Consider the following 72,089-nt stretch of genomic DNA (forward strand, 5'->3'; position numbering starts at 1 on the left):
TGTGCCGAAAAATCAGGAAAGAAGTAGAACACATACATGCAGAGAGATTGGAAACAGACGAGTTCGAGCAAGATGAAGAGTCCGAATCAGGAGATTCAGGAAGACAGCCAGACACCATAGCCTATGTGGGCAGAGGAAGGTCCTGTAATAATACCGGAGGTTTTTCTGATCCGATACACTCTATACGTCCAACTATAATAAATATGAAATCTCCTGAACGTTTGTTTCAAGCCGCAGATAAAATACTCCGGGAACGAAGGGGTTACCACCTCCTCGATTCTATGGACGAACAAGAATTAGCAAGGGCAGCTGTTCACTGGATGGACAGTCCCGGTAAATATGGTGATGTAACAGTCGCACACGCGTTTTTGAACCTCAGTCCAGACGAACAATGTTTGGCTGGGATTTATATGATCCAGCAACTTCTTATACAATATAAGAGCCGACATGCTGATCCTGGTCCCTTACCCGATATGTTAACCGAACTACTCACGAATAGATGGAGAGGTTCCAGTAACAAGTTAATTAAAGAAATACTAATGTCGCGTAAACAGTATGATCTTTTTGTAAACGCAGATCCTTTCGCGATCCCCAACAAAGAAGGAACATCGTACTACATGGATAGACAAAATCCCCTACGAGAAGTTCACCCAATAAAGGGTGATGACGATCAGTTTCGTCGTGTATTTGTTTACACACCCATATCAAAAATGGAATTATTAGGAATGAAGAAAGTAGTACCAAGTCATGATAAAGACCCAGCGGGTTTCCACCGAGAAATTAAAGACATGTTACTGATGGGAGAGTATACCTTTCCTGATATTATGACAATATTAAAGGTGCTTTTGCCTCCTGGCATTTATGAAAAACTGAAAGAAAAAGAGTGGGAAGTGGGAGACCAAAAGATAGATTGGACAGCATTAGAAGCAGAAGAAAGGGCCCGAACTGCAGGTTCAGGGCTCGGGGATAAAGTTAAACTGTTACCAGGTTTACTAGTACAGGTACTGCCACGTTTATTAGCGACGAAAAAGGAAGATTGGGGTGCAATCTCAGCCTGTAAACAAAAACAAGATGAAGACACAAGTGATTATTATGCCCGATTTGAAAAATGTTTTGGTATAAATAGTGGTATAAAGGCAAGCAGTGACTCATATCCACATTTATTTGTGACAAAATTGGTGGAAAATGCATTACCTCCAGTGAAAAATAGAATATTGAAATTCGAGAGTACCTGGCAAAGTAACACTCCGTCACAAATGCTACAAATGTTACAGTATCATCACAATAGAATTAGGGATGAACAAGAACACGAGCACAGACGCATGAAGGACACTAAAATGAAAATGCTAGTTTCTCAGACAGTACCAGCGGATGGTCACAAAAAGGGTGCGACACATTCAGGAGAATCTGCAGTTCCTGTAAAAGGAACCTGCAATTACTGTAAACAACCAGGCCATTATGTACACGATTGTCAAGTTCTGAAACGTAATATAGCCTCAGGTATTGCAAAAGAAAGACCACGATTAGTTAGACAAGATCAGAGCGAACCAGGAGCTATGCAGCATGGACAGTCCATGCCAGTTCAGCAACAGTCTATACCAGCCGCACAACAACCCATACAGTTTGTGCCAGCTGCACCACCGTTGCCTGCTGCTGCCACACAAGTAACTTCACGACAAATGTATCAGACCGCACAGTACGAATATCCTGAGTATCAACGTTATGCATGAACCAGCCTAGAGAGGGAAGTTGACTTACCCCTTATCGAGATCCCAGTGGATCAAGAAGGACCTTATGTCCATAGTGAACTATTAGGTCAAGACAGGAAATTTTTACTCGATACAGGGGCAAGTCGAACAACTATCAAACGTAGTGAAGTTCCAGGGGCACCCCTCTCAGGCTCTCAAAATGTTTCCCTTGGTTTTTCAGGAAAGCCTATTGTTAATGAAGTAACACAGCCACTTCCGCTTACGATTGGTCCCTTGACACGAACTACTGATTTATTGCTTACCAAATCATGTCCAGAAAACTTGTTAGGTATAAAGACATTGAAAGCCCTAGGGGCTATTATCTGTTGTTCTCCAGAAGGAGTAAGATTGTTTTTACGTGATTTTAAAGGTCATTATGTATCCAGAGACATGGATCCCCGACTACAGACTTTACCAGCGCATCTATGGGCACAAGGCCCTACCGATGTTGGTTGCATGAACATTACACCATATCGAGTCACATTAAAGGCAGGAGTGGTACTACCACGAATGCGACAATACAAGTTACCACAAGATGCTGTAGCGGCTTTACTGAAAATCATTGACGAGCTAGTTGCGCAAGGAGTGGTTGTAGAAACCAACTCCAATGTGTGTAACTCACCGATAATTCCGATTCTTAAACGAACTGATCCTATGGCCCCGCCGGTATATCGATTAGTCATTGATCTGCGCGAATTAAACAAGTGCATTGTGCCACAATTCCCTGTGGTCCCCGATATCTCATCATTACTGACAGCTATTGATTCTCAAGCTACATTCTTTACCGTAATTGATCTCAAGAATGCCTTTTTCAGCGTCCCAATAGATCCGGAAAGCCAATATTTATTCGGATTTAGTTTGAATGGACGAAGCTTTAAATTCACACGCGCTCCCCAAGGATTTACAGAAAGCCCCAGCATCTATAGCCAAGCACTGAAACGAGAACTTGATAGTATACACATGCCCGTTAACACCGCATTGCTTCAATACGTTGATGATCTGCTGATCACCGCACGAAGCGAACCCGAATGTGAAAAAGCATCACTGACAGTTTTACATTTTCTAGCCGACAAAGGACACAAGGTGTCCCCTTCTAAGCTGCAATTCTGTGTCCAGCGAGTTATTTATCTTGGTCACTCGCTGTCCAAGAAGGGAAGGCAGCTTACACCTGACCGCATCCAGTTAATTGCCAACATGCCAATACCACAGACGCAAAAGGAAGTACGGGCTTTCATAGGCCTCACTTCATACTGTAGGCAGTGGATTCCCCAATATGCATTTCTAGCGAAGCCACTCATTCAGTTGACAACACAGGAGGCAGCCACATCGACTGTCCTCCCTTGGACTCAGGAACACACACTAGCTTTTGAAAGCTTGAAGAAAGCTCTATGTCAAGCACCTGTTCTAGCGACACCATGTTACAGCAAACATTTTACACTTTTTGTTACAGAGCGTGCAGGTACTGCCTTGTCAGTACTCACTCAGGAACAAGCAGGAGCATGTAAGCCATGTGCTTATTTCTCCAGTACATTAGACCCCGTAGCTCAGGCTTTGCCTGCGTGTCTGAAATCAGTAGCAGCAACAGCTTTAGCAATCAGACAAAGCGATGCCATAGTGTTAGGACACCCATTGACAGTACAAGTACCGCATGCAGTAGAGGTTCTTGTGAATCGAACGCAAACACAACACTTGACCATAGCAAGACTTACTGGTTACGAACTGACATTGTTTCAGCCACACATAGAAATCAGACTTTGTAATACATTGAATCCTGCTACACTTTTACCCGTAAGTGGAACAGACCCACTAGCTCATGATTGTGTTGAAGTTATTGAGATAAAGACGAAACCCAGACAAGACTTAACAGACGTTCCATTGTTAGAGCCAGACCTGACTTTGTATGTAGATGGTTCGTGCATGAGAACAAATACAGGAAATTTAGTTGCCGCATACGCAGTCACTACAGACACTGAAGTTATTGAAACAAACTGCATAGATACTTTGTCAGCCCAAGCAGCAGAACTTGTTGCTTTAACACAAGCCTGTATTCAAGCCACAGACAAGAAAGTCAACATATATACTGATTCACGTTATGCATTCGGAGTCGTACATGACTTCGGGGTGCTTTGGCGAGAGAGGGGTTATTTAACTTCTCATGGAACCCATATTCAGCACGGGTCCCTCATTCATGCTTTGTTAGATGCAATTCATTTACCGACTGCAATATCAATTATGAAATGTAAAGCACACACGAAGGTCACTGATATCATTTCACAAGGCAATGATTTAGCTGACAGAACAGCTAAACAGACTGCTCAGACTCGTACATCCGACATGACAAAGCCAATAGTTCAGACACCAACACAGTGTATGACGATTAAGGATCCCACACTTGACGTAATTGACATACAGACACATGCCACAGCAGAAGAAATAAAGAAGTGGACTGAACTAGGAGGGATCCAGACAGATCAAGGATGGATGACGAAAGAGAAATCCGTGTGGTTTCTCCCTGATTCCATGGTTCAAGCCATTATAGCTACAGTTCACAGTCCAGCACATTTAGGAGAAAAGGCTATGTTAGACAGCATACAGCACATTTGGTTTAACAAACATTTACGAGCAGCAGCTAAACAGAAAGTCCGTACCTGTATGATATGTTGTCAGTTTAATCCAGGAAAGAGTGTCCCCGTAGAGCAGGGTGGATTTCAGCCTCCTGATCATCCTTTTGAAGTCCTCCAGATGGATTATATTCAGATGGAACGTTGTCGAGGATTCAAATATGTTCTCGTAGTTGTCTGCGCTCTCTCCCGTTGGACAGAGGCGTACCCCGTATCAGATTACACTGCCCCGACTACTGCCAAGCAGCTAGTTCGAGAATTCTTCCCACGGTACGGTTTACCACGTGTTGTATATTCAGATAACGGCCAACCTTACTCATCCGAATTAATGAAACATGTTTCGCTTCTGCTAGGATATCAGTGGAAGTTCCACTGTGTCCGACACCCCGAGGCTGCAGGTCTCGTGGAACGACATAATCAACTTTTGAAAATCAGATTGTCAAAAATATGTCAGGAAAAAGGTGTTGACTGGATAGTAGCCTTACCAGTTGCACTGTTTTACATGAGAATGGTAGCACACTCTCGAACAGGGCTATCCCCGTATGAGGTGGTCTTTGGCAGACCACCGAATATGTGGGGGACGCCTATACCACGTAAAATAACTGATGTTGACTGTAATATGCTGACAGATTACCTGGCTTCCTTGATGTCTGCACTACAATCTTGTCGTTCACAGGTGGTCGCAGCTTTTCCTGACAACACTGAGGTGAAACCCCATGACGTGGTTCCCGGTGATTTTGTACTCGTCAGGAATTTCGATAGGAAAAGCCAATTGGACCCCAGGTGGAAACTTCCTAAACAAGTCCTGTTGACAACAAGAACAGCCGTGAAGATCGAAGGGAGGAAGGGCTGGGTGCATTCCAGCCATATAAAGAAATTTCATGGACTTCCTCCTGATATGAACAATACTCCCCGTGCATCTTCTCCCATTGACTCAAAGCTACCTTTGGCTGAGGCCGGTAGCACCGAACTCTATAAGCAAAAACTTAGGTCCAGGCCTAAACTGTCGGACGATTTGATTGTTTAAGTCCTCTCCAAGGTGAAGCGGTTGAATCTGTCCCGACATGTATCCCTTAGGTCTGAATCATGTAGAGTCCAGAATCATAATGAAAAGACATGCATACTGTAAATTACTGCGTAGCCATTGTATTGTGACTTTATTAATTTTGTTTTTCTTAAGTTTTATAATAGTTACTGCAAGTATATTATTGCATATGTATTATCCTGTTTCTAGACGTGCTATTAATATAACTGATGAACATTCTTTTAGTGACCTACCCCCACATGAGTTGTCCTACAGACTTGCGCTGCGTAATAACACTTTCATTAGTATGTTACATCATTCTCACCAGACTAGTAATGCCACTAATTGTTGGGTGTGTGGTCGACTCCCTCCCTATCAGAATAACAAAGGAGTTCTGCCTTTCTTTCCACATCCGTTCACATATAATGGTACTTGTGGAGCATGGTTTAGTTTATTGAATTCCATAGATTCAAACACAGCAGTTTATCAACACCATTGGATATGGGGAAATCTGAATATAGTGTTATACAAAGTCTGTCACCCTGACAAGGAGGGTCACCCCAGTAGAACAGGAACTGACATAGAAAACGAAGTGTATAGATTAGGTAATTTTACACCTAATCTCATGATTCTGAATGTCAAATCCGAAGTTGAGCTAATCTTGCCCACCATGTCAGTATTCCCAGTTAAAGGTGAATTATGTGTAAGAAAAGTTGGTTCCATACCTATGGGCCATAGCAAATGTGTTACTACAGTAGAATATAGTGATGAAGGAAAATCTACATTTCGAGCTTCCCGCCATTCCTACTTTATATGTGGTCAGACGGCATACATGCGTCTACCTCTAGATTGGGATGGTACCTGTTACATTGCATTCCTTCTGCCACCTGTTTTCTTAGCTCCTCCTGATTATTATCGAAATACTCGTTTAGCACACAATAGAGAGCGAAGAGATCTCCCAGTTGTCGATTATACTGAGACGGCATGGGACAAGTATGTAGATTTCAATAAAGGTATTTTTCCATATATAGGTACAATTTCAAATAGTAAGTTGATACGTAGACTAACCAAGACTCTTGAAGCCGTAGTGAATGAGACTATAGCTGCCCTAGGCAATCTGACAGAGGAACAATCAGTGATGAGGATCGTTGTCCTTCAAAATCGGCTTGTCCTTGACGTCATCCTGGCCGATAGGGGCGGAGCTTGTAGGGTCATCGGATCCAGCTGCTGCGTATTCATACCAGAAAATTCGCCATCTGTATACAAAGCTATAACACGCCTTCATAAGATTGTGAGCCAGATACACGAGGATCCAGGCACTTGGACTTGGTCCGGGTGGTTTTGGAGTCTGATATCAGCCTGGGGATGGAGAGTTCTATCCTTCCTAGGTATTGGCCTTCTTATACTATTCAGTTGCTGCTTATGTCTGCAATGTGGACCAGCGATTTGTGGTCTGTGTGCCACATCGTGTATTCCACATCAAGATTTTCGTTCAAAATCCCGGAAGAAGAAAGAAGAAGAAATGATGCTCCATGAGCAAATCGATGGATTAATGAAGATTGATGTTTCTTGATGGGCAAGTAAGGGGACAAGGAGGGAATGTGGAAAAGTGGATTTCCCTGATCAGTTATGTCCCCTATCTTGGACCCCAACGGTTCTATATGCATGTTACAAACACATGTATGTTCTCTCCAGTTCCAGTTTCGAAGACGCAAACACATGTGCGTCCACCGTCAACATGTTCTCTGTCAGATCCGCCATGAATGGGCTGGATATTCGCTTCCTAAGTATGAAAGGCCACTGACTTTATATGGCTCAGTTACTCCATTTTTACAGTTCAGGCGAAGTAGACCCGATTCTGTCCTCAAAGCCTTTCCCTGCTCTCTGTCTCTGACAAACGTCAGCTTGAGCTTGCATCTGTATCCATGAACTTTGTCCTATTTCCTGTGCAGCTAACGGTGCCTGCCTCGGCCAGTTTAGCCTGTCTGCCAAGAAGCTGTATTTCACCTTCGAATTATCTCCTTTGCTCTTCAGCCGATGCATTCCTGACTAGTGATTTAGGTAAACATTTCCTTTAGCTTCTGAGCCAGAGGCTTGGCCTCTTTGTCCTCCTGCAAGTAATTCATAGCCCAGTTGCCATGGAAAGTTTTCTGCCTCTCGCATCTCACATAGACACTTAGACGTTTGTGCACGCACACAGTCAGTATAGACTAGATTCTGTCCGAGAGTCCTTCCTTGTGGATAACATAGTTCTTTAAACATAGGATGTTAGATATGATTTGGGATTAGGTTGACTTGACCCCCTAGACTTTTCGTCTCCACATGTAGAGTTAATGTCAAGCCCCCTTCACCCCCTAGTTACACGTCAATTGCACGTCATGCTGCAGCGCGCGCATCTATGCCAAGTATTATCTTATAGATCCACCTATATGCGATAACTCTAACCAATTATGTTTCTTTTTACTCCTTATTACGCCTAGTTTCGTTTACGTAATTACTATGTCACTTTTCATATCAATTGTTACGCCTCCTACATTCATTTCATTGTAAAATACTTACTATAAAAATGTATGTCTGTCAATAAAGAATCGTACTTCACTTCCTGAACCTTTGCGGTGACGGAACCTGAAGGCCGCCACTCGAGTCGGCCATTTTGGAATAAAGCCCATTCAGAAACCTCTTATACCACGGATTCTGCCTCTTATTATTCTGAGCTATTTGTTTAAAGTATCCCGTATGAAATTCAGTCTGGTAATGAATATTTTATTTACCACAAGACGCCACTGGCAGTGATCACGTCCCCGGCCAAACTCCTCACCTTCGTCGCGACCAGTCCTTCGAGCATCCGAGTTGCCGATGAGCCCCACGTGACGGGCGCCAATTGATGAATACAAGCCCCAGCTAGGCCCGCAAGAGACGAGGGTTCGCTCTTCTGTAACGGAATCTATAAGGAAGTTGGCACGGAAACTGCAAAGTACAAAAGCAACGTTTATTAACCCTTAAGGGTGGTCCTACAATCCACACAACACTCTTCAGTATTGCAAGGAGTAGCACACAGAACTTGCGTACATTGTCCCCTTTTATACACAACAGAGGGGCTCATGAGTGGGTGGATACCACATGAAGTCGAAGAACATTACCATTTATGGCCATTCTCGATACTGAATCAATACATGGGCGGAGCTAACACACTCCTTGAGCCCGCGAAAACACATGGTCAAGCAAAGCTAATTATAACAGATGTGGTCAAGTCTGGGCATGCGCCAGATGGACAAGAGAGCTATTTTTAACTGTTACTAGGCAGACTACAAGAGCAACTAACACAGAGGTCGGACTCTCCTCGTGGCGAACACGTGGCAGCATGTCAACACAAAATGGAGTCCGGACTTCGGCCAACATAATGAAGAAAACACGATAGAGGGGAAGCATTGATGTTTTCAGTAAATGCTTAATCACATTCTGCTTTAATTTACAACAGGTGTACATGCACTTTGTCTTCATCAGGGGTTAAATAGGCAGCTCTAAGTAAAACGGTAGCAACGTGTTGTGGATGTCTAAAATTCACAATAACACAATCGCCCCTATAGGTTTTCCTTGAGTTGCCAATCCAATTTACTCTTCTGGTACTTAGTATTTGATCAGAGTAATTCAGAGGAAACCCACATTGTCTGTGTAACCAAGAAATAGTTTTATTTTTTAGAGAATCATCATTTTCATGATATGGCGTAGACAGACTGGGGACTGAAGGTGGTACATTAGTGAGAACCACCACATAGGGTGCACAGTCAGGGGGGAGATTTATATAACTACCCTTAAAAACTGGCACCTCCTTTTTACTGGCTTGTGTCGTTGTGGCCTTCCTACTTTTATCAGCTGATACATGGACTGCTGTTACCTTTTTCCTCTGAATCACCGGCAACGGGGCTGCCGCTACCTCTTTATGCTGATCTGCCAGGTGGATAGGTGAGACTACCTTGCCCACTATGCCTTCTTGGTACCCTAACCCAACATTACTAGCTGATACAACTCTTTCATTTGGCCTAGGACATACAGTATTACCGGCATGGGCAGACAAGAGATTACCCAACCTAGAGACTTCAGCTGTCATTAAGTCTAATTTGTCCACCAGAGGTTTTACAAGTGTTACAAACTTGGCCTCAATAATACTGACCAGAATATCAAGTTGCTCGGAGTTCAAGTTAGCGGCACAGTCCTCCGTTAGAGTCCCCATGTTATGGACAATGTTCTTAGATGCAGGAACAGTTTTTTTCTTGATATTAGGCCCCCCGTAATTGAGCTGCACTTTCCTGCATGCCCTAACTTCTCTCTTCGCCTTAGTAGACCGCTCGGGGGTATTAATTGGAACATCCGGTAATAGTTCAACAAACTGTTCTGGGGTCTCAATAGTTACTTCCGGCGGCTCCATAGTAGGGACTGATGTACCCACCAACACGGCCTCAGGAACACTGGTAGTACCAGGAATTAATGCATAATCATCCACAGGGGTAGAAGGAAGTGGCGCAGGTAAGGGTGAACTCCCGCGCCCCAAGGATTTCCTCCGCTCATTGTTTATTTGATTTACCACTTTAACAAGGTAGTTATCCAGTGTAGCCAACTGTTTCGCCATTATAAAACCAGTTGTAGGGAAACCGGCAATTCCACTTCCAAGCAGTAGTATCGTATCTTAAGGCAAGTTTGGAAGCAGGGGCGTCACGTTTTGGGCGTTAGAGTACTAAATGTAATTAATAACAAATGTCACAAGACTTACTGTGGCTCAATCGACTGACACATAGGAGGTATGGCCCAGCCCAGCCTCGGTCGGCCCCGGACGGCCACAGACGGCCCACCCTCTGCCAGGGCTATGTCCCGCGGGTCCAGTCCTGGTTTAAAGCACCTGGTGTGCTCTCTGCTCTCTGCTAGGCGTCCCCCAATACCGCTGGGTGTTATGGGCGGTGAAGTCTGGATCTGTTCTTCACACGGACCCTGATGCGAGTGAAACGGGAAACACGAGATGCAGCTGTGCAAGGGGGGGTTAGCACGTCAGCCCCAGCCCGGTCTTTTTGGATCCAGCTGCCGATGCCCGTCTCAGAGGCAGCAACAAAGCTTTAGGACACAAACGAGAAGAAATGCGCCCCAGTCACGTGGAACCTCGTGGGCTCTTAAACAGATATGCCCCGGTTGTTGGACTCAACAGGACAAAAAGGCCCCCTTCGTTGGAGCGCACTAGCGCTCTGAGCAAGCAATGCTGGCCCCATCGTTGGAGCCTCAGCCGGCTCTGAAACACACAATACCCCCCGGGGTTGGAGCGCACCAGCGCTCTAAACGAACAATGCGGCCCCCGTTCACCAGGCAGGCAAGAGCCCCCACTCCCCGGACTCTTCAGGCGGGGAAGGCTCCCGCCGGCGGGTCGATTTCCGCTGGACCGCCGACGCTCCGACTTCTCTGGGCTGTGGGGCTCTCTCAGCTCACGAGAGCCCCAGGCAGACTTGCCGACCTCCGTCCTGGGCTGGCCTCGGGGTGGCTGCGGGGCTCTCTAACACGCCGGGAGCTCCGCTGGCTGTCCACACACCAGGGTGTGTCACCTGTGTCGAGGCCATGAACAAGATGTGCTGGGGGATTGGCCTCCTTGACGACCACGTTACTCTCGGGGGGGAAGCCGAGCACCCTAAAGGGCACAGTAGGGTGCAAAAGGCAGCACGCAAAGGGCAGCCAGACACAGCACGTCTCCACAGGGCCTGGCCTCTCTCCACTACAAGCCCCCTCTAACGGCGCTCAGAACGGCCGATAGCCCAGACACATAGGCCCGAGGACCGCCGCTACTCCACTCCACTGCCCGCTCACAGGCTCAGTTCTGGGCTCTCCTCACTGCTCAGAGCAGCGCTTCTCTCCTCTCCGGGGAAAAAGGGGGGGTTCCACGCTCCGACCTCCAGGGCTGTGCAATGCACTCACTCAGCGGGCCCTCAGCCCCACCGATGGTCTGGAGGATTACCCTGGTAGGTGCTTAAGCTTCGGCGGGCCTCGCTGCCCCCCTTCCTTAGCGCACTGAGTCTCGCCTGCAGCCTCGCCGCGGCCGGCCCACACTCACCGGCTGTCAGATGATGGACACCTCCCCCGGCCCAAGGCTCAGTCCCGCTGCCTCCACTAGCTGCTCCGGGCGCGCTGACTCCCACCGCAGGCCACACCGCCTGTGCTGCTCACTGCGATCCTGCTACGGACGCACGTCTGAGCTCCCGTTTAGCCAAATCAGATATTAAGATGAATTTTAGCGATTGTCACGCTCTAAAATAATCCTGAACTGCATGTTCCACATTTTTGGGGACATTCGGGACAGGGAATTACATTCCGAACATTGTAGTTGTTTGACATCTCTTTGCAGCCAGTCTTTATGCTTTTCAGTTCGATCACTCATCCTTTCCCTTGACAAGTTCCATGGGTCCCTGGTTCACAGTGTAGACCCTTAATGAAGGAGATGGCACAATGGTAGTATGAAGGTTGTAGGGTTTGAGGCCCTTGTGATGATGCAGTTAGGTGGTGAACAACTATTAATCCACTTGAGGAGATGGAATAACTGCCTGTAACCCATTCCTGTGAGAAATTAGAGCCGGATGAGAGGTGGCTAGGAACCAGAGAAGGATAGAGTGCAGGGATTGGCATGCACATTTAACCAGAGAGCTACAAGTGGAGCCTTTTTCATCGGTGGGGATTAAAAGTTCAGGGCAAATGTTGCTTTGTAGTCCGACAGGCCACAACCTGGAAATGACGTTTCGGCATAAATCCAGAAGATCACGATTAGAAAAGGAATCTTTTCTCCCATGGGCGAGAAGGTAAGGGCTTCCTTCTGTGCATCCAGTGGAAAGCAGAAATAAATCATAAATGTCAAAGACTGGCCAAGATTTGGGCTAGGCGCAGGCCACTTGTGCAGGCAAGCGAGGATGGCTGGTGTCTCAGAAAGCCAGCAGAATGCCCAGTGAACACTGTTAAATTTCATTACTCTGAGTACAGTTCTTACTCGTCTCAGTCCTTACTACATGGGCAATCCTCTGCTCCTACAGATACTGATTACCTTAACCAGCCAAAAAATACACCCAATATGGCCACCACTATCCCAGCATGCTATATACCAGCCAACAAAACCAAATATACAGAACAGGGCCAGAGGAAGTAGTAATTCAGGACTGAGACGAGGAATTCCTGCACTCAGAGTAATGAAGTTTACAGGTAAATAACAGGTCCTACCTCGTCGTACGTCTGCCTTGTATAGCATTTACTGCTTGAGCCAATACCCAAGCAGTCATATTTTGGTTCAATTAACCACACACAATGCAAACTGAGCACTAAATTGCAAACTCCAAGTGTTTAATAAAGAAAATAACGAAGGAAAGCTCATACGTCACGGACAACATAGAACAATGATCAGAAAAAGAGAAATATGACAAATAAGGCTCTTGGTTTTATCATATTTATTTTTTGAACATTTCAATCTATATTTAACATATCTGTTTTTGGCCATCTTATTGGTATTCATCCACATTTATTTTGTGTTTTGTGAACTGATAAAAGCACAAATGCATGTTGAGATTTGCAGTAATTTAAGCAAATCAGCTTCAGCTTTGTACCTCCCCAATCTTCCATTATGTACAGCTACTGACCTGAAATTCATTAATCTCAGTATGGAGAGTCACTCAAAGAAGACAAATGATCTGTATTTTTCCACTTTAAAAAATAAGTCCAGACAGGAAACACATTGTTTTCTATCTGTATTTATTTGTAAAAATCAGCAAAAACGGAAATCAGAGAGCCCTAATGATGAACCACCAACCTGTAACCTATACTGAGACATAAATGTATGAGGGGACACCCAAGTTGCAGCGCAACAAATATCATGGAGAGAAGATCCTTTAAATACTGCCTAAGAGATGAACACCCCCCTGGTTGATCTGCACTGTTATGTTATGCTATAAGTTATATCCACTTAGTAAAGTGCATCGTTTCACACCCAAAGGTGTTTCTCAGCACTTGGTCTACACATAACTTGCATCTAACAACTAACAAAACATCCAGGTTTTCAATAGTTTTTGAATTTGGCATAATCTGAACAGCAGCAGAAATATAATGGAAATGTGTTTCAAGCCATGGGGGCAGTGTAAGAGAACCCTCTACCACTGTATCTCGAGGCATAAATACGAGCAATGGTCAGAAACGCCTTGTCATTAGATCTTAGTGTACAAGTAGAACAATGAGAGTGTCATTTGTCTTTCAGATACAAAAGAGCTTTACCCAGCACAGATTTGGGTGTAAGACAATATAATTTGAAGACATTGAGCTTTCTTACTGGAATCCAGTAAAGGGCTCTGAGGATGGGTGCAGATGGAGGGCCTGCCGGAAGGTTACAAACTAGGGGGGTAGATTTACAAGCCCCCTGCGCCACCAGTACATCACTTTTCGTGACGTACTGGTGGCGCAGGGGGCTCCTCCATATTTACAAGGACACGAAAAGGCACCCTGTGTGACTTTTTCCTCTCCTTGTAAATAAGGCCCCTTCAGACGCAGCACTTTGCGTTGAAGGGGCGTTCCATGGGTGTTGCTGTGCGTGTTCCCACGCAACACCCATTGCACAAGACATATCTCCAGATTTACGAGAAATCGTTAATCTGGACATGCGTCTGAATGCTACACCACCCTACAGGTGGCGTAGCGAGGTGCAACGAGGAGAAATGTTTTCATTTCTCCTCGTTTTTTCCTCTTTTAATGCGTGCTGCATTCTACAGCACACATTGAAAGAGATTAACACATGTAGTGATCGTTATTGTGCGGAAAGGTGCCCCTTCCTGCACAAAAACAATCTGCCCACGAGGCAGGCCTCCTTGCACCATGGTGCAAGGGTGCCTGCATCATCGCATGGCTGCAGTTTGTGCGCCAGCACAGGGGAAGCACAGAGATGCAACACATTCTTGTAAATCTGTTGCATCCTTGTGCTTCGGAAATGCCGTAGCGTGGGGCAGCCAAAGGGCTTATGGTGCCACGCAGCGGCACTTCCTTATAGATCTGCCACTTAGTGGGCAGCTGTATTTTGGACTACCTGGAATTTGGACAGGAGGTATCATTCACTGCCATATTCAAAACTTTTCTTAATATCCGCTTGGTCGCAAAGCATGTTCTTCTTATAGTGGCTGTTTGCACAGTTGCTGGCCGGGGAACCAGAGGTGCTGAGCTTTGCCAAGCATCAGAATGTTAGTCTTCTTGCTGTTCAACTGAAAACACTTCTTCCACATCCAGAAGATTGTATTCCTCGTACAATTTTGAAATAAGTGCTTACCACCGCCAATGTCCTGTCCCAGGGAGATGATCAACTAGGTGTCATCAGCATAAGTGATTTCTTTAAAACCCGATGCTTGGATGATCTAAAACAAAGGAGCAACATAGATGTTAAACAGCGTTTGGCTCAAAGATGAGCCCTGTGGAACTCCTTTGGTGATGGAAACCATGTGAGATTTAAATGTTCCTATTGTACATGTTTAGGTCCGACAATCTAGAAAGTCAGCCAACCATCGAAGGACATCCTTACCTCTGACTCTGATCTCATGGAGTCTGTTCATTAATATTGCATGGTGAACCGATGCTTTGACAATCTGAGCCAAAGGAGCAACATAGATGTTAAACAGCATCAGGCTCAAAGATGGGCCCTGTGGAACTCCTTTAAATGGACCCAGTAGGAGGGGCGGAGCCAAGATGGCGGTGTGAGCAGTCGTCCTGCTCCGGAGCTTTTCGTGACGTACTGGTGGCGCAGGGGGCTCCTCCATATTTACAAGGACACGAAAAGGCACCCTGTGTGACTTTTTCCTCTCCTTGTAAATAAGGCCCCTTCAGACGCAGCACTTTGCGTTGAAGGGGCGTTCCATGGGTGTTGCTGTGCGTGTTCCCACGCAACACCCATTGCACAAGACATATCTCCAGATTTACGAGAAATCGTTAATCTGGACATGCGTCTGAATGCTACACCACCCTACAGGTGGCGTAGCGAGATGCAACGAGGAGAAATGTTTTTATTTCTCCTCGTTTTTTCCTCTTTTAATGCGTGCTGCATTCTACAGCACACATTGAAAGAGATTAACACATGTAGTGATCGTTATTGTGCGGAAAGGTGCCCCTTCCTGCACAAAAACAATCTGCCCACGAGGCAGGCCTCCTTGCACCATGGTGCAAGGGTGCCTGCATCATCGCATGGCTGCAGTTTGTGCGCCAGCACAGGGGAAGCACAGAGATGCAACACATTCTTGTAAATCTGTTGCATCCTTGTGCTTCGGAAATGCCGTAGCGTGGGGCAGCCAAAGGGCTTATGATGCCACGCAGCGGCACTTCCTTATAGATCTGCCACTTAGTGGGCAGCTGTATTTTGGACTACCTGGAATTTGGACAGGAGGTATCATTCACTGCCATATTCAAAACTTTTCTTAATATCCGCTTGGTCGCAAAGCATGTTCTTCTTATAGTGGCTGTTTGCACAGTTGCTGGCCGGGGAACCAGAGGTGCTGAGCTTTGCCAAGCATCAGAATGTTAGTCTTCTTGCTGTTCAACTGAAAACACTTCTTCCACATCCAGAAGATTGTATTCCTCGTACAATTTTGAAATAAGTGCTTACCACCGCCAATGTCCTGTCCCAGGGAGATGATCAACTAGGTGTCAGCAGCATAAGTGATTTCTTTAAAACCCGATGCTTGGATGATCTAAAACAAAGGAGCAACATAGATGTTAAACAGCGTTTGGCTCAAAGATGAGCCCTGTGGAACTCCTTTGGTGATGGAAACCATGTGAGATTTAAATGTTCCTATTGTACATGTTTAGGTCCGACAATCTAGAAAGTCAGCCAACCATCGAAGGACATCCTTACCTCTGACTCTGATCTCATGGAGTCTGTTCATTAATATCGCATGGTGAGCCGATGCTTTGACAATCTGAGCCAAAGGAGCAACATAGATGTTAAACAGCATCAGGCTCAAAGATGGGCCCTGTGGAACTCCTTTAAATGGACCCAGTAGGAGGGGCGGAGCCAAGATGGCGGTGTGAGCAGTCGTCCTGCTCCGGAGCTTTTCGTGACGTACTGGTGGCGCAGGGGGCTCCTCCATATTTACAAGGACACGAAAAGGCACCCTGTGTGACTTTTTCCTCTCCTTGTAAATAAGGCCCCTTCAGACGCAGCACTTTGCGTTGAAGGGGCGTTCCATGGGTGTTGCTGTGCGTGTTCCCACGCAACACCCATTGCACAAGACATATCTCCAGATTTACGAGAAATCGTTAATCTGGACATGCGTCTGAATGCTACACCACCCTACAGGTGGCGTAGCGAGGTGCAACGAGGAGAAATGTTTTCATTTCTCCTCGTTTTTTCCTCTTTTAATGCGTGCTGCATTCTACAGCACACATTGAAAGAGATTAACACATGTAGTGATCGTTATTGTGCGGAAAGGTGCCCCTTCCTGCACAAAAACAATCTGCCCACGAGGCAGGCCTCCTTGCACCATGGTGCAAGGGTGCCTGCCTCATCGCATGGCTGCAGTTTGTGCGCCAGCACAGGGGAAGCACAGAGATGCAACACATTCTTGTAAATCTGTTGCATCCTTGTGCTTCGGAAATGCCGTAGCGTGGGGCAGCCAAAGGGCTTATGGTGCCACGCAGCGGCACTTCCTTATAGATCTGCCACTTAGTGGGCAGCTGTATTTTGGACTACCTGGAATTTGGACAGGAGGTATCATTCACTGCCATATTCAAAACTTTTCTTAATATCCGCTTGGTCGCAAAGCATGTTCTTCTTATAGTGGCTGTTTGCACAGTTGCTGGCCGGGGAACCAGAGGTGCTGAGCTTTGCCAAGCATCAGAATGTTAGTCTTCTTGCTGTTCAACTGAAAACACTTCTTCCACATCCAGAAGATTGTATTCCTCGTATAATTTTGAAATAAGTGCTTACCACCGCCAATGTCCTGTCCCAGGGAGATGATCAACTAGGTGTCAGCAGCATAAGTGATTTCTTTAAAACCCGATGCTTGGATGATCTAAAACAAAGGAGCAACATAGATGTTAAACAGCGTTTGGCTCAAAGATGAGCCCTGTGGAACTCCTTTGGTGATGGAAACCATGTGAGATTTAAATGTTCCTATTGTACATGTTTAGGTCCGACAATCTAGAAAGTCAGCCAACCATCGAAGGACATCCTTACCTCTGACACTGATCTCATGGAGTCTGTTCATTAATATTGCATGGTGAGCCGATGCTTTGACAATCTGAGCCAAAGGAGCAACATAGATGTTAAACAGCATCAGGCTCAAAGATGGGCCCTGTGGAACTCCTTTAAATGGACCCAGTAGGAGGGGCGGAGCCAAGATGGCGGTGTGAGCAGTCGTCCTGCTCCGGAGCTCCCACCAGGATCAGAGTTAGCACCGGCCAACTGGCCGTCAATAGCCCTACCAGTGCCTGGTTTGCGCTCCCTGAAGTCCAGAGACCATCAGGGGCTGGACTGGATCGCATCGCCGAGATTGGGAGTTGCTTCGATTGCGGAACGGAGGAGGCGGCGCACGCCTCTGCCGGAGCCGCGCCGGAGGAGGCAGGGCCGACGAGAGACTCGGAGGCTAGTGGAGGCGGTGATGGAGGCCCGGAATTCTGGACAGGCAGTGAGGAGAGGGGGACCCCAGTTGCAGTGGCCGAAGCGGAGTGGGAGCACCCGAGAATCTGTGGAACGGCGTTGCGACTGGGCGGAGTCAGGCCCGCCACTGGGGAGGATCGGAGCTATGCTGGAATGGAGGCGATGCTGCGCGATGTCTGCTGAGGAGGGTGCGGCCTAGGCTGGACTCTGCTGCCCTGACGGGAGATAGCGAGGCTGGGAGACACTTAGCCTGCCCACGCCGGATTGCGACAGTGCCCCAGGGAGGTACGGAGGACCCTGCGGCTCGGTCCGAGGGCGGCCAGCGATCGGTGCGCGGCCCCGGAGGCTGGGGGCCTGCAATCGGCACACAAGCCCCGTCCCAGTGAATTTTGGAAGCACGCAGGGCCAGGTGGTCTCGGAGGGGATGTCGCCCCTCGGCGGGAAAGGCCTGGGTTGCTGTGACGGAGTCCTGAGGCCAGATGAGCGCCTGGTCCCTTCCCCATGCAGACATGAACACTTCCCGGGAACGAGTGTAGCAGCCGCGGGATGCCCGGAGATCGTGCCCTGGCAGCCTAGAGAGCTGATAGACTGGCGGTACAGTGAGGGGCCTTCGTCGCACAAAGCAGGGGCTGGGCTGGAGAAGAAGGGCATAAGCGGCTGAGGCCTCACCTAACGGCTGCATACAGACGGACGCAGCCTGCGGACGAGGACACGTGGTCGTACACTCATTTTGGTGCTGTGGACACGGCCTGTGAGCACGGGCACACCAACCAGGGTCGGAGGGCCCTCCAGTAGCACAACACTCCTGCAGGGGCCGGAGGCGGAAGCACTGCCAGCAGCGGGAGGCAGAGGACTACCCTTGCGCTGAGCAGAGACGGTGAGCCGGGTGGAGATCGGGCCTTGTACCCTGAGAGGAAGACCGGAGGGAGGGAGGGCAGGACCTTTGAGAATTCCACACGGGGCTCCGTGAGTCGAGCTATGTCCACCGTCAGGAAGCGGCAGGATAAAACGATTAAGGAGCTCTTCCACAATCCCCGACAGGTCAGATGGCGGCGACTGCCGAAACTGGAGGGCCGCGAAAAAGGAAGTCAGACGACGGGGGCTCTGAACCCATCATCAAGGCCTTCTTGGAGTCGATGTTTGCAGCGCTCCGGGGCGATATCCAAACCCTCAAGCAAGAGTTCGCGTCTGAGCTCAAGGAGGTTCGCAGCGATGTGGATGGCATTGGTGAGAGGGTAGCAGACTTGAAGGGCAAGAGTGACGGCAGGGATGAGGAAATAACAAACTTACAGCAGGAGATCATCAGACTCTGCAGGACCTCTTCACCTACGTGAGGGAACTGTTCAACCATATCCTGGAACGACCATTGGATGCTAACCTGGAGATTGATCGAGCTCACAGAGTGGGCCCCCCCAGGGCGCCGTCGGCCCCTCCATCGGACATTCTGATGTGCGTGAAAGACTACCGAACCAAGGAGTTGATAATGCAAAAGGCGCGCCGCCTGCACCCCTTACAGTTTCATGATCACAAACTAGTGTTATACCAGGAACTGTCTGCTCTCACGCTGCAGAAACGGCGACTATTCAAACCCATCACGACACACCTCCAGCACAATAACATTTCGTACAGCTGGGGTCATCCCTTCCGTTTGGTGTTTCGAAAAGATGACAAACTGTACCAATTGCGCTCCCTGTCGGAGGCCAGTCGGTTGCTGGGGGTGACCCTCCCAGAGGTGGAAGGTGGTGAAGCGAACCCAGTGTTTGGGGCGGGAAATGATGCACCACGCTGGCGTCAGCAGGGGTGCCGGCGCCGACCTAAGAAGCCACCGGCGGCGGAGATCTCGAAAGGCCGATTATCGGCGCTGGAAGCGGTGTCGATGGACTTTTCAGGTTCTAATTAGGCCTGGGCAAAATTTCCGTTCCGTTCGCGGAATTTGCGATAATTTGGCATTTCCGCGTTCCGCGGAGAGCGCGGAAATGTCAAAATTTCCGCATTCCGCAGCTTTGCGATAATTTGGTTCTTGCTCGCGGTGTAAAATATTACATTCTCGCGCGCGCGCGATCGCCTTACCTGAATCCCCGCGTTCGCCGACAAGTTTTCCCGATCCGGTCGCGTTCTCCATGAGATGTTGTATTGTTTTAGCCATTTGCGCTGTCTCGCGACAGTTCGCGTCCGCAGTGACGTCATGCGTCGCGCGATCACGTCTTTCTTCTCGCGATCATGCACCGTGAGACAACTGAAAACAAGATGGCCGCGCCCGCGAGCAACCGCAGGGGTAAGTTAGCGACCCGCAACCATGCAGAAAATATCGCGAACGGGCGGGAAAAAAACTTCCGCATCTTCGCGATATTTCCGCTTGTTTGCGGAGATTTTTAACATTTTCGCGATAATTTGCGAAAGTGGCTTCCGCAAATTCCGCCCACCCCTAGTTCTAATAATGGTTGACCAGGATACGCACGGCACCTGAAAGATGACATTATTCACTTCTCGTTCCCTGGCGGGAGGGGGGCTTCTTTCCACGATCGGTGGATATACCCCAATGACTTTCTACCAGTCACCGACGAGTGACGGACTAGTTGTTCTAACCTTTTATAGTATTGTGTTCTTTTTGTTGGGGCTTGTTGGGGTGGGTGAGGGGAGGGTGTGGGGGCTCCGTGTCTGTCTTTCTCCTGGGGTTAGGGTGACTACTCGAGCGCCCGTGTCCCTACCTCATTTTCAATCCAGGAACTCCGGGACCATGCTACAGGGGGCTCTCCGACTATCGCGTACCCACGGCGATACACTTTATGCCGCCCGCCAACCTTAAGGTACTGACCCTGAATGTTCGGGTCTGAATAACCCGGTTAAGTGCAGGGCTGTCCTATCATACCTAGAAAATTTCCATGCGGACATTTGTCTGCTGCAAGAAACGCATTTATTGGCGCGCGATTGCTATCGCCTTCGCTCAAGGCGATTCCCCACCTAGTTCTTCTCTTCAGGGACTACTAAAACAGCGGGGGTGGCGATTCTAGTGGCGCAACGGTTTCGGGGGGAGGTCCTTCATAAGGTTGCCGAGATCAAAGGGCGTCTTTTGACTTATCGCTTCGCAATCGGGGGGATGCAGTTTACTATCGGCTCCATCTATGCCCCGAATGAGGGACCTGAGCGATTTTTACACACTTCACTCACAAAGGCTACGATTATGCCTGACCGCCATATTATATTAGGGGGGGACCTCAATTTGGTGTTTGATAATATCCAAGACAGATCCAGTCAGCGGTCTTACCAAACTGGGGCCATTTCTGCGGAGGGGATCGCGCGCATGCAGGACCGGGGACTATGCGACCTCTGGCGCACCATGCACCCCCGGGACAGGGAATACTCCTTCTACTCCAATGCGCACAAGACCTATGCTAGATTAGACCACATCTTGGTATCTACGTCGGCACGGGCGCTCTCGACGGCAGCTGACATAGAGGTGGCGTCTTTATCAGATCATGCTCCTGTGACAGCAACTTTCACCCTCCCACCCACTGCGCGTACCTCCAGAGTATGGCATCTTGGAGACACTCTCCTGCACAGAGAAGAGGTGGTTCGGCGCGTACAGCACGCCATACGAGATTATTGCACACATAACGATAACACAGACACAACACTTGCCACACAATGGGCGGCGTTGAAGGCGGTTTTTCGTGGGGAGTTCATATCGATCTCGACGGCAGACAACAGGGAACGCACATGCAAATGGGAGGAGCTTACACAGCAGGTGCGGGACCTAGAGAGGATGCACCAGAGGACAGGGGCCCCGAGACTGTGGCGGCAACTCAAGGCGGCCCGCCAACAACTGGCGGCGCTTGACCAGGACAGGGCAGAGTTCGCGGCATTGAGGCTGCACTATGTCTACTATGCGGGCGGGGACAGGTGTGGGCGTCTTTTGGCTCATAAGCTTAGGGAGGTCCGTCAGCAGCAGGGGATTAAACTGATATCTCAGGAAGACGGCACGGAGGCTACGGCAGATAGGGATATCGCGGAGACATTCCGAGACTTCTATGCGACCTTATACACGGAGGCCCCGCTGGCCTACTCAGATGGGACGGCCTTCTTGGATTCTGTCACATTGCCGATGCTGTCCCGGGAGCAGGCCGACCATCTAGATAGCAACATCCGGATGGAGGAGGTAGAGTCTGCCATTTCGCGGCTCAAACTAGGGAAAGCCCCGGGACCAGACGGATTTCCCGCAATTTTTTACAAGAAGTTTTGCCCACTACTGGCCCCAATCCTTACCAAGCTGTTTAACTCTTTTGCGACTCAGGGTGCTATCCCAGGAGACCTCCTAGAAGCCTCGATAACAGTAATTCCCAAACCGGGCAAGGACAACTCCCAATGTGGATCCTACCGCTCGATCTCACTGCTCAATATTGACCTTAAACTATATACCGGCGGCCCGCCTCGGGCCCCTCATGCCGGGCCTCACGGACCCAGACCAGGCGGGCTTTATCCCTGGGCGGCAAACGACGGACAATACGAAGCGGATTTTGCATTTTATAGAGAAGGCCACTCAGGTCCCGGGAGAGTTCATGATGCTGGCCATTGATGCCGAAAAAGCGTTCAACCGAGTACATTGGCCATTGCTAGAACAGGTCCTAGAGAGGGCAGGACTGGGTGCCCGATTCCGCACACATGTCTTTAACTGTTATCGATTCCCCACCGCCACCGTGCGGGTGAATGGGTGCACATCCTCTCGATTTCACATTGAGAGGGGTACGAGACAGGGCTGTCCACTGTCTCCCCTCCTCTTCGCCCTATATATGGAGCCACTGGCCCAACGGGTGCGACAAAACCCGAGGATCACAGGAATCAGGTTTGGGGGCTACGTCCACACCATCAGTTTATACGCAGATCATTATCAGATCCGAGGTCTGCTCTCCCAGCGTGTTGGGCAGATTTAGAGGTTTTTGCGCGAGCTACCGAGTTTCGAGTGAACGCAGGGAAATCCTTAGCCTTGGATCTATCGTTATCGCGGCCCACCCGTGATCATTTGCAAACCCAGCTCCCCATCCAATGGGCGGAGGACAGGATACCGTAGTTGGGAATTCAGCTGGCCCCGTCGCTACATAGGGTGGTCCAAACGAATTACACGCTGCTACGTGATAAGATCCGCCGGGAACTTGACAGATGGTGGCACTATCCCTTGTCGTGGCTGGGCAGAGTCGCAGCGGTTAAAATGACCATTCTCCCGCAGATTCTATTTCTCTTTCGTGCTATACCGCTCCGCCCGCCGGGGAGATGGATCAGATTGACGCAGTCGGACCTGTCCCGGTTTATCTGGAATGGGAGGAAGCCGCGAATGAGACGAGCACTAGTGCCATTAGCACCGGAGGCGGGGGGGCTCGGGATTCCTGATCTGAAGCTCTATTTTCAGGCAGCCCAATTGAGATACTTGGTGGAGTGGAGCAGGTGGGAGTCTGAGAAACATTGGTTATTTCAGGATCAAGCTGTGGCTGCGCGTCCCTTACAGGACGTACCATTCCTGAGCAGGGGGCATCGGCCTCATAACCTATATGCCTCCCATATCACACGGGTCCCCCTTGAGGTCTGGGATGCCAATAATCTCACGCATGAGCTTACCACATTCCCTTCCCTGCTTACCCCACTGATGGGCAAGCCCGACTTCACCCCGGGTCTAGAAGATGCTGCCTTTGCGAGCTGGAGGGAGGCAGGCTGTCGGTCCCGTGTCATGTGTATGGGGAGGGCGGGGTACACACATTAGTTCAGATGCCGAGTGATTTTGGACTACCGGAGACAGAGAGACTGCGATATATGCAAGTGAGGCACTGGGCGCTCCAAGCGCAGGTTCGCGCCGGGGCAGACAGACATTTCTCCCCCTACGAGCGGTGGCTTATTAAATGCTCATTGGACAAACACCTCGTTTCCGATCTCTATAAACAATTGCAGATCAAACATAAGCACACATACAACTCTAGCAGGAACAGATGGGAGCGAGAACTGGGAAGAACATTGAGTCACAAAGAATGGGAGGGCATCTATTACAGGGCACGACATTCAGCATATCACATGGGGCTCACGGAAACCCTCATGAAGATGGTGACGTATTGGTATTACACCCCAGAACGCATACACGCGATGGATCGCTCTAGAGAGGCAACGTGCTGGAGGGGTTGCGGCCAAGTGGGTAGCGTAACGCACGTGTTGTGGGACTACCCACACCTCCAATCCTACTGGAAGCAAGGGCTGGATGAAGTGGACGCTCACTTGGAAACTGAAGTACCACGCTTTCCAGCCTATGTGCTTTTGGGGTTGTCCAATCCCTTGACTTATCCACTAGTTTCACGCAGAGGTAGATTGACAGCCATCGCACTGGGGTCCGCTATACAGAACATACTTACACACTGGCGTACACCTCAGTTACCGACTTTTACGGGATGGCTGCAGCGTTTATGGTATATTCTAGGAATGGAAAAGCTGGCACTAATAATGGCAGGGGAAGGAGACAAATACAGGGAGTTGTGGAGGCCCTTCCCATCGCTTCTAGCTTCTGAGTTTAGGGAAGTTACGTGTCCCTGGTATCTACGACTGTTACGACTTTCAGAGCAGCCGGAGGGAGCGGGGACTTAAATTTGGGTTGGACCACAGGGAGGACACGGAGCCAGGGTGGGTGAGGGTGGGGCTTGGGGAACGGTTGGGGGGTATGTTTTTTTTTAATTTTGGAGGTTTTGTTTTTATTTTTGGGGGGAGGGTCTTGTTGCTGGACAGTTATGTTTGATTAAATGATCATTCAGCTGAACGAACTTGGATTGCAAGTAGCAAGATGAATAAATCATAGCACATGTGTATCTGTGTCCGATGTATGTCCTTTTTGGCTGATTTTTCAATAAACATACTTAAACCATAAATGGACCCAGGATAATTGTTTGGGTCCGGACATCTAGAAAGTCAGCCAACCATCAAAGGGTATCATTACCGCTGACACTGATCTCCATTCAATTAAAAAAACTTTATTCAGTGTGTTAAAAAGCAACCATAAAAGCAGTCACAATAAAACAATCACACATGAATAAAATTAAGAAAAAAATAAAAACTGTGATGGATAATTATAATCATAAATTTTCCTACCATGGGTACATGTTTAAAATTACTAAAAGGCTTCTATCCAATCTCCATAGGGTTTGTTGCAGCATCAAAGAATAATACTTTTACGTATGTTAGTTGCTTTTGAGATAAAAAGTGCAACACAATGGCAAACCCTAGTCATTCAACTCAAGCAGATATTTCAAAGCAACAATATGCGACCTGATATCTTGTGCAAGCAAAAGCGGTTTTAAGAAATGACTCCTAATATTAAAATTAAAAATCAAACAACAGCATAAAGTGCATAGTTCTTTGTTTGCTCTGGCCATCACAAGGACAGGGAATCGTGTCCAATGGGCAAGTTTCCATAAAGGAATGTCAACTAAATTGTTGACAATCCCTAATCTAAATCTCGTTAGTACAAATCGGTGGATTAAATTTGAAGCATAAGTTAATAAACTTTGATAGCCTTCCTTCGGTGCAAGTGAGAAATAAAGTGCAACAGTTGATTTCCCCCCCTTGCTTCTCTCCCTGGCTTCCCTTTTATGAAACAAAGTTATCTTTAATAGACCATGTCGAGAGTGTTATTACAGATCAAGGGTTAGGCTGCATTGACACCTTAAACAGCTCAATATAAGTGGAACTAATATAACTTAGCCAAGGGATTCTAATTGACTTAGTAAAACAAGTTTCTTCCTTGGTCCAGATAGAACGCCAGAGCTGCAAAGGGTAAAGTGCATTTATATCTGCTAGGTACTGCAGCCCAACCTCACTATGTGCTACCGCTATAGAGGCGGAGGTAGGAAGACATAACAAACGTTTGAGGAAACAATTTTCCTCAGTCTGAAGAACCTTACTCTTATAATTGCCGCATACCCCCGCTCCGTATGTGGCGGTAGCTGATACCCTAGACTTATAAATTGCAAGTGTATAGGTCGGGTGTCCAACTTTGTTGAGAACCTAAAAATTCTGTGGGCACTCCTACTCATCTTACTCCTGACTTTGGTAATTTTGTGTGACCATGAGCTATTTCCTGCAGAGGTAATGCTCAATTAGGAAAAAGTGTCAGCTGTAGCTACCGGGGTATTATCCATAACAAATGTTCGACATTTCTTTTGCTTGGCTCCGCAAATCATTTTATAGGTTTTGTTCTTGTTAGCCACTAGTTTTCTTACAGGTATAATATCGCTGAAAGTATTAATTAAACGTTGTAAGCCCACCGGGGTCCTATACAGCAAAACAGCATTGTCCGCATACTATAGAACTGGGGGGCATCTTCTTTTATAGCTGTGAGGGCCTTGTCCACTCCATTAATGAACAAAGAAAACAACAGAGGGGCAAGAACAGAGCCCTGCCGAATGCCTCTTTGGACTTTAAACTTTTTCGGTGCATTCGTCTTGTGGTCCAAAGCGGACTGTACTCAATGATTTCTTAAATAGCCCAAAAGTAAATAAATAATCTGTCTAGGCACACCAATAGAGAGCAGGGTTGACCATGGAATGCTGTGTTCGACTAAATTGAAAGCACTGCTCAAATCTGCAAAGCACACATACAGTCTACCACCTTTGGCCCGTGTATATTTACCTATTAGTAAATCTAGGTTCACACATTGTTCTAGGGTTCCCACTCCTTTTCTAAACCCAAACTTTGCCGGGGAAGGTCTCAAGTGTTCACTTTTCCAATCTTCCAGTTTCATAAGTAACACTTTACTCATCACTGTTACAGAAGAATGTTGAAGTGATATTGGACAGTAGTTCTTTGCTTCAGATTTGTCACCCTTCTTATATATTGGTACTAAAATAGATCTTCCCCATGATGGTGGAATCACTTTAGTAGCGATCATATTAAAAAATCTAGTTAAAATTGGACCCCGCAAGTCAGCAACAGTTTTAAAAACATCCAGAGACACCCCGTCAGGTCCTGGGGCTTTGCCTCCAGCACTCCCAGTTATTGCTAGGAGGATTTCTTCTATGGTAATATTCAATGGAAGAGCAGGCCAGGGGATAACTATCTCCCTTAGTCTATCCTGCCTCCTTGTAACAGGGAACCTAAAAAGTTTGGTAATGTGGGAGACCCAGGCATCACATGTAACATGAAATAGCAGTCAGGGAAAGAGTTGCTCTTTACAAAGGGTGAATTGACAGTATCCTAGAAAAGTTTATTATTTCCTATCAGAGAGGGCTTTAAAAAAATTAAATCCAAAAGATTTCATCAATCTGAAATCTCTTGGTTGACTATGGAGGACCAGTTTCAATTCCCAGGAGGCTAGGGTACAGGTACGATTGAACCGACCTTGCGGTTGGCCATGGCCTAACCAACTCGGGTGAGTCAGGAGGTCATTATTTATATTAGTTACACTGATGAAACTAGAAAGTAACTTATTAGGTGTGACTTCATCCTCCAGACAATAAAGAATATCTGTAAGGCCCTTAGAAAAAATGCCATGTATGATTTTAATTTGGTCGACTCCTGCCTCCTTAATACGAGCGCCATTAAGTCTTGTAGGATTGATGCCAGCAGCGAGACTTAGCCCAGTGTTACTAGCTTTTTCCCCCCAAAAAAATGTCAGTACGATACAATTTTGCTCACCCAGGTCCAGCTTAACAACCCTAGGTGTAGAACACCATTTACTTGCACTAGCTGAAATTAGTATGTGGTCAATAATAGTAGAGACATTCCTTCCTATAAAGGTTGGTATCTGTTCTCCATTATTATCACAGGCACATTTCAATAGATGTATATCCAGCTTGGCTATCACAGAATTCAGTATGCCTCCACAATCATTATGGGGGAAATGCAAATACCCGGCCCCAGCCTGTTCAGTGACCCCACAAACTTCTGTAGCAGACAAGGGGCATGGCTGGATGTTAAAATCACCAGCCCAATAAGTATACAGCTAGATAGAGAGTAGTAATTTCTCTAAATCACTGTCCAGGGCTGCAATCACCTTTCAGCGGATAGAGTCAAAAATATTATTGTAGAAGTTTACCAATACTGCATCCCGGCCTCCTTTAAATGTTAACCACAGTATTAACAAATGTGGACCAATAGGTAATTTTTTCTTAATGTTTACTGGAAGTTTATTCGATATAAGAACCAAAAGCCCCCCAGAAGGCAAAGGATTGGCCAGTACGATGAAAAACCCTTGAAATAAATAGGGGCAGTACACAAAGCTTCCTGGATACATATTATATCAAAATTGCCAATGCAATTGCACCAACCGGGGAGTCTTGTTTATTCACTAGCCCACCTACATTACATGATGCAATTTTATAGCCTCCAACCAGAACTGGGCAACAGGTGCTAAGGGGGGGGCAAGTCTTGCGAAACAGCTCTCTGGCATATCTTGACCAGGATACTATTAAAAAATGACGATAGGGTGCATGAACTATTATCAACACAATTAGTATCATTGATAGCCATGAAAACATCTGCTTACAGTCTGCTCATCAATATTGCATGAGAAACGGTGTTAAAAGCCCCTGAAAGATCTAGCAGTGCAAGCATAGCAGGGGTGCCCGCAACCAAAGAAAGGTGGATTCAATCTACTACTGCAACCCATGCAGTCTCTGTGCTGTGGGCAGCTCTAAATCCTGATTGGAAGGGATCAAGATTTGCATATTCCTTCAAAAATGTTGTGAGCTATTTAGCCACACAACATTCAAGCATTTTCCCCAATACATTGAGGAGGATCTGGGGCAAAAATTGGCTAGGGTTTTAGGATTCACATTTGATGTTTTAAGTATAGGGAAGACCAGAGCGGTCTTCCAGGTTAATGGTCATTTCCAGGACTCTAGAGAGAGGTTAATAACAATAGGAAGGAAGGGGCTAACACTGCTGCTACAGTGGCTGAGACTGGAGGGGGCAGATATCTGCTGGGGAACATGATTTGGCTCTACTCAGGAATGCTAGGATAAGGTCTACAGTGAGCGGGTTCAAACCTATCCCAATGTGGAGAGGAATCATTAAGGGGAACAGTCTGTAAGATGAAGTTAGTCTGACCTTGACTGATGTGAAATTTCTTGTATATGACATCAATCTTGTCCTCGAAAAAGTCCGCTACGGAATTAGAAAGTTGTTGGGAAGCAGGAATATCTGAAACACAGGCACAAGGCTTGATAAAATCTTTGGACCCTTGACAGAAGAAGGCAGCTGTTGACCCACAGAATCACAAGCCCCTGTAATTGCCAACTTAACCAACCTGGATAAGGTAGAAGAAGAGGGGTGAAGAACTTTTTAAAGAAGCTAAAAGTAATGAACCATGAATCAACTTTTTGGAAAGACTCTGTTCGAGACAAGAAAACGGACAAAGCCCTATGAACATCTCGGATATGCAACTGGACGTGGTTCTACGAGGAAGGATCCAGAAAAAACATAAGTATGTTGTAGTCTGAACAATTTAATGACATAGGCACCTCAGGCATAAATGAAGGACTGGGTCTCAAAATAACATTATCCAAAAAAAAACAAAGAAAAGGAGGAGAAGATAACAATGTACCAAGTTCCCCAATCCATCTACCTGAGCAGATGGCAACCAGAATCACCACCTCAGACAATAAATTCAAAACTGAAGACTCAAGAGGCTCAAATGGGGGAACGTGCAGACTATGCACCACCAGGGGAAAGTCCCAAGAGGGAGCTGGAAAATGTAAAACAGGCCATTTAAGAAAAAACACTCCTAAAAAGATGGGACGCTAGAGCTAAAATAGCCAAAACATCAGGACCACTGATAGCCTGGATTGCAGCCCACTGGTTGTGAATAGTGAAAACTGCCAGACCCATCAAAAAAGCATCTCTTATGAACTCCAAGACATTACCGGGTCACACACATAGGGAGACACAGCCTTAGCCCCGCGCCCCTTCTCAAAATGTCTCCAATGATACCCATTCGTCTTCAATTTAGAGGGACGCTTAGACTGCTGAATAGATTCAGCAGCCACCACAGTACTGCCTTGTGAAATCAGTCTCATTCTCTCAAATACAAGACCCCCAATCTCCGTCTCCTAGTTGACTCCAGAGACAGATGGAGGGGCCTCAGTGGGGATGGTAGCAAGGGGAACTGCCACTTGGGGGACTGAAAACTAAATGATAAGTGGAAATTAGGACCGCCCTCTACCCGTGAGCCACAGTAGAACTTCTGTAGGGTCTAACTGAATCTTCCTTACAATCAAGGATATCAACTGGAAAAGAGGAAAATAATTCAGGAGAACCACTGGCTACTGCACCAACACAGCATATGTTGCCCATGCCCTCTGAGAAGGTAAGAGGGAACAGGAGAAGGGGAGAAGAATCTTGACCTCTGTTGCAAACAGATCAAACCTTGGTGTTCCGTACCTCAATGTGATTTGAAGAAAAAAATGAGGACGAAGGCAGAGGGCTAGCGATGATGGAAAATTACAGCTGAAGTGATCTGCAAGCCCATTCTCCCACCTCAGAAGATACACTGCAGAAAGAGCCAAAAGATTCCTCTCCACCCAACTGCAAACCCTTCACACAAGGAGAGTCAGTCTCAAGGGCCCCATTCCCACTGCCTGTTGATGTATGACAAAACCACCAGGTTGTTGGTCTGGATACAAATCACCCAGGACCTTATCACGTGGGTAAAACTGAGAAGGGCCATCCAGACAGTTACCATCTTCTTCCAATTGGAGGAACAGAAGGCCTGACCTGTCAACCACTTACCTTGAGCAGGGTGATGCTGACAAATGGCGCTCCATCCCACCTTCTTGTGTCCGCAGTTACTATGCACATAGGAGAAGGATTCAGAAGAAACCCGTTTGACAGGTGGACCTCCATAACCACATTTCTCTTCATTTCCAATTTCACTGGAACTAGGAACTCATATTCCTGTGACATTGGATCCCAATGCTGCAGCAGGCTGTGAACCATAGGAAACACATGAAATGCAGATGGCCCCAAGGGATGATGTTCAACAACAATAGAGTCCCTATTAGTTTTTTAGCATTCAGGAGGAAGCAATGCGCTCCTAGAATACAATAGTATTCAAATACTAATGTTGCCCTCTGGTTCAGATCAGATCATTAGAGAACATGCAAGCACAAAACCAAATGTATAAAAAATATTAAAAATTTATTGACAAAATCAGTGATAGCAATTTGTACTTCTGGCCACTTTATGTTTAGGAAGATATCTTCCTTTGCCTCCTTTAATCGGTTACAATCTAAGTCTTTCAACATCTGTTAAAAATAGACGGACTGTGTATCAGTTTGAAATTGAAGATTTCCTGAGATTCGTTTGGAGCAGGGAGGCCGAAGAAACCATATCGGACACTATCCAACGGAATTATCGCCACCCAAAGCGCAAATTGAGAAAGCGCATACAGACAAGAACCCAAACGAGAACCAAGTGGGAATCTTGAAAGAAGAATAAATTCTGAACCATCTGATCGGTATCCATGGATCCAATGGAATGAAAATGAAGAGATAGGAGTTAAGATAATTAGAAAATACGAAACACAGTAAGCAAGAGGAAATTAGACGGTTGCTCCTACGAATCCAAACAGAAATCACAGGAATATAAGATGTATGTTGAATGTTGTTAGTCCTGAAGAAGGTGTTAATTATAAAGAAATCACCGAAACGCTGCGTCAACACTTTTTTTAACAACCCCACAGATAAGAATAAAAGAATTGTATAACTGTATATGATTTTAATTTTGTATATTGTATTTGCACTATTGTTTTTAAACATGCGTACTGACTATTTCAAACTGATACACAGTCCGTCTATTCTTAACAGATGTTGAAAGACTTAGATTGTAACCGATTAAAGGAGGCAAAGGAAGATATCTTCCTAAACATAAAGTGGCCAGAAGTACAAATTGCTATCACTGATTTTGTCAATAAATTTTTAATATTTTTTATACATTTGGTTTTGTGCTTGCATGTTCTCTAATGATCTGATCTGAACCAGAGGGCAACATTAGTATTTGAATACTATTGTATTCTAGGAGCGCATTGCTTCCTCCTGAATGCTAAAAAACGAATAGGGACTCTATTGTTGTTGAACAGTTTCTCCTACCCTGTCCCTTTGCTTTGCAATAGGGTAACTCCCCCCCTTTTTTTGAAAACCCAAGGGATGATGGCCAGAGTTGATGCCTTCCCCCTGACTCCGTCACCAAGTTTTCACTGGTACCATCTAGTTGGCCAAGAGAGACCCCAAAGTAGACATCAACTGGACTCTCTGCTACTCTGACTGCAGTACCTTTCCCAAACATGTTTGAAAAACAGTCCAATGAACTGGATTCTCTGTGAGGGAGTCCAATGAGACTTTTCTAAGTGCTGAAGAAACAAGCACTTCTCCAGGACTGCACCAACCTGCCAAATATCGTTTTGTGCCTTAAAGATAGAGGCCAGCAATGGGCGGCAAACCCTTGATGGCTTTTGAATCAAAAACAGGATTGAGTAGTATCTCTGACATCCCTTCCCTGGGGGTACAACACAAATTGCGGCTTTGTCTAGAAGCAACTGATGGCCCTCCAATAGTCTTCTTCTCTTCAGAGGGCTTAGCAGAACTGACTTTATCTTGAAAAAAAGAGGATGAGGGGAAACAATAGGAATCCTGCAACCACAAGATACAATCTACAGAGCGCAATATCTGAGACTGTCTTCTGCCAAACGTGACTGAAGGCCTGGAGCCGACCCCTCACTGGCAGGTCAGTGGCATAGTTATGTCTTTGTAGGAGGGGAGGGTTCTGAGTGTTGAAACTGGACTGGTGCTGGAACCAGGATGTATGTAATCTAGGGGTGCCCCAGCCATAACCTCTGCCTCGAAAGGGCTAAGTGGAACACCTGGAAGCACACGGACCAAAAGCTCTACTATAACAAAATCCATGACTCCTTCCGAAAGGCTTAGGCAGGTTGATTATTGTTCTCCACTCACTTTTTCACCACATACTCAAGTTCCTGCCCAAACACCATGGAACAGGAGAGTGGCAATTTCAAAAGTACCCCCTTCCGCGAGGTGTCAGTCTTCCATGAATGCATCCAGGTATTTCTGCATGCCGAAATAGCTGCCGCAGATGCCGCTGCATTAGAACACAAGTTATCAAATGAAATGTCAGACAGACAACGGACTGGTTGTTCCATGGCCCTAAGCAAAGAAGAACAATCTGCCCTCGCAGACATCTCAGCGAGCACTTGGAAATCCCACAACAAGGACTGAACAGAATACATAGAATAAGTGTTAGCCCTGACTGAAAGGTTAGAAGTAAAATATGATCTTTTCACTGCAGTCTTGATCTTTTTGTCCACAGGATCAGAGGAAAGAGCATCCTCTGACACGACTGACTTCTGGGTAGAATTAACTGCCATAAGGTTTCTACCTTAACATCAGAGAGAAATTCATATGAAAACCCCTCCAAAGCATAACGTTTCAGCAAAAAGCGAGGAAAGGATCAACGCTTCAAATCCTTCTACTCATTGGTCAACACTTTTCTAACAGAACTGTGTAAAGGTAATGATTCAGGTTCAGCACACAGATAATGTGCTTGAGATCCCTCCTCTGCAAGTGTCACCACAGGAACAGAAAATCCAAAATTATCATATTTGTGATTACCTCCATCAGGTCTATACCCTACACACATCTTACTTTGATATCCTCCTCATCTGTATGAGGCAAGGGAATCTGGATCCAGGCAAGGCATCTTATGAGGGATGGGATCAGTCTCTTCCACTCTCATTCCAGCTTTCACTGTTTCAGTAATAATGCTCTGCAGTATCTCCATAGAAGACAGAGCAGAGGAGGGCATAGCGTCTTCCTCCATGCTTTCTGTAACATTTGCCACCATTGTGCTGGTAAGAAAAAATTCCTTAAACCAGCATTGTTGCACAGCAACACTGCCGATTTCAGCCGTAAATCTCACAAGAAGATGCAAGAAGGGAATTTTTGAAATAGGCACTGCTTCCCACAGTGTGCCCAAACTCATGGGATAATACTGGATATAATTAAAATCAAGCGTGCACAGACAGTACCACCCAGCGCATCCCAACATCCATGAATGAGTCCCAAATACCCAGCACTTTGGTAACACTTCCTAAATTAAAAGAAAACTGCTAGAGCAAGTTGTATGGAAATAAAAACAATCTTGAATTTGGAGCAGATAGAGATATGCTGTTTAGACTAAAAGGAATTTTAATTTAAAATCCTCTTTTATGACCCTTTACCTTCCTGGTAGGTCGCTCCCCCCGCTGCAGCTCCGCCTGCACCTCGCTGTCTCTGCTGCCGCCGGTGGAATCGAGGCCCTCCACCACCCACAGGCTTCCACCTGCTCCTCATCCCTGGTGGCCAGTGGTGGCCTTAGGTACGTTTCACTTGCTGCCTTTATATCTCCGTGCCCCTTGATTTTGTGTCTGTAACTGTCTGTGCTCCTCGTCCCCTGCTCGCCGCTCTGCTTCTGTGCCCCTTTTTTATTCTGTACCCCTCGGCGTCCATTGTACCTCTGTGCTGACTTTGTGCCTCTGTGACCCTTGATTTTGTACCCCTTTTTTCTCTTCTGTGCCCCGCGCCGGTCTCCTGTCCCCGTCCCCGCCTTTGCCTCCACTGCGGCCGCGCCCCCTCCGTGCCCATTCGTCACACCCGTCCCTCGCCTCCCGCCTCTCAGCTGCTCCTCCCTCCCCACCTCCCCATATATGGCAGCCGAAGGCATGCCTAAGGCAAGCCGGTCTGCGCCCGTCCGTGCCTGGACCGTGCCCAGCGCCAGAACCCCTGGCAGCCACGAGGACCGCCTCCGCTACGACGCCAAAACCCTCGTCACTCTCAACCCAGGAAGAACCCACACCTGCTGCAAGGCCGCCCCGAAGCGCACCCATGGCCCCTTCACCTGCTGGAACTTTAGCTTCTCCTTCCACGAAAGCGCCAAGACACCCACCACAACGGAACCCAACTAGCTTAGATGCATCCTGATCAACAACCACTCCGCACACAAACACGCCGTCGAACTCTGGGACCTGCTCGACGCCACATCACTGGACGTCGCCTTCCTGACCGAGACCTGGATGAACGAAGCCTCCTCGCCAGACATCGCCATAGCCATCCCAGACGGGTACAAGATCACCCGCAGAGACCGCACCAACAGGGCCGGAGGAGGAACCGCCATCGTCCACAAAAACACAATCAGGATCTCAACAAACACCAACGACATCCTCAGCACCGCCGAACACATGCACTTCCAGATCCACACGGACCCAAAGACCACCCTAAGAGGCACCCTCGTGTACAGACCACAAGGACCTCGGCCTCAATTCTGTGACTCCCTCGCCGACCTCATCAGCACCCACGCGCTGACCTCCACCGACTACATCCTCCTCGGAGACCTGAACTATCACCTGGAGAACAACAACGACAGCAACTCCTCCACCCTGATCGACAATCTCGTCAACCTCGGACTGAAACAGCTTATCACGACGCCGACCCACATCGCCGGCCACACGCTAGACGCCATCTTCTCCTCTAGCCCCCACGTCACCTTAAGCCACGCCTCTGAACTCACCTGGACAGACCACCACTGCATCCACTTCTCCTTCCGAAAACCCTTCACACACCACCGCACACTACAGACCCCCCGCCGCTGCTGGGGCAAAGTCACCCAAGAACAACTACAGACAAGCCTCGCACTCAACCCTCTGACGAACCCCACCAACCCAGATGAAGGTACACTCGCCCTCGAACGCTGGATGAACGACTGCGCCAACACCGTCGCCCCACTAAAAAACCCCACCAACAGAGACACCAGCAGAAGAGTCAGCTGGTTCACCCCGGAACTCCTCGACTCAAAACGCACCTGCCGGAAACTGGAAAACATACGGCACAGTAACAAGACACCAGACAGCCGCACTGCCCACAAAGACGCCATCCGCAACCACCACCACCCCATCAGGACTGCAAAAAGAACCTCCTTCAAAGACCGCCTTGACAACAACGCACACAACAGCAAGGAGCTCTTCACCATCGTGAAGGAACTCTCCAAACCCAGCTCCAACGCCAACGACATCCCACCATTGCAAGCCCTGTGCGACTCCCTCGCCCCCTTCTTTCACCAGAAAATCACTGACATCCATGACAGCTTCAGACCCCAGACGACCCCTGCCGACCACACCCCACCGAATCCACTGCACCCCACCGCCCACGACACCCTGACAACCTGGGCCAATGTGAGCATTGAGGACACAATCAAGACCATGGGAACAATCCACTCCAGTTCCCCATCCGACCCTCTTCCACACCACATCTTCAACAAAACCAGCAACTCCAACGCACCCCACCTGCACAAAATCATCAACCTCTCCTTCGAAACTGCCACCTTCCCTGAGAACTGGATCAACGCCATACTGAAGAAACCCAAAGCGGACCAGAGCGTCCTCAAGAACTTCCGACCCATCTCCCTGCTTCCGTTCCCAGCAAAGGTCATCGAGAAGATAGTAAACACCCAGCTCACCCGGCACCTCGAAGACAAAAACATCCTGTACCCGTCCCAATCAGGATTCCGCACCAACCACAGCACCAAGACCGCCCTCATCGCCTCCACAGGTGACATCAGGATCCTGCTAGACAACGGCGAGACGGCGGCCCTCATCCTCCTGGACCTCTCCGCCACCTTCGACACTGTCTGCCACCGCACACTACGCACGCGCCTCCACGACGCAGTGATCCAAGACAAGGCCCTGGACTGGACCACCTCCTTCCTCTCCGGCAGAACTCAGAGAGTCCGCCTCCCCCTGTTCCGATGCCTCCGAGATCTGCGGCGTCCCTTAAGGATCCTCCCTCAGCCCGACGCTGTTCAACGTCTACATGGCACCACTAGCACGCATCCCCCAACAGCATGACCTCAACATAATCTCCTATGCCGACGACACTCAGCTGATCCTCTCCCTCACCAAGGACCCCCTCACCACCAAATCCAACCTCCACCAGGGAATGAAGGCCGTCGCCGACTGGATGGAGGACAGCCGCCTGAAACTGAACACAGACAGGATGGAAATCCTCATCCTCGGGTCCAACCCCTCCGCATGGGATGACTCTTGGTGGCCCATGTCACTGGGGTCCCCCCCGGCCCTCACCGACCACGCACGCAACCTGGGAGTCATCCTCGTCTCGAAACTTTCCATGACCAAACAAGTCAACAAAGTCTCCTCCACCTGTTTCAACACCCTCCGCATGCTCCGCAAGATCTACAGATGGATCCCGACAAACACGAGGAAAACAGTCACCCAGGCCCTAGTCAGCAGCAGACTCGACTACGGAAACGCCCTCTACGCCGGAGCCTCGTCCAAGCTCATCAGCAGACTACAGAGAATCCAGAATGCCTCTGCATGCCTGATCCTCAACGTCCCGCACCGTGACCACATCACCCCCCCACCTAAGGAACCTGCACTGGCTCTCCGTTGACAAAAGAATCTCCTTCAAGCTCCTGATCCACGCATACAAAGCACTCCACAACACCGGCCCAGCCTATCTCAACAGTTGACTCTCCTTCTACGTACCCAACAGGAAACTCCGCTCCGCTGACCACGCCCTGGCCACGATCCTATGCATCCGGAGAACTACTTCCGGAGGCAGATCCTTCTCCCATCGCACGGCCAGGACCTGGAACACCCTCCCCCTCTACCTACAACAGACCGAAGACCTGCTGACCTTCAGGAGACAACTCAAGACCTGGCTCTTCGACCAATAGCAGCAGCACCCCCCCAGCGCCTTGAAACCCTCACGGGTATGTAGTGCGCTTTACAAATTATGTGATTGATTGATTGATTGATTAATGGTAAAGTACAATTTTACGTCACAATCCTCAAACTAAAACTTTTAGAAAGTTGGCATTTTCTTGCCCTAACCAATTGTGCCTTCTGTCACTGCCCTGGGTCAAGCAACTCTGAATGGATCTGCTGTTGGGGTTTGAGTACTCATCCCAGACAGTTACATAAAGAGGACCAGCTGTGGGCAGGATGAGCCTTCCTGCCAGGATGGCTGGATGCAGAGCTGTGCCCTGCTCCACTTAGACTTCAAAGTGCTTGCATCCCGTATACACAAAGGACCCTAATACCAGTCTATTGTCACCGCTGGTAGTTTGGAACCTTGACAGGTTAAGGGAAGAACTTAGAAGAACTAGGGGCCCTATTCACAGAAATAATCTGAGACAAAATCCTAAACTTCCTACTTTTGGTATTCACAAAAGGCTTTTAGTAGTGTTAAAGTTAGGATTTTGTCTTAAGTCTGTCTTAAGTCAAACTTAAGTCAAACTTAAGACAAAATCCTATCTTTACTACTACTAAATGCCTTCTGTGAATACCAAAAGTAGCAAGTTTAGGATTTTGTCTCAGATTAGTTCTTTGAATCGGCCCCTAGATTTATAGGCAGGATTGGGTATTCCCTCACATACAATGGCTGACACCAGCTATAAATATTGGACTTCCTGAGCCACTCTTCAGAATACACCTAGACCTGCAAACATTACAGAAGGACTGCCCTGCTGCCAGAGGACTTCCCTGCTGCTGAGGACTGCCTTGCTTTCTGAGAAGGAAGACTGCACCTGCTTCTCTTCACCAAAGGCTAACCTGAGTGGCTCCAAGGGACAGTTGGCTGCACTCCTGTTCAAGCTGCAGGGACATGACAAGCTCCAGAGGCATCCCTGAAACTGCCCAACTGACTTGCTGCAACTGAACCTGCCTGTACCTGCAACTGACCGGTCTGTTTGTGCACTTGTGAGGGTGCTTGCCTCTGCTGGTGTGAGTTCCTTATCCCAGATGCCTTCCATGTCCAGGATCCTTGTTTGGCTTCAGTTCAAGCTTTTCCCAAGACAAACAGATGAAGTCCTAAAGTTTGGGGTTTTCACAACTGTAAATAGGCCTCTGTGCAGAGACACTACCACCCCTGATTGCTCTAATAAAGACCTGCTCTTTGCACTACAGCAACTGCGAGCAACAACTATTAACACAAGATCAGCACTTTGTGCAAAAAAAACGACAGCCCGCAGTGGCCTTCAATACGAAGCTCCAGTAGTGACAATCTGCAACACCCAACTGGATCTTCGCGCTGCAGCAGAAATCATCTCTGATGCTCTCTCTGATCCTCACGACCTCCTCCACTGCAAGCGGAAATCTTAACACCAGACATTGAGAAGGTAACTCTCTCAGCAGGATTACCTTGGTCCCTTCATCAGACCCCCTCTCTATCGGTGTCCGCATGAACTTGTGACTTTCCTCTGTTCTACTCTGAACAGATTCCTGCGAGTGACACTTTGTGATTTTAGGTGCTATTTTGAACACAAAACTGATTGAGGTTTTGTGATTCTGGTATCATTTCATTTATTACAACTTACTCTGTTTTCCTAAATTGGTTTGACATTTTGTTCTGTGGTGTGTTTTCATGTTATTAATGTTTGTGTGCTATATAAATACTTTACACATTACCTCTAAGTTAAGCTTGACTGCTTACTGCCAAGCTACAAAACAATCCTTGTCAGAGTGAACCACAAAAAGTGAACCACAAAAAGTCACTAAATTTACCTGGGCAATAGGCACAAAGTTAATTTAGTGACTTTTTGCAGTTCACCCTGGCAAGGATTGGGGTTGTTGCCTGAGAGGGACTTCCACCACCCCTCAACCAATTACCCAATTTGTTATAGGTAGCACTCCATGGTGAGGAGGATGCATCCACTAACAGCCGAGCAAGGCAGAAGGAAAAGAGTGGTGAAACTTAGACAAAGGATGGCACTAAAAGACCAAACAGATTTAGAAATTATGATAAATATAGGTTATGCATTGCTTCAAATTCGTGTGTAAACAAAGATAGGTAAAATGTGGTCCCAATGAATTCAGATATCCAAGATTTAAACCTTATAAATATAAGAGCAAAACAAACAGGTGCATATATATTAATGAGGAATATGCAGCCGATTAAAGAGCATAAAGCAGTAAATAATTAACTGGATCACAGCTCGTAATTATACATTTTTTCCATAAATTGTGATCATATTTGCAAAATAAAGTATTTTGTTAAGTTACAGTTCACTTGTCTAATTACAGCTTTTCTGTGACTGTAGCCTTCTGAATACTAGTTCAAACAATTACCTGGCTATTGATCTTAGGTTTGCTTGTAATTTCTACTTTTTAATTGCAAATTAATACAGTAATGTTTTGGACCAGTAAAATTATTCCCACATGGTAGCACTCTCAGATTTTCTGGATCTTATTTTTAAAACTCATACATATAAACTTATGATTATAATTCGAAGTTAGGAATTTCAAATCCAAGTATGTTTAACCTAATAAAAGAGAGGTTGTTTGTGGGTCACTATATAAAGCCATGTGGCAATTTAAAAACAAATGAAGAGGGTGACTTGGAACAAGGTTTCTTAGACAAATGTGACATTGATCCAGCAGAAGCATTCTGATAATTTATATTATTCAAAATATTAAATTATCTGTCAAAGTCGAAGTAGTCTTTATTTCGATAATTTCAATCACCAAAGACACAATGAAAATACAATACATTATTTTTCATACACCACTAGCCAACAAGGTTCAATATCAATTAATATAAAAAAATCGAGTTTAAATCTTTAATTAAATTAAAAGTATATTTTTTTTATAAAAAGCATTAAACATTTCATAACAAAGCACATGTAATACCCCATATATATAGCAGCAAGAGTGTAATGGTTATATAAAAACTATACAGATAATAAACCCAGAGTCAGGTAACATAGGGCCCTAATCAAGTTCTGCAAGTTTATTTATGTTATTTCTGCGAATGGCCCACATCCAACTGAAGTACTTAGCCATTGCAATAGCTATGTCTTCCCGTGAGTTTGTTTTCAAAATGCGGCAGGCCGTTAAACTTGATATTGTACCCAGATTAGAGCAAATCGGCTTTAGCCATTTATTTCTCGGGCGTTTATATGCAGGGCATGCAAATAGAATATGCATTATGGTCTCATCCATCAATTGGCATGAGGGACATTTGGCATCTATTTAATTTTGCCATTTTCTAGTAAAGGTTTTTATGGGCAATGAGCCAACTCTGAATTGATGGAACAGTTTCCTGTCACTAGGTCTCGTGATGAAATTCCAATAAGCTTCAAATCTCGGTTCTATTTTATGTTTCAAGAAAATACAAGTAAGAAAGGTATTTTGTACTAGAAACTTAGTGTTAATCATGTTCCAATAAGCTTCCTTATAGTCTTTTTTTGATGGGAACCTACTGCTCAATGGATCCTCCCACAGATAAATAAGACCCATATCAGCCAGTGTACTCTTTATCTTTTGCATGTCAAATCGATTTCTTTAACATGTTTCAATGTATTTGCATATGGTAGTAACTATGGTGTAGTCCAGAGCATTCTCCAGTACGCTATGGGTCTATATGGTGCTAACTCCTCCAATGTGGTGCAACCCAGATCTAAGGTAAGAGGTTTAAGTGGCGTGGATTGTGGGAGGCCTGTCAATCCTCGCAAGAACTTATTTTGGGCCAGGGTTAGCGATGTTATATTTTCGAAACCCCATAATTCGGCACCATACAGTATCGAGGCTTAGTAAATCGCTAAGGCTGGGCCTACCGGCTTAGTATGTGAAAGCCGGAATTCTTTTAAAAGGACACCGGCAAGTCGGGCATGCCTTAGGGCCAATATGTCAATCTGTGGTTTCCAATTTAGCTTTTTTCCCAAGGTCACACCCAAAGAGGTAAATATGTCTGTTTGTTCAAGTATGGCATTATCCATTACTACTCTTCCTTTTACTGATTTATATCTGTGTAAAACCATAAATTTTGTTTTATCTACATTCACCACTAAATCATGGTCTTTGCAAAATACCGTAAATCTGTCCAACACCCGTTGCAAGCCCATTTGTGTCTTAGATAGAATTAGAGTATCATCCGCACATATTAGTAGTGGTATCTTAGTGCCTACTAGTGAGGGAGCATCTGTTGGATGTGATAAAAATTATGTAAAAGCCCTATTAATGAAAAGCAAAAAAAGGTTAGGTGCCAAGACGCACCCTTGATGTACCCCTTTGCATACAGGGAATCGTTCGGTGACCTTCCTCTGTGATCCCCACCTGACCTGGGCGCAGTTAATCTCCTGCAGTTTGATGATCACAGAGAAAAGTTCTGGAGGCATCCCTGCTTCGTTTAGAGATTCCCAAAGGTTATTACGGGGGACTAGATCAAAAGCACATTTTAAATCTATAAAAGCTGCATATATGGTTCCTCCTGCCAGGATTACTGTGGTCCAATAAATCCTCATGAATCTAAAAACTTGATCTATAGTACTAACATGGGGGTGAAAACCAGCCTGTAGTGTTGATAGAGCCATACAATCATCTATCCAAACCTTTATATGGCTCAGCACAAGCCGGGCCATAATCTTTTGCATGTTGTCTATCAAATTTATTGGCCTATAATTTTTGGGCTGGTGCGGTACCCTTTTTTATAAATCGGTATAATCTCAGCGCCGCGCCAAGGGGCCGATTCACAGAACTAATTTAAGACAAAATCCTAAACTTACTACTTTTTGTATTCACAGAAGTTAGGATTTTGTCTTAAGTTTGTCTTAAGACAAACTTAAGACCGACTTAAGAAAGTCTTAAGACAGACTTAAGACAGTCTTAAAACAGACTTAACGACAGTCTTAAGACAGACTTAAGACAAACTTAAGACAGACTTAAGACAGATTTAAGACAAAATCCTAACTTACGTCTGTCTTAAGTCTGTCTTAAGTTTGTCTTAAGTCTGTCTTAAGACTGTCTTAAGTCTGTCTTAAGACTGTCTTAAGTCTGTTTTAAGTTTGTCTTAAGACAAACTTAAGACAAAATCCTAACTTCTGTGAATACCAAAAATAGTAAGTTTAGGATTTTGTCTTAAGTTAGTTCTGTGAATCGGGCCCCAAGAGTCCGGGATTGGTGCCCCTCTTGCTATAGCATTTGCTAATAAATGGATGTATTTAATCCACTTTGCTTTATCAAATGTAAATAGATAAGCAGGATTGCAGTCAAGGCGGGGTGCCTTTCCTGCCTGGATTGCATCCAGGGCAGTTTCAACCTCCCTAATCTCTAAAATCAGTGTCGTCTCTGGAACTAAAATGAGGTTTGGGTTTGAGATATTTGGTGGAATAGAGAATTGTACCTCAAAATAAGAAACCCACTGTTCCTGAGCAACATTGTTTGCCGGGGTTTGCAAGAGTTCACCACTCCCCCATTTTACAATGTGCCAACATTTCTGAATATCTTTCCCGGAGCTAGCTTGCTTCAGCTCTTCCCATCTTAGTTCATCGAACTCCTGTTTAGCTATGTGTTGGGCTTTTTTATATGCAGTCCTTGCATTTCTAACCCCCTCTATTTCCATCCCCCTTATTGCATGAGACAGATTCCTATATGCTACTCTGCAGTTCTTGTTACACCACTTGGCTGATTTTTTTGGGGCTCGATTCCTTGTATTTTTAGTCTTAATAAAAAAAACTTTTAATTTAGTGAAGAGATCTTCATGGGCTTTTATAATTGCATGGTTACTGTCCACATTGGGATCTAGTGCTGAGATGATTAATATCGTATTTTCCAATGCAGTCTTCATCAGCTCTAAGTTATGGGCATTTCCCCATAGCATTGACCATTTTACCCTTCTCATATCATTTGTCATAATTACATCAGATGTCGCTATCTCAGTATGATCAGATTGGCAGCCCAGACCTTTTAGATGTAATGTTAGCAATAGGGGGTTGTGGTCACTCTCTGTTCTTGGTTGTATTGCCATATCTATGAGTCGAGGCCAGAGCTCCACACTAATAAGAAAGTAGTCAATATGACTACTTCTCATTCCATTATTAAAACTGTGCTGACCTTCTCTACCCGATAGGCTCCTTCCATTTACTGCACTAACACCACATTCCAGACACAGACTTTTCAGCTGGAGTGCTGCCTCTGTCCATTTTTTTATTGGTGATAATATTAGCAGTGGGATACCCCAAAGTGAGTCCTCTTCACTACTGAAGCCACTATCTTCGAGGCCTAGGGGCTCAAATGTACACTTAAAATCACCTGCTATTACTATATATTTTCCCCCTAAAATGTTTTATAAGATTTTCTAATGTGGCAACTGTATGTGAAGATTTTCCACCTAGGGTCTATAGAATTACCGGAAGTACCAGTAAACAAAAAAGCAAAGGAGCAAAAATGAAACAAGACAAAAGACCGCACCACCTCCAAGTTATGAACTAGACTTGTGCGATGATGCTCAACCTAGTTGGTAAAAGTTGGCAGACACAGTGTGTCTAAGGGCAAATCCCTTTCAGGACGTAATCCCTCACTCACCAATGGTGACATGCTTCATCATAGGGACTCTCCTCCCAAAGGAAAATCCTAGTTCCTTTGAGGGCTACAACCCCCTCACTGAGAGGGAGGAGCTCAGGGATGTTTTGTTTAGAGGATCAACTAAATCCACATATGATGAGTTGGAATGTATGAGTGAGGATGCAGCGCAAACAATAAAGATGAAAAAGTGAGTGTGTGAGATCAAGTGATGATTAAAACTGGCTAGGAGTCATCAAAACTATGCTTTAATCGGGAGATGCCCACTGTCAGGATTAAAAAAGCAGTGAATACACCTGCGGTATGGATTTAAACCGCTGTGGAGTAGGTTAAGATGGTCAACATGTTTCAGCCCAAGAAGACCCAAACTGAATCAGGCTTTCGTCAGGACCTTACAAACAAGCTACTGCCAAAACGTAGTGAAAAATGGAAAAGGATATGGGGCCAGAACAATGTCATTGGCCTCTCATAGCAACTGCTGATACCCGCCAATGCTGGGTACAGGACCTCACCTCTACCTGGCAACCGCTCAGGAAGGCAGCACCGCTCTATCCGTCGGTACTACTGGCCACAGAGAGCCTGCTGCCGGAGTATTCAGTTTGGGTCTTCATGGGCTGAAACATGTTGACCTCAAAGGAACTAGGATTTTCCTTTGGGAGGAGAGTCCCTATGATGAAGCATGTCACCATTGGTGAGTGAGGGATTACGTCCTAAAAGGGATTTGCCCTTAGACACACTGTGTCTGCCAACTTTTACCAACTAGGTTGATCATCATCGCACAAGTCTAGTTAATAACTTGGAGGTGGTGCGGTCTTTTGTCTTGTTTTGTTTTGTTTCATTTTTGCTCCTTTGCTTTTTTGTTTACTGGTACTTCCGGTAATTCTATAGACCCTAGGATTTTTGTTGTTTGATAATACTAGTTATTTGGGGATATAATCCTCAGTGGTCTCTAAATGTATTCCCTTGGACTCTCTCTTTGAACTGTGTGGTTTGTTAAGATTTTCCACCTGCCAACCCTCTTGCATAAACATTAATCACTATTATATTTAAATCTTGTTTTGATCTCAGTATAATAGCTAAAATATCTGGACTGTCCATTTGTATTTCTTCAATCCTATAGCTTGAGTGTTGTCTAACCCATATTGTTAATCCCCCGGAGAGTCTCCACTTTTGATTAGAGATAGCAGGTTTTGTAAAATTTAGGGATCCCTGGCGAAAAATTGGATTCAATGACCAGGTTTCTTGAAAAGCCCAGATATCAAACCCCTCTACATAGGAAGACCAGTCAGAGGAAGCAATCTTCGCTTGTAAGCCAGCTATATTTCACGAAGCAATGCCCAACGGTCTTCAGGATACAGAGTCGCCATTTTGGAGGTCAATACCCTCTTGGTTTGTATTACCCAGGCTACTTGGGATTTTGTTAGATAATGTTTGATTTACTCTTACAGACTCTGAGGATAGTTGATAGGGGAGTGACTCCAAGGAGACATTATTTTGCTGTGTATTTGACCTTTTTCCATTGCATTGTCTTAGGTCATTTACTAGAGGCATCCTAGAGTCTACATTGTGTGCCCTATTGTGAATCCCCGGCAGATTAATAGGTGACAGTAAGATGTCCACAGCGACAAAAGCTGGTGACTGAGGGTTCCCGCTATGTTCTAGTTGGGTTAATGTTAGATCCTGTATATTAACCCCATTAAACAAAATCAATGAAGGCTTGTTTAAATTGGTCTCATTATAAAATGATAATGGGGCTTGTAGTTAGTCACAAGCGTCTAAGTTGGAAAGAGGAGCAAACCTATTTTGACAAATTACGTTATATTCATTTGTTGAGCCTCCTAAGGCAGCCTAGAGTGTCTACCCTGTTCTAAGCTATGTTGGTAAATATGTGGCATTTTTGGGTGCAGTGGTCTGTAAAAAAAAAACCAGAGGAAGCACCCTGATATTATTCTTAATCATATCTAAATCGGTGCACATCATTTTCAATAGGAATGTTACAATAGAATGTTTATTGAAGTTTAGAACTACACAATCCCCCTCTTTTTCTTGCCTTGATGGCCCTATCCAAGTTACGCTTCTAACCATAATCAATTCGCTTTGTATGTTCATGTCCCACACTACTACCCCCTTCAGCTTTTGGTCCGTCCAGTGCAAGACCTTAGTCATTAATTGAGCTCTGGATTCAACTTGACCATCCCGCAGTAGTGGCAGGTTTCCTAATACCACCACCAATGGGGCAGCTGCTGGTGGGAGATGTAAGGTTATGGACTGGCTTTCTGGTTTCATTGTCTTTCGTGCTTGTCTTTCAATCCTCCAACTGACACCTGTGCTTCCCTGCCGCGGGGATGTTAAGGCTTGTCCAGTAGCTTTGCGGTCGTTTATGACCATTGATAAAGTATTTATAACAGCTAAGCTATCCGATATTTCAACTGCCTTTGGGCTCGTGATTGTTTGTGCAAATTCGCCGAGGGAGCAAGTTGATTTTTCAAATTCATCTATGATATTAACTGGCTCAACATTCTTTGGTGGAGGTGGGGGTGCGGATTTTGGTCTCATAGATGAAGGTAAGGTAGGTAAGATGGGTAGTTTAACTGGGAGTGTCCGTTTACTAGTTTTTCGATAAGTAGCTTCTGTAATCAGGGCATTTTTGTTTGGCGTTTGAGACGTCCCTATCTTAGTTAGAAACGCCACTGTTGAGCGAAGTTTGACTTAGCCATTGATTCAAGATCATTTAATTTATCTTCTATCTGGGCCAGTCTCAATGTAAGCGGGTTTAAAATAGTAGAAATCAAAGTTTCCAGTCTTTGCCACAAGACTTCATCCATAGTCAAGTGAGATGCTGGGGAAGTAGCAGTGACGGGGTTTTATCGAGACTTTGAATTTTAGTACCTTGGTCATTCGGGTGTTCAGAGGAATCATCCCCCCCTCTTTTAGATTGTCTAGCCAGTTTAGCTGGTTTGGGTCTCTGAGGTCCCCCGCCTCTTTTCCTTTTCACCACCGGATCTAGGGATTGGCCCAAGCTTGGATGCTTTGTCTTCCCTAATGCCCTGGTTGTAGCTCTATGGTTGGTACAATAGAGCTCTACTTCCAGAGTGGACTTGCGTGGTCACAGTTCAATAGAAGGTTCGGGGACTGGCTCTGGGCCTGCAGCCAGTACTATTTCACTCAGTTGGTCGTATTTGGATCTGCATTCCGAAATGGAAAAGGAAGCCAAGCCCCCCAGTGAGAATCTTTGGGTTGCAAACGGCTCCAAGGATAAGCGACGTTCTGTCCTCACTATTTCATGTTCCAGTACTGAGTTAGCCCTGATTAAAAATTGGTCAAGGGTCCCAATGATACTTCTGCTCGACGGCACACCTTTCCCCTTCCCCTCACGCTTGTTCATTTTCAAAATATAATAGATCTACCAGCATCAGTTATAGTCAATAGGGGTAGGGACTGGTAAATAAGTAAATAGGTTGGCTTAAAATAGGTCCATAATAAGGAGGCGTCCACTGTACCTTAATTGTAGCAGGTTTTAGAGAGGGGGCCCAGCCCGGCCTCCTCCGGGCGCAGACGGGCCCGGGCTTTGGATGGGTTCGGCCCGGGCACACCCTCGCGCGGCCCGTTCTGCAGGAGCCCAGCAAGCCTTTTGTGTGCTTCCTGGCTCTCAAAAACTGCGTTCGCGGCGTGCTCGCCATGGGGGGTGCAGGTAAGTGAAGTCCATCAATCCCCTGTGGCGGCGATGACTCCTGTGGCGGTGGCGGCTCCCTAAGCAAACAAAATAGTGGCTGGAAATTTCAAAGCGAGCCCCCGCGTTGCGGGTGCCCGTCAAGCCTTTTGTGCACCTCCTGGCACTCAAAAACCACGTTTGCGGCGTGTGCGTCGCGTCATGGGGGTGAAGGGAAGTAAAATCCGTCAATCCCCCGTGGCGGCGATGACTCCTGTGACGGTGGTGGCTCAACGTAGAATAGGTAACAGGGCAGCCACATGACATAAAATTGGTCTCTTGGAATATAAATGGACTAGGTGGCAAACAATAATGAGATCATTTGTATCCAAGAGACCTAGCGATGTGGAGATACACCGGTAGTTGATGGGTTTCGACAACTCCATCGTCCGGCAATAAAACCAAGGTCTGGTTGTCCATCAGGTAGCTTATTGACATTATTATCCACAAATCTAGTGAAGAATGTACTTCAGCTACTGTAACATGTAAATCGTTGCTTGGTTGCAGGATAACCCCAATGATTGCTGATAAAAAGTATGAAAACATGCTGATTTTAAATGTATATAAGCAATGGGGTTCCCAGGAGGAATATGGTGTTGAAATGGGACATTTCAAGAATGATATGGATTCATTGTGTGATAAGTATGGTTCAGATATAATTTTGTTGGTGGGAGATTTTAATCATAAATTAAACCCAAAGCAGGTAGATCTCTGGTATATAGAAATATTGGAGTCTTATGATATAAATCAAGCAAAGATTCCTGAAAGCCTTTTGTCAACCAATGATGCAAAGTTGGGAAATTACCTAGCGCCAAAAAGTCATTTTTGCTTAAACGGTCGGTTAGCCCAAGACTGCCCCGCAAGGAAAACTTTTAAACAGGGGACTCAAAATTGCCCCATAGATTATGTCTTTAGGTCTGCATGGAATTTTGTATTAGTAAAGGGCTTCAGGATTAGCCACATGGAAGGCAGTGACCACAATACAATAGAATTAGAGCTTGCAAACTCTCCTCAGATTGTCTGTGATAAAGTAATATACAACAGATGGATTAACCAAAGCGGATAACGACACGGTTAACAGAAGAATATATAGAAAGGTTAACCAGGTCGCAACAAAATATTGAACAAGGCTGTGTGAGTGGCCTAAACTTAGCTTGGTATGTTGAGAAAATAAATCAAGTGGTACAAAGCATAAGGGTAGAACTTAGATCTGATGCAAGGGTTTCTAAGAGCAAACAAAACATCAAGGTTAAACAAGGAAAATGGTTCAACACAGATTGCCTAAATAAGAAAAGAGAACTAAGGAGAGAAGAACGTAGCCTGCGTAAAAAATGTGACCAGACCAGAGCCGAAAACCTCGTCAAGCTAAAGAGAGAATACACCATACTACTTCATAGTACTAAAAGGGCCCTCATGGAAACATGTTGGGGAAAATTGTTGGAGGCAATCGAATCTAAGAACATACGTTAGTTCTGGAAGCTGGTACAATCAGCAACAGAACCTTTGGTTGCCTCAATGAACTGTGTGGTGGAAGAGGGAGCTTGGGAGGATTATCTGCAGGAACTGTATACCCCGATGAGAGAAACGGAAGAGGAGGAATTAAGGGACTGGAGGGCCTGATCGAGGACTTAAAATCTTCTTTTTCAGTTGGAAATTTGCTTAACACAATAAAGACCTTGAATTTAACAAGAACAGCAGGCCCAGATAACCTACCAGCTCTGATAATAAAATCAAAATCGTCCTGGTGGCCAGAATTCTTCTCTCTAATGTTTTTGGTAATCTTAGAATCGGGGACGATCCCAATAAATTGGAAGGGAGCGATAATCAGGCCGATTCATAAGGAAGGGGGTGTTTATGCTCCAAAGAATTACAGACTAATCAACTTACTTGATATTGGTGAAAAGATCTTTGCTAAAATAATATTAGGTAAGTTAAAAGATTGGGCTGAACAGGGATTTATTAGTTCAGTTGAACAGGGGTGTTTTAATGCAGGACACTCCACTATAGACCATTGTTTCGCTTTGTGGGCATTGGCCCGGAAATCGATAAAGCCAAATGGTAAATTGTTTTGTTGCTTTGTCGATTTTCGGGCAGCTTTTGATTCGGTGGACCGTAATTGCCTCTGGGAAGATATGAAAAAATATGGAATACCAGATGGCATATTGATGATTTTAAAAGAGTTACATAGAGGGTATTGAGCCCAGATTATTAGAGATATACAGGGGTCACTAACTCATAAAATACATGTATGGAATGGTCTTAGACAGGGGTGCGTTTTGGCACTCTTGTTATTTGCAATTTGTTTAAGCAGATCTCCCTGAAGCGCTAGAAGTAGAAAGAAGCGCAAGTCCCATAATCATTGGGAATAAAGTGTCCTGCCTTCTATACGCAGATGACCTTGTGACTCTTGATCAGAAATTGGACTCCAAAGGAAACAAAATGCTTTTATAAATGATTGTGATAAAACGTTTTTAACTGTAAACATGGAAAAAATAAAGGTTTTATGCTTTGGGAAGAGAGGAAAAATTTTAATTGGTTTTTAGGTCAAGACAAACTGAAAATAGTTAAAAAATATAGATACTTTTGCCTCTGGTTTGATAGTACGTTAAAATGGAGCACTCACCTGTAGGACCAAAAAGCGAAAGATTTCTCGTCAGTCTGTGGGTTGAAAAAATGTAATAAAGAGTATGGTGATATGTCACACAGACCTATGTTAAAGGCATTTGAAGCAATGATCCCCCCGCAAGTACTGTATGGGGAAGAAGTTCTTTACCTGAGTGTTAAATGCGGGTGGGATTGTGAAGAAGGAAAGATTTTAAAAATGCTATTGTCTTTACCAAGCTGTACAATGATCCAAGCAATCAGAATGGAATTAGGGTTAACAGCATGGAGCGTATAGACCCAAATGCCCTTGCTAAGATTAAGGAAATGCCAGGACCCAGGTGGTGTGCAGAAGGTCTCACTTTGATGCAGAAGAGAGGAGATTCAAACAAGTAGCCTTAGGTGGGCAAAGGACGTAAGAAGAAACCTCCAGAACATAGCAGAGCACCTCAAGGTGAGACTTTCACAGCCATCCCTGGAAGTAGACTTTACAAAGAAAATGCCTAGAGAACAAGGGGTGTCATACTCAAGATCGCAGGACCTAGATTATATGAGTGCGAAAAAATCGGTAGAGTGGTTAAAAAGCTCATGGGAAAATTAAGCTTGGTTCCCATATTTGGATACTCTGCCCAATAAAGGGTTAAGATACAAAATTATAAGGGTCCCTGTTGGTATTAATCCTTGGAAGATGGAAGAAAAAATAAAGGCAGCATTGATCCAATCTGATGGTATTTGTAAATGCGGGCTAGGAATAAGAAATTACATTTTGCACATATTGCTTGGTTTGCACATTGGTTTTAGCCATACGGAAACTGATTTTATGTCCAATATTTTTAAAATACAAGGTCAGCTCACGCGCCCAAGCAGTTAGTCTATTTACAGATATGCCATCTCTAGACATTACAATCGCATTGGGAACATTTTTGACTTTGTAAGGGAGAAATTAAAGGAGGGGCATTGATCTTAAATGTTTTTAGCGACCTTCAACTAATGAGAATTTTATGGATTTAGACTTTTTTAAATTGTGTTAAATGAACTATGATTGCCTGAGGGTGTTACTTTTTTAAAATGCATGTTGATTTATTTATTTATTTATCATTGAATTCATACTGTCTCCAATATTAGGATCCCAAATGGGTTTTATGTATTGTTTAAAGACTATGGTTTAAATGAACAACGTTTTCTCTCTCTCAGTACTATTTCACTCAGTTGGTCGTATTTGGATCCACATTCCGAAGTGGAAAAGGGAGCCAAACCCCACATTGAGGATCTTTTGTTTGCAAACGGCTCCAAGGATAAGCAACGTTCTGCCCTCACTATTTCATGTTCAAGTACTGAGGTAGCCCCGATTAAAAATTGGTCAAGGGTCCCAACGATACTTCCGCTCGATGGCACGCCTATCACCTTTGCCTCACGCTTGTTAATTTTCAAAATATAATACATCTACCAACAACAGTTATAGTCAATAGGGGGTAGGGACTGGTAAATAAGTAAATAAGTTGGCTTAAAATAGGTCCATAATAAGCAGGCGTCCACTGTACCTTAATTGTAGCAGGTTTTAGAGAGGGGGCCCTGCCCGGCCTCCTCCGGTCGCTGACAGGTGCAGACGGGCCCGCCCTTGGCCTGGGCTTTGTCCAGGCGCGGCCCGGGCATGCTCATGCACATCCCGCTCTGCGGGAGCCTGGCAAGCCTTTTGTGCGCCTCCTGGTGCTCAAAAACGCGTTTGCGGCGTGTGCGCCACGGGGGGTGCATGGAAGTGAAGTCCGTCAATACCCCGTGGCGGCGATGACTCCTGTGGCGGTGGCTGGTAATTTCAAATGCGTTGGATAAAAATCCCTCTTTTCATCCACAGTATTGCGCGGAAAAAAATATAAAGGGGCAGTGTTCCAGCCAACCTCTGTTGGTGTCTGAGGGCCCTCGGAAGTAGGAAAAAATATGTGGTCACAGGCTGTCCACGCACCAGCGCTGAAAAAGATTAAATGCGCTCCAGCGCGGTTGGGTCAAAAATCAAGAGCAGCGAAGTTAGAGCCTTCCAATGGCTCGCACGCTGAACGCGCACCAGCACATGTGCACAAAAAGCAATTAGAAAGCTGAAAGGGCGTGAACCAAACCTTTCAAATCCAAGTATGTTTAACCTAGTAAAAGAGAGGCTGTATTGGCAAGAAGGATAGAGGCTGCCTCTAACTCCTGCAAGGAGATTTTTACGATTGTTAGGGAATTTACGGCCCCACGACATAATGCTACTCAGGTTGCTCCTTCTGAGTTGTGGGTTTCTGCCCTTGCCAACTTTTTTACCACCAAGATTAAACTGATCCAGGACTCTTTTCCCTTGAGGGTGGCTGAAGTACCTGCCTGCTCTGAGAACAGCTTAGTTCCGTTGGCCCCTCTGGGCCCAGTCCTGGCAGTTTTTCCGCCAATCTCAGTCTTTTCATCATTAGCGCTTATGGCCAACCTTAAATCTGGGTCGCCTCTTGACCCGTGTCCGGCCAAATTCCTGGCGAAAATGGCTGAAGTTGTTAATCCGTTGGCGAATCCACTCTTGAATCTTTCCTTGAGTCAGGGGACGGTCCCGCAGGCCTGGAAGCAGGCGATGGTTATTCCCCTTCTTAAGAAGCCTGCTCTGGACCCTGAGGTCTTGGCCAACTATAGGCCCATCTCTCTTCTCCCCGCGTTGGTCAAGATCTTGGAGAAACATGTGCACATTGTGCTTTCCAATTTTTTGGAATCTCACAATTTGTTGCACCCCACTCAATCTGGCTTCCGCCCCAATTTAAGCACTGAGACGGCGCTTTTGGAGGTGTCTGAGGCCATTAAAGAGGCACTGGACTCGGGGGGCAAAGCTATGCTTGTAATGCTCGACCTGTCGGCAGCTTTCGACACTGTCCCCGATGAGGGTCTCCTCACTAGACTTCATGAGATCGGTCTGAGGGGGACGGTGTTCAGCTGGTTTAAATCTTTTTTGGCTGGCCGTCGACAAACGGTCTGGGTCTCACCTAGCTCTGCCGTGATGCTGCCTCTGGGGGTTGGAGTCCCGCAGGGTTCTGTGCTGAGTCCGACTCTTTTTAACATCTTTATGACCCCATTGGCGGCATTGGCCGAGTCTTTTGGGGCCCAGATCGTATCCTATGCCGACGATACCCAGCTCCTCTTTACATGCAGGAAAGGAGAAGATTTTGATGGAGAGAGTATCCGTGAGTGCCTGGGGGCTGTTTTTAAATGGTTCCAGCTCAACAGCCTCAAGTGCAACTCAGATTAATCTGAGGTACTCTTTTTCGGATGTCCCTCTGACCCAAATTAGCAGGAATGGTGGCCTGTTAATATGTTCCCTCCAGCGTGCTCGTCCCAGCTAGCAAAGATTTTGGGGATCAAGATTGACAATGGTCTGTCGTTAAGATCCCAGGTCCTTGGTCTTACGGGAACATGTTTTGGCCTCCTCAGGACGTTACGTAAGTTTCTCCCTTTGCTCTCAGAAGATCATAGGAAGACGACGGTGCAGGCCTTAATTGGTTCTAGATTGGACTATTCCAACGTCCTATATTTTGGCCTGCCGGAAGATCTCCTGCAACGGTTGCAGGTGGTTCAGAACTCGGCCGCGAGGGCTATTTTTGGCCTGCATAGGCGAGCCGGAACCTCTGGTCTTTTGAAGTCACTCCACTGGCTGCCTATCCTGAAACGGATACTTTTTAAGGCTTTGACCTTGGCTCACAAGGCTCTCCATGCATCGGGAGCCAAATATCTCCAAAGGAGGCTTGCCTTTTACCACCCAGCCCGATCTTTGAGGTCTGAATCTTTGTTCCTTGCGGTGGTCCCTAGAGTAAAAAGAGCTCGTATTGGAGGGCGCTCTTTTAAGTTGTTGGCACCACAGCGCTGGAACTCTCTGCCTTTGGCATTACGCAGTACCCATAATTTGCTGACTTTTAGGAAGGGCCTTAAAACTTGGCTTTTCTCTCTTTAGTGTGTCTTCTTTTTCTTTTTCCTTCTTTTTGCTGGGCTTGTTTTATTTTACTGTGTTTTGTTGTTTCATTATAGTTGCCAATAAAAGTGCCGGGACACTCCATGGAGTAGCCGCGCGCTATATAAGACCCTACATAACATAACATAACATAGCATAACATATGTGGGTCACTATTTAAAGCCATGTGGCAATTTAAAAACAAATGAAGAGGGTGACTTGGAACAAGATTTCCTAGAGAAATGTGACACTGATCCAGCAAAAGCATTCTGATAATTTATATTATTCAAAATATTAAATTCTCTTTCACAATTTGCTCATTTATATCTCTAGCCGTACTGGGCCATCAACAATCAAAGGGATCTCATTTACCACAGAGGCAATGGACCTTTCTCCACTGATAGGTGGGGTGAGATTTAGGGTGTTTCAAAGCCTCCACGTCTTTCACCCAATGAGGACCATTATTTGGTGACCAATTCACAAGTTTGAGATTAGGTTAAAATATACAACTCTCAGGTAACATACAATAAAAGTAAAGAATTGCAATAGGAAGACCCAACCTCCTAAAGAAGTTAGGCTGTCCAGAATTATACAGCCCAGCAGTTCTTATACTTCGACACAGAATAAGAGAAAGAGAATTTGATATTCAGCAAAGACATTCTGATTCTCCCTACAATGCATCTACAATGAACAAAGTAATAGCATAGTTCAATGAAAGGACATCGAGACACAAAAATAGAGTCAGGCAATATAAGATTTTTGGTTATTGTATTGATGTACCGAAATAGATCAAATAAAGAAATCTCTTTAGTATTTCAGTCAAGAAAGTTCTCCAAGGGTGAGTTCATCAAAGTAGTCTAACAGGGGGAAAATTGCATAATCAAATAGTTCGGCAAAGAAGGATTCTAGCCCTACTGCTTCAGGCAGCAGTATAATGATAAAAGCAGTTCAAGATTTAGAAATCAAGTATGGTTATAAAAAACTCATCAAAAGTGTTCAGTCATCTCTTGCATAAAAGAAAAATGATAGGGTCAAAGTTTTCTATATAGGAAAAGAAAAATAATGAGGTCCAGAGTTGGCGTTCTCCATGAGATGTTGGATTGTTGGTAGCCATTTGCGCTGTCTCGCGACAGTTCGTGCCCGCATTAACGTCATTCGTCGCGCGATCACGTCATTCGTCGCGCGTTCACGTCTTTCTTCTCGCGATCATGCACCGCGAGACAAGTGAAAACAAGATAGCCACGCCCGTGAGCAACCGCATGGGTAAATTGGCGAGCCGCGACCACGCAGAAAATACCGCGAACGGGTGGGAAAAAAACTTCTGCGTCTTCGCGATATTTCCACATGTTTGCGGAGATTTGTAACATTTTCGTGATAGTTTGCGAAAGTGAATTTCGCAAATTCCGCCCACCCCTAGTGAAGAGTGCGCTTTACAAAACCCGGATTAATTGATTGATTGACTAGTGACTCTGTCAACTGTTGTGTAACCTCCGTGGGAATAAACAAATGGATTTTTATTTTGTGACTTCATATTCAGAAAGCAAGATGCAGTGAGTTTCTGAATATGCGCAATGAAGGAGAGATGTATTTAAAGATGATTTCCAGATTATGGACCTTGGTAGATAGTTTCAGGCATGAGTCAGGGCGTTAGTCCACCAGAACGTTGATTCAAGTGAGACATTTTCGAATGTCAGGACCCCAGTTTTATCTGAGTTCAGCCGATGTGAATCAGTGTTCATCCAGTTGGCTGCAGCTGCCATACAAGATTTAAAGCTACCTTGAAAATTGGATCCATCTTCTAGGTGAAGAATCAGCAATGTACCGTCAGCATAGGCAGAGAAGTGGAACTCAAAAGATGTAATTATGTCTGCTGATGGAGTTACATAGAGAATAAATAAAGTTGGGCTGAGAGCAGATCCCTGACGCAATCTGCATATTTGATCTTTAAAAGTTGAACGATGTGGGCCCTGTCAGACCGCCTGTGTTTGGGCATCTAAGAACGACCTGAACCATTTCAGAACTGTGTCTTGTAGCCCCACGTGGTGCAGTCGCTCCAGCAAAAAGTTATGAGAGGCCATGTCAAGTGCTGCTGATAAATACAACAAAATGAGTGCAACGGAGACCCCAGTATTTCATATCACACGGAAATCATTGCATGCGGCTATAAACATGATCTCAGAACTCATTGTAGAGAGAAAACCCAAATGGGAGGTTTTGAGAGGGTTGTTAACCTCAATTTGCTCAGTGTGATGTTAAGATGAAGGATGTCGCTGTGAGATTTGATTTTATAGTAGAGTTGTGTGCCATCAGCATAAAGGTGATACCTGATCCCAGCTTGTTTCAAAATTATAGTGAGGGGTTCCATGAAGAGGTTGAAGAGAGAGGGGGAGAGTATTGAGCCCTGTGGGACCCCAAAAGAGACAGGAGTAGGATTTGAGAGGCAGGAATTGATTTTAATTTGTTGTGTTCAGTGTTGGAGGTAGGAAGTAAACCATTTAAGGACTGTGCCATTGAGGCCAGAGCGAGACTTCAGAAATTCCAAGAAGGATGGGTGGTTGACTGTATCGAATGCCGCTAAGAGGTCAAATAAGGTAAGAAGGCAAGCATCTCCATTCTCGAAGGAACAATGTATGTCATCGGCGATGTTAAGCATGGGGGTTTTTGTGCTGCAGCCTTTCCTGAAACCAGATTGGAAGGAATCCAGTATGTTGAATTTGCCTATGTGTCTGTCAAGTTGTTGTAACACACATTTCTCCATGGTTTTGGCTAGGAGTGGGAGGTTAGAGATGGGAAGGTGGGTGTTGAGATCATTAGGGTCAGCCTTGTGGTTTGTAAGTATGGGAGTGATTTGCCCAAGTTGAAGGGAATCAGGTAGACACCCAGAGGTAAGGGAGGAGTTAATGATTTTTGTCCAACATGGGGTAATGATGTGGTTTAGGTTGTGTACTAGTTTTGTCAGGAGAGGGTGTTTGGTGTGTGAGGTTGGCTTTAATTTCGCAATGATATTAAAGACTTTCAACTCGGTCATGGGTTTGAAGTTTGTCCAATTGGCATAATTTTTCAATTGGGTGTTGAAAAGGTTGTCTTTGGTTTCAATTTGAGTTGATTGATTGAAGAAAGGATCCGGAGGTTGGGTTATCATGGAGAGAGGGGAGAAGTTTAGAGAGATTTGCCAAAAAGGACAGGTCAAGACTTGAAGTAAGGATTGATCGATTTTAGCAATTTTGTCTGTGAAGAAGCTGGCAATTTCCTCACATCTTTCTTTGGAGTCGGTTATATCAGGAGGTGCAGATGAGTTTTGTCTTCTGACAATGCTAAAGAGTTCTCTGGGCCTATTTTTTGCACGGTCTAGTTGGGTACAGAAAAAAGATGCTTTTTCTTTGAAAATGTGCTTCTTGTAAGCTAACCTAGCAGTTCTAAGGAGAGCTAAATGTAATGATAAGGGATTTTGTCCGTTCAGCTAGTCTAAGTTGTCTTCTTTCATTGTTTAGGTCAAGGTTAAACCAAGATTTGGATTGGATTGCTCTTTGTTGTTTTAGATTGAGCGTTGCAACTTGGTCCAGAACTTCAGTTATCGCTTTGTTGAAGTGGTCAGTGAACTAATTTGCGTTTTGAGAGTGCGGGAGACGTTGGAGTTGAGCTTGAATTTTTGTCTCAAGCTTGGAGGGACTTGCTTGAGCTCTCTAGTCCAAATCTTTGGTTTGTTAATTAGGACTGGGGAGGGTTGACAATGGTCAAGATGTTGAACAGAATAAGATAGCGGTCAGACCAGTCAATGGGAACGATGTCATTGAGGGAGACCAGTTGAGAAGCTCCAATGCTCTTCTTCTTGTACCCCTGTTACTAAAAAAGTACTTTACCGAGACTCACTCTTTCTAAGGCAATGCTCCCTGCATCTGAAATGCCCACCCAAGGGACCTTTACTGCAACCCTTCCTACCCAGGCTTCAAAAGAGACCTGAAACGCCATCTCCTTAATAAATACTGGAGCCCCTGAATCTAACCCCATTTATTTTTGTTCTAACCTCATTTCTGTAATTTGTCTGTTTATCGCTCTGTTTCCACTGGCTCTTGCCGAGCCAACACCTTATGTCCCCATAATTGTTAATTGTTTGGACCTCATTTTCAGCAACTTCATCCCCTGTGTCCCTACAAATCGCTCTTTGTACTGATTTTATGTGTGTTCGTTCTCTGTCACACTTCCCTTATTGTTAAGTGTATGTAACCATTGATCTTAAGATTATTGCCTTGCTCCAAAATCTGTGCTGATCTTTCACTTCCTTTCCATTTCGTATGTAACCTGTTCCATTGGTTGTTGCCTTGCTCTTAATTCTGTAAAGTGGTGTGATACCCCTGGGTCAAGCTAGCGCTAACACCTCTACAATAAATAAAATACAATTATTTAGGTGGCATCCGAGGCTTGTTTAAAAACACCAAAAGGTATTATCATGGGACATATACTGATGTTATGACTTATATGCATCAATTAATTGGTAAATCAATCATGCCAACATGTTTCTGCCTATATTCTTTAGCCAAACAGTCTCAGGGATTCTTCATGGTCAAATCTTTGTTTCCATCCTCTACTATACCGTTAGTGCAGAGTCCCACAGAAAATATGTAGAGAGGATCTACATCTCTTAAAAAATCCAGGCCTATTAACTTACTTTTTGAATCCTAGATGCCACATGGTCTGTTTGGGGTGGGCACCTCCTGTTGTCACACTTTCATCAAGGTAGCACGCCCACAGTGGTTCTACCGTGACCTATGGAGCAGTCGACTGGTACCATTACGTGAATGAGCCTACCTCATCTAATTCTTGAAACTGCCCTCCCTTCAGGAGTTATAGTACTAGTAGGAAGCTAAAAAGCATTGTTGCATCTGTGCTTTTAAACAACTGGTTTTGTGGTCCAAGGTAGCCCCCTGGGCAGGGTGCAGTGTATTTAAAAGATAGGACATGTACTGTTTTACATGTCCTGGTAGTGAAATACTGCTAATTTCGTTTTTCACTACAGCACGGCCTATTTATCCCATAGGTTACCGTTGGAGCTGCCTTGTAACATCTTACAAATGTATCTTCCAATTGGGAGCTGATAGAATATTGGAGTGTTGTGTCTCTGGACTCATAATCTAAAAATATATATTTTATCGAAGTTGATTTTTAAATTGCAGGTCTGAAAATGCCACTTTTAGAAAGTTAAAGGCACACAGATGATGGACGGACTGCAGAGAACTCAAACATTCACCCCCAGTCAAGAGAACTGTGTGAAAGCCATCATTCTTTTGCTCACCATGCCACCCCAGTACAGTCCCAGCCATATGCAAATCAGTCTTGACCCTGTTTGATCAGCCATAGCCTGGCTGATGAGGGGTGATGCCCCGAAACCGGTCCCAGGATGCTTGTTTCCGGTCCTGGGAGAACCTGGCCTGGAAGTTCGGGCTGGACTGTTCCCATTTGGAACAAGGTCAAGACTGATTTGCATATGGCTGGGTTTAAACTGGAATGGCATGGAGAGCAAATAAACAATGGATTTAGGCCCAGATCTCTGTACTTGGGTGAATGTTTGACATTGATCAGCATTCTGTCCCTCAATCTTTCTTTTTGCATTTATCACCCCACGTGATGCAGAGTGTATGAGACGTGGGTCCCATGCTCTCCATGCCACTGGTGTCAAGCTAGCCTGGCTGATGAGGGGTGATGATTCGAAACAGGTCCCTGAGTGCTTGTTTCTGGTCCAGGGAGAACCTATCCTGGCAGTTCCGGCTGGACTGTTTCCATGGGGAACAGGGTCAAGACTGATATGCATATGGTTGGGTTTAAACTAAAATAGCATGGAGAGCAAATAAACAATGGATTTAGGCCCAGATCTCTGTACTTGGGGGAATGTTTGACATTCATCAGCATTCTGTTCATCAATTTTTCTTTTTGCATTTGTCACTCCGAGTGGGACGGGTATGCCAAGTTGTGAGCCCCATGCTCTCCATGCCAATTTCATCAAGCTAGCATGGCTGATGAGGGGTGATGTCCCAAAACTGGTCCCTGGGTGCATGTTTACGGTTCAGAGAGAACCTGGCCTAGCAGTTCCAGCTGGACTGCTTCCTTGTGGAACAGGGTCAAGACAGATTTGCATATGGCTGAGTTTAAACTGGAATGGCATGGGGAGCAAAAAAAGATGGATTTTGGTCTAGATCTCTGTAGTGAGGCGAATGTTTGACATTGATCAGCATTCTGTCCAGCAATCGTTCTTTTTGCACTTTTAGAAAGTTGCCATTTTCCTAGTTTAACCATTCAGTACCTCTGTCTGTCTCTGAATACATGTCTGGGTCAGGATGACAGTTGGGCTGTTTATGCATTCACTCTAAACATTCACACAAAGGCCGCTGTGGTGTGCCCTGCATATCCTGACCATAGTCAATTTTACAGCCCTCAGGTAGACAATATATTTTCAGCACATACTTTCCGAGAACACTGCATGTTAGCTAGGGCACAGACTTTGTTGTCTTGGCCATTAGTGATGGTGTGGTCCTTGCCATGATGTCAGCTCAAAATAAGGGGAGTGGAAGGTTGAAGACAATCTGTAGCATTAACCATAACAGATAAGCGAGTAGGGACATGAGGATTTTGATGTATTATATGATATGGCTCTGCGGCCTTACCTTGTAATACACTGACAAAACTGACTCATTTGTTAAACCTTAAGGTCAACCCTAGGTAACTATGACTTTGAGCATGGGTTTGAACAAAGGAACTAGTGTAAAGCATTTAATAGTGCCAAACAACAAAATAGGAAAGCCACACAGCATGAAAGAAGCGCAACACCATTTTATACAAATTGTTTATACTTTTACGAATTTTTTTTATTGTCCAAGGTGAGCAAAATGCGCCAGAGGGTTCAGGATAGAGATTTTTAAAGAAAGAGTTGAGTTCCGTTACTCTGACCCAATATGGGTAACCAAATCTGACAGGTAGAAGTTCTGGGGAGGGGGGGCAATGAGGAATATTTGGATAACTACCTTACCACCAAAGCATTTTCCAGTCTAGTTCCTAAATTTACAGCATGACGTCATAGTCTTCAATTGAGTGGTCCTGATGATGCAGATGTAGGAGATGAAAGATGCTCAAGGATGCTCTGGTGCTGTACAGTCAACGGGGCTGCCTTTGCGATTATTCCTTGACCCACGGGTCAGGTGGGGCGACTTAAGCCACAGAGCTTTGGGTCCCTCAAAGTCCTCTTTAAGACAGTAGAAGGCCGACTGCGGCAGGACTACCAGTGTCTGTACACAATGATCTCAGTAATCTCCTTTGATGGAGGCTGGTGTCCCTCTTAGGATCGGTCTCTTGGAGTGCACAGTGGCAGTCAGTGGTGGGTATTTTGAAGTGGCTACTGACTTGCCGAGGTGGGCTTCTTCAGCTTTGATGACCCTGGTGCTAGTTCAAGGGGGTCAGCCATTTGACCCTTGGAGTCACTGCTTTGGTCTGGGCTACAACTTTTCTCCAAGCCAGGAACCATAGGCTCCGTTCTTTCTTCACTAGCCCAAGGTGCAGTGTCTTTTTGTGCAGTCCATTCTTAGTCCTTGTTCCAGTTCCAATGTGACATGAAGTTTAGGGCACTTGAGGTGCCACATTTATTCCAAGAAAGTGCCCTACGGTGATGATGTTGCCACTAGCCAATGGACTACCATGTCCCCTCCCTATTAGTGATGACTTTTTGGCTAGGTGTGGCATCTGGCATTCCCAGAGTTCACTATTCTGCCCACTCTCAAGATGTCAGGACCCATCCTCAGATATTAGGAGCTTGGTAGCCCACCTTAGAGGTGTGAATACCCGTGGGCTACACACCCATGGGAAATGAAGTTTGGGCACTGGTCTTCCCTCTCTGTTCCTGTCGCCTGCCCATCTACCTGAATGAAGAACAGCCCCTCAGGAGAGTGATCACCATTTGCCCACCAAAGGCGGCTTGCCCTTTTAAGATCGCCTTTTGAGCTAACACCCTGAGTGTCTTCCTGTGAAGAGGAGGTGACACCTCACCCTGTAGCAGGCTGCTATTTTTTCCAAGCCTGGTAGTCATTCACACTACTCCCCAGGAGAGCTGAAAGCTGTCTGGTGGCCAGTGGGTGTGTAAGGCCACTGAAAAAACTGGGTCACAGAGTGGCATCATCCTAAAAGTTGCATTTCTTTAATAGTGACATTAAATTCGACTTGGGCATCAAGCCGGGTTTAAGGCAGGATTAATTTGATACCTTACAGTACCCCTCTGAGTAGTCCCATTCAGGAGCTAGCTAGAATGAGGAGTCACCTGGTAACCCTTTATTAGCATTAGGGCTACTACTCTTCCACAGCAAAATTACAGATTAGGAGGGTTGCTGTTAAGACATAGATAAAAAAATACATGTCCTACTTAGTAATACACAGTTCTCTGTCCTAGAGCTCGATCGGCCTTCCTTAGGAGACATATATATTGTTAATAAAAATTGGGGCTTTGCTATTAGTTTAAATGACAAAGTCGAACTAGTTGGGCAACCACTGCCCTTCTAGTCTGCAAATTTGGACAAAGGGGGCGACGTCCGTCTCAGAGGCCTGGTAGGACGTAGTAAAGTTTACAAAAATATAGAACCTGGGCACCAGTTTGCAAAACTGCTAATTATTTTAGAAGACTAAGGTGCAGCTCATTTAGTCACTGTCCCTTAGTTCATCACTTGAAAATATTTTTTTAACAATTTATGTAACCATTTTACTTTTCAATGGAACATTCAAAAGATACATTCTTCATTGTACAGATAAAGATAAAACAAACATGTAAACAATATTGTGAAAGTGCAACAAATAACATAAAAAATTGTGTACATACCATTACAAATCTTGTGTGCTTAACATTGCAAATAATTACACCAGTCAATAATAATGATACACAAGCTCTCTCTAACTGAAGGCCTTATGCTTTTCTGCTTATAGTTATTAGAGACGAGCTGCCTACGGGGACAATGGAGTTTGAGGGTCTCTCCTAGGGCATCTTTATACTGGCAACCTCTCGAGAGACCTATTTAATTACAATCCCTCATAGATGAAAAATCACCATGTGACTTTGGGGATTATCGTCAGGGCTGAACCACGGTGTAATCTGAAAATTAAAAAGGGAGGGGATATTTAGGATCTTTGATTTCATACTCTTCTATATTTTTTGTTAGTACATAATAAATATATTGTACCTGTAATTTGGAATATGTTGTCCGAATGATGTAACTGGCTTTTCCTTCGAAAAAGCCTTGAGTTTTCAGGTACCTATGGAGTAATGGAGTAATGATTGCGGGTATAAGTTGTCAAATCCTGCAACCTCTGACAGTAGTTGGATTACTATTTTAAGTATAATTGGGTTGCTTACTAGGGCAATTGGATGTTCGCAATTAGTTTTTCCAGGCAGGATGCAGCGTTCTCAAATTAAAACAATTTGGACCTCCTATGCTTTTGTCTGAAGGCCTTCACTTTGTTCCTGTAAAACACATTTACAATGGTTGCTAGTATTGAACCTAGGCATCCGTATGAATATTAAAGGAGAACAGTCTTTTGTGCTTACTTGAAAGGATGTTGTTTTCTCCCTTGTGTTTCTACTCGAGCGGCAGAAAACGACAGCTCGCACTGTGCGAGATGCCGTTTTCAATGATTGTTATGTTATGTTATGTTATGTTATTTTTCATTTATAAGGCGCACAGATGCCACAGCCAAGCGGCGTCCTGGCGCTACAAAGGACGAGCAACATAACCAACAGATGAACATGCTAACCAAGATCGCTAGACCAAAGGAAACAAGAATGTTTTCACCGCTTTCCTAAAAGGAAGCAAGTCCGGAATGGATCGAACACTGAACGGCAATGTGTTCCAAAGGCTGGCCGCCAAGACACCAAATGACCGTCCGCCCATTCTGGCTTTTTTAAAGCGAGAGATTGTGGCCAAAAATTGACCGGTTGAACGAAGTGTTCTAGCCGGTGTGTAGTAGGAGATAGTCTGAGACAAAATAGGAGGGGAAGCCAGTTTCAGAATTTTAAAAACCAGGCACAGTACTTTAAATTTTATCCTCTGCCTAACGGGCAACCAGTGAAGATCAGAAATGGCGCTCCTAACTGAGCAAAATTTAGGCAGACCTATCAGCATACGAGCAGCCGCGTTTTGTACGCGCTGAAGGCGTGTAAGCTCTGCTTGATTGGTGCCCAATAAGAGTGCACTGGCATAATCCAATCTGGAAAGAATCATGGCCTGCACTATAAGTTGCCTGGTAGAAGCGTCGAAGAATTTAAGAATAGGCCTGAGACTCTGAAGAACGCCAAAACAGGTGCCCGCAACTTTCTTTGTGTGGGGGGTGAATGATAGATTGGCGTCAAGCAGAATCCCAAGATTCTTCACCTGGGTGACTGGTATGGGAGTTGGGCCGAGCTCTAAAGGCCACCAGTCGTCTCCCCAAAGATGGATTTCCTTGCCCAGCACTAAGACTTCTGTTTTTGTGGCATTAAGTTGGAGACGATTGTCGGTCATCCAGCTTGCCACCTCTCTAAGAGCTTGTTGGAAATTAGAGGAATTCAGCGTGGTAGACCCATTAAGAGCCACAGCTAATTGGGTATCATCGGCGTAAGATACCATAGTGAGACCCCATTTATTGGCAACTTCCGTCAACGGTCTCACGTACAAATTGAACAGGGTCGGACTAATTGCCGAACCCTGCGGAACTCCTTGGGAAATAGGGCGGGGAGAAGACTCGTAAGGGGGAGTACAAACCTTAAAGGTACGCTCGGCCAGAAAAGAGCGAAACCAACCCAAAGCAGTGCTGTTAACTCCCGCTTCTCTCAGCCTCTGGAGCAGGATCGGGTGGGAAACCGTGTCAAAGGCGGCACTGAGATCCAGCAGGATCAGTGCCGCCGTCTGACCAGAGTCTAACATAGTACGAAGATGCTCAACCATAGCCACCAGGGCTGTCTCAGTACTATGGCCTGCTCTAAAGCCATTCTGGGAGGGATGAAGGATACCTGGATTTAAAAGGTGGCCAGATAGGATGTTATTGACATGAGCCTCAGCGATCTTGGAGACCCATGGAAGCAAAGAGATGGGCCGGTAGTGCTCTGGCTTTGCAGGATCTAATGTAGCCTTTTTCAGTACCGGCATAACCATGGCTTGCTTCCATTTTACAGGTACCGACCCAGTACTGAAAGATAGCTTAATGAGACTGAGAAGAAACGGAAGACACAGCTCTGACAGGTCCCTGAATTGTGCGGTTCTCAGAGGGTCCATTGGAGAGCCCGATTTGACCCTCACCACCAGGGAGTCAAATTCTTCCTGAGAAGGCGCAGGAAGCACCAGTAATGGACTAGAAAAGTCATTCATAGACGTTACAAGATTAAGAGAGGAAGCAGGGGGGGGGAAGATCTATAGATCGCATCCACTTTTTCAACAAAAAATGACGCTAGTTCATCACAATGAGCCTGAGAGCCATTCCCCAACGTAACGGCTTTCCTGCTAGTTAAATCTTTAAGAACCTTAAAGATTAACTTAGTTGGATTTGCACTGTTCCTGAATTCTAAGGAATAGAAGGAGGCACGTGCTTTGCAGATGGCTCGATGGTATGCCTTAATACTGGCTCAATAAACCTGCTTAAGAGTAACGTCATATGCCTTACGCCAGGCTCTTTCTGCCCTTTTACAGGCAACCTTAAGGAGCCTGAGAGATTCGTCATACCATGGGCTAGAGTGGCCCGGTCTAGTCTTACTCCAGCCCGCTGGAATTAAGGTGTCAAGAGCCCGGATAAACCAATTGCAAAAATGGTCATATCCAGAGGTGACATCAATGGGAGGTTCTGGTATATGTTGTGACAGCAGCAGCTGAAAAGCCTCCAGGTTCAACTTCCTCCAAGGACGTTTAAAAATGACAGATGTAGTATTTCTAGGAGGAGAAGCAGCCAAAGTAATCCGAATGTCAATAAGATAATGGTCTGTCCAGATAATTGGTTTCGGTGGCAGTGCTTCCACACAATCCAAATTCGTCAGGAAGGGGTCCAAGGTGTGACCCCCAACATGAGTGGGCCCATGGATTAGCTGATGTAGTCTAAGTGCCTCAAGATCTGTGAGGAAACTACCCACCACCGAGGATAGAGGAGCATCCATATGAATATTAAGATCTCCAATTACACTGAAATTAGCTGATCTAAGGGCTAAGGCAGAGACTACCTCTGGAAGGGCTGACCGAAAGGCGTCGTCGGGACCAGGGGGTCTGTAAATAACCAAGCCCGAAAAAGTAAACTGGGGAGTCAACGAGATAGCGAAGTGGGCACTTTCACAACCCGCAATGCTCACAGCGTTCCATAGACAAGGATAGCACGTTCTTAAGACCGCTGCGATCCCACCACCTCTCGAGTTACGGTGTAAGGTGTGCATAGTGTAATCTGCAGGCAAGGCAAGGTTAATTGCCGCCGTGGCATTATCGTGCAGCCAGGTCTCTGTTAAAAACATTATATCCGGCTTTTCATCCGTGAGCACAGTAAAAACATCTAAATGATGACAGACTAGGGATCTTACGTTTAGGTGAAGTATTTTGAAAGTGGATGAGCGAGGGGGGACGAGAGGGCGGGTAGCAGAGTTACTAACATTGGAAGGGGGCTCTAATGCCCTAACGGGCATGGGCAAAGGAAGTTCAAAACTGCAATCAGGGCATTGGTAAGTGCCCGAAAGGAGGTCCAGTGGTCCATGCATACAATCACTCACCCTGTTTCTGAAGCTGCGCAGATTATCAGCCGTAAACATGGTCATCCCCCTGCGCAGCCTGCCGAGCCCTGCCGAGGCGCCGACGAGCACAGACGGGCAGGACTCTGGCACGACTCCGGCGCAGTGAGGACAAGCATACGGCACTGTGAAATCATCCCGAACAGCGCACTACGTAGTTCACGTAGCGCTGCGCTTATCTCGCATAGTGCGAAGTGCACTTCGCGTAGCTACCCGTAGCGCTACTACTCAAACTACACCCAGGGTTACTTATAAGTAAGTCAGTCCTTGCCAATTGGTGGTAGCCAAATCAACATACACTTTGTATAGGGTTAAAACACTGGCACTGAGGTCTGATTAGAGGCCTCACTGCACTCTCAGAGTTGATAAACCTGCAGCATCCGTCCAAAAATGTGAGTGTGAACATGCAAAAAAAGGCATTTCCTTACAAGCAGGAACAGAACGAGCTGCAGAGTATCAAAAAGACAGTAACAAGTCGTGGCTTACCATTTTGGTTTGTGTATGAGTGGTTGAGCAGGCAACATTCTATGCCGTGAGCCTGGCGAGGGTGCAGGCAGACACAGACAGACTTGCCTTTGGTGCTTCCTTAACACACTAATGGACACCTGCTGCACGAGCCTGCTGCGCAGATGCATGACAACCCTCATTAAATTGTACAGACGTTCTGCCAAAATCTTTTAGCTAGAATGTACACAATAAAGATAGCAACTCTAGTGCGGAACAATAAATCAAGCACAAAATTGTGGAAGTGAGAAAGGCTCTTTCCTCAGAGAGCTTGGCAAAGGTTGCAAAATCTAATTCAATACAGAGAGCAGGTATCAGATTAAAACTGGGTAAAATACATGTAAATCAACCTTTCCACTTAAAAGCGTGATCTGCAGAAGTTAAAACGAACATAATGTCTAATGCAGTGGTCTTCAAACTTTTTTATGTCTTGCCCCCGCTGAAATAACGTTCTATTATCATTTTAAAAATGCATTCAAATACATGATTGCCAGACATACTAATCTGGCCAGGCAGGGCTTACTAACATGTATAAGTATCCACAATGTGGCTACTAGAAGTGGGGGTGAGGGGATTGAAGAATATTTGGAATAACCTCCCTTTTGACACCTTCTCTCAGCTAGGATATAGATGACAAAATGTTAGTAGTGGGCCATTACAGAACAGATTACTGCTGCTCATTTTATTATCGCATAAATCTGTTATCAGCATAATGCTTCTTTTGGCCAGAGCCTGTCACCCACTCTGGGATCACTTGCGGCCCCCCTGGGGGTGCCCGCCCCCCAGTATTAAGATCATTGGTCTAATGTCTAATGTGATGAATCCTACCCAAACATATGCTATCTTGCCATAAAACAAGAGTTACAAGTAAAGTTAAAAAAAGAGCTTGGAAATTGCTGCACATATGGGTGAGAGCCATCATTAAATAGGGCAAACAGTATGCTAAAAACTGCTTGTCCAACAACTAGAACATCTGCAAAAAGATGGCCATTCAATGTGGAACAACAAATCAAGCACAAAATGGTGGACTGATAAGGGCTCTCTCCTCAAATTGAGACCAGAGGGCTTGGCAAAGGATGCAGAGCAATTTCACAACACAGAGCAGATATCAGAATAAAACTGACTATAAATACACAAAATCACCCCACTCTCAAAGTGCTATGCACAGAAGTAAAACAATCATAACATCTAGGGGCTGATTCCAATTGCCCTCCCAAAGCTATTTGTAGAAATACCTTCCGACTGACACATTCCTGGAGCCGGTCTATCCAAACGACATAGTACGATGCGCTGATGTCTCCAATTCGCGGTCGAGTTGTACGCTCTGAATCTAGCCACATTTTACGGATGACCAGGCTCCGTCAACGCTGAATGGAGTCGTCCTTAGACTTTTCCAAATCAGTTTCCGGCTCTGCAAGTACGATGCGTACTTCCTACGCGCCGGACAGGACGTCAACTCCGACACGTCACAGCATCCAGATGCGACATATTACAACTCCGATTGGCGCCACAACATCTACAACGCATACGAGACGGACCAGCCATTTATCTAATAGTGCATGTCATCCCTAAACTGTACACCTACAACCTTAACCGACGCGGTCGTCAGACACACCGCAAGTCAGACACCTACCACACTCACCAAATTGGCATAACCCTGCGAAAGGCAATACCACCATAGGGTAATGATGCCTATCACACCAGCAGTGTCCACCCCATAGGGTGGGGGGATGTCTATCACTACAAGCATTTCCATCCCTTAGGGGGGTGGATGCCTATCACTACAAGAATTGCACACCCCATATGGGGGTGGATGCCTATCACTTCTAGCAATCTCTACTCATAGGGGAGTGGACACCTATCACTACAAACATTGCACACCCCATATGGGGGTGGATGCCTATCACTACAAGCATTGCATATCCCATGGGGGGTGAATGCCTATCACTACAAGCATTGCACACCCGATAGGGGGGTTGAAGCCTATCACTACCAGCAGTCTCTACTAATAGGGGGGTGGATGCCTATCACTACAAGCATTGCACACCCCATAGGGGGGTGGATGCCTATCAATACAAGCATTGCACACCCCATAGGGGGGTGGATGTCTATCGCTACAAGCATTGCACATCCCATAGGGGGCTGGATGCCTATCGCTACTAGCATTCTCTACTCATAGGAGTGTGGATGCCTATCGCTACAAGCATTGCTCACCCCATAGGGGGGGTGGATGCCTATCACTACAAGCAGTCTCTACTCATAGGGGAGTGGATGCCTATCACTACAAGCATTGCACATCCCATAGGGGGGTGGATGCCTATCACTACCAGCATTGTTACCCCATAAGGGGGTGGATGCATAACACTCACAGTAATGTGTACCCTATAGTTGGTGTTAATTCCCATTGAAATCACCTTCACCATTTACACTCTAAAAACCATGATGGCTAACCTCCCCTTCACAGCAGTGATATATAGATATGTATATGTGTGCCTAAAAATCTTTCATGGTACTGCTATGATGTGTATCTGTAGCAAACACCACCTGGATTGCAGAACAAATATGGCCTTGCATTGTATAATGCACTTAACTCTAGGACCAATGTTTGCATTGTGTGCCACACTTACATTGTACTGACAAATATTGTATTTTGTGGGTAAACTCCCTTAACTCTGATGCCAATAGTTGTATGGGTGGCTCAAAATCATTCGGTTTGTATTGACAAACATTGTTTTGGTTGTTCAAACAACCCTAAATCTAGTGCCAAAGGGTGTATTGGGGGGTAAACCACACTTGCTTTCTACAGACTAAAAAGGTCTTGTGGGGTTAAACTCCATTAAATCTAGTGCCATTGGGTGTATTGGGGGGTAAACCCCATTTGCATTTTACTGACAAATATGGTATTGTGGGGTTAAACCCCCTTAATGATAGTGCCAATTGGTATATTGTGAACAAACACAACATGTCTGTCAGTGAAGACACATACGTTGCGGTGCTGAAATATATTGAGGCTGGTGTGTGTTGTGTCCTACCATGAATAATTATATATACCTCTTCAATTGACTAAGTTGGAAGCAGGCATTGTTTGCCATGCAGGTGCCCAAGAGTCATATGCAGAAGACGTTCTGTGGAACAACCAACAATATATCAATAAACTGACTCACTTCCACACTACCCACAAGGCTACAACACTGTGGTGATAGAATACTGCCTGTTGACCCTCTGTGATGCTGAGTAGGGATGTGTGCCATATCCTTTAAGCACACTCCCTCTTGCACATTGTGTCACGTGCCATGCATGAACCACTGTATACTCACATAACTGACAAGCACTCACAGGACATGGCTGCTAATGTGAGGCCACTTTGTAGGTAGGGCCCTTTCTTGGAGCCAAGCTACACGTTGACTGTATAAACTACACACACATTTATCATCGCAAATGTGCATCATCTAAACCTACATTGTCAGGTGACACAACACAGTCAAATGTGTAAGCCAATATTCATGCACTATACACAGTTGGCTATACACAGTTGGCACTTCAACACTGACTCAGAATCCTCAACACACTCAAGGAGACATACAAAGAAGATATGTTGCCATCATGCTACACAGAAGGGTATAATCAGATGACAGTGAGCAGTCATTGACACACTTGCATATACACATGACATATATAAAATAACACTGATGATGCTAACATAAAGTTAAAATGTGAAATTTTGATTCAGTCACATGTGAGTTTGCTCACAGTGCAGGCCCTTGTCTCAACCCAAAAAGGGATGTCATCAGGTTAACTAGAATCAAATTGTGCACCCACATCTTGGCCAAACAAAGTCAATAAGGTGGACAAAGCACTTTAATGGCCAGCACACAGATAGCTACTCAAACAGTAACATCTAGAGGGACCATAGTCTTGGTATGAAAGAGGGTTTGAAGACTGATATAGCTGCTCACCTAACACATATCATAGTTTCAGGATATGTCACTGATAAACAGACTGCCATGAGTCGATTCACCTATAGTGAAAGTACAGTTGTTGCAAGATGTTGCTTGTCATGGGTCTAACATGTCATGATGACACTCAGACATGGCACCAACACGTACAAGTCACTGAAGAGTATGTTTACATCAGCATGTGTACATGTGTGTGTCTGAAC

Source organism: Triturus cristatus, chromosome 4_1 (genome assembly GCF_964204655.1).
Source record: "Triturus cristatus chromosome 4_1, aTriCri1.1, whole genome shotgun sequence".
Lineage (NCBI taxonomy): Eukaryota > Metazoa > Chordata > Amphibia > Caudata > Salamandridae > Triturus > Triturus cristatus.